The sequence below is a fragment of the Mus musculus genome, chromosome 6 (assembly GCF_000001635.26).
Source record: "Mus musculus strain C57BL/6J chromosome 6, GRCm38.p6 C57BL/6J".
Lineage (NCBI taxonomy): Eukaryota > Metazoa > Chordata > Mammalia > Rodentia > Muridae > Mus > Mus musculus.
The window spans coordinates 106,688,874-106,760,962 of NC_000072.6; the positions used below are offsets into that span (position 1 = coordinate 106,688,874).

The 72,089-nt window shown below is 40.2% G+C and overlaps 2 protein-coding genes across 11 annotated transcripts in view; one reads left to right on the plus strand and one right to left on the minus strand.

Moving 5' to 3' along the window:
* The window catches only part of Cntn4 (contactin 4), a 1,022,510-nt gene extending 1,011,242 nt beyond the window's left edge, over positions 1-11,268 (plus strand). For 5 of the 8 annotated variants that reach the window (XM_006506197.3, XM_006506196.3, XM_006506198.3 and 2 more), the window contains 2 exons: positions 5,396-5,564; positions 8,648-11,268. In XM_006506197.3, the coding sequence (XP_006506260.1) occupies positions 5,396-5,564; positions 8,648-8,748 (270 nt within the window). In that variant the 3' untranslated portion in view covers positions 8,749-11,268. The remainder of the gene's footprint in view (positions 1-5,395; positions 5,565-8,647) is intronic. The other 3 variants (NM_001364566.1, NM_001364565.1, NM_001109749.1) reach the window with 2 other exon arrangements.
* Positions 11,269-21,501: 10,233 nt separating this feature from the next.
* On the minus strand, positions 21,502-60,164 carry Il5ra (interleukin 5 receptor, alpha). 3 transcript variants are annotated; one of them, NM_008370.2, is made up of 13 exons: positions 59,974-60,164; positions 56,646-56,707; positions 56,200-56,236; positions 55,391-55,475; positions 53,779-53,924; positions 52,261-52,399; positions 49,487-49,640; positions 49,223-49,410; positions 46,832-46,977; positions 42,920-43,058; positions 27,824-27,917; positions 26,746-26,830; positions 21,502-23,592 (listed from the first exon to the last, which is right to left on the minus strand). In NM_008370.2, exons 4-13 carry the CDS (start codon positions 55,461-55,463, stop codon positions 23,509-23,511), a joined length of 1,248 nt encoding a protein of 415 aa, NP_032396.1. In that variant the 5' UTR covers positions 55,464-55,475; positions 56,200-56,236; positions 56,646-56,707; positions 59,974-60,164; the 3' UTR covers positions 21,502-23,508. The 3 variants fall into 3 exon arrangements, with proteins under 3 accessions (NP_032396.1, XP_030111054.1, XP_017176895.1); XM_030255194.1 differs by lacking the exons at positions 56,200-56,236; positions 56,646-56,707 and having other exon boundaries at positions 59,974-60,117; XM_017321406.1 differs by lacking the exons at positions 56,200-56,236; positions 56,646-56,707; positions 59,974-60,164 and adding an exon at positions 58,942-59,248.
* Between the last annotated feature and the right edge of the window lie 11,925 nt (positions 60,165-72,089).

A 72,089-nucleotide genomic window follows, 5' to 3' on the forward strand; every position in this document is an offset into this window, starting at 1 on the left:
CCTGTGATCCATCCAATAGCTGACTGTGAGCATCCACTTCTGTGTTTGCTAGGCCCCGGCATAGTCTCACAAGAGAAAGCTATACCAGGGTCCTTTCAGCAAAATCTTGCTAGTGTATGCAATGGTGTCAGCATTTGGAGGCTGATTATGGAATGGATCCCTGGATATGGCAGTCTCTAGATGGCCCATCCTTTTGTCTCAGCTCCAAACTTTGTCTCTGTAACTCCTTTTATGGGTGTTTTGTTCCCAATTCTAAGAAGGGGCAAAGTGTCCACACTTTGGTCTTCGTTCTTCTTGAGTTTCATGTGTTTCGCAAATTGTATCTTATATCTTGGATATTCTAAGTTTCTGGGCTAATATCCACTTATCAGTGACTACATATCATTTGAGTTCTTTTGTGATTGGGTTACCTCACTCAGGATGATGCCCTCCAAGTCCAACCATTTGCCTAGGAATTTCATAAATTCATTCCTTTTAATAGCTGAGTAGTACTCCATTGTGTAAATGTACCACATTTTTTGTATCCATTCCTCTGTTGAGGGGCATCTGGGTTCTTTCCAGCTTCTGGCTATTATAAATAAGGCTGCTATAAACATAGTGGCGCATGTGTCCTTCTTACCAGTTGGGACATCTTCTGGATATATGCCCAGGAGAGGTATTGCTGGATCCTCCGGTAGTACTATGTCCAATTTTCTGAGGATCCACCAGACTGATTTCCAGAGTGGTTGTACAAGCTTGCAATCCCACCAACAATGGAAGAGTGTTCCTCTTTCTCAACATCCTAACCAGCATCTGCTGTCACCTGAATTTTTGATCTTAGCCATTCTGACTGGTGTGAGATGGAATCTCAGGGTTGTTTTGATTGGCATTTCCCTGATGATTAAGAATGCTGAACATTTTTTCAGGTGCTTCTTAGCCATTTGGTATTCCTCAGGTGAGAATTCTTTGTTTAGCTCTGAGCCCCATTTTTTAATGGGGTTATTTGATTTTCTGGAGTCCACCTTCTTGAATTCTTTTTATATATTGGATATTAGTCCCCTATCTGATTTAGGATAGGTAAAGATCCTTTCCCAATCTGTTGGTGGCCTTTTTGTCTTATTGATGGTGTCTTTTACCTTACAGAAGCTTTGCAGTTTTATGAGGTCCCATTTGTATTTTCTCGATCTTACAGCACAAGCCATTGCTGTTCTATTCAGGAATTTTTCCCCTGTGCCCATATCTTTGAGGCTTTTCCCCACTTTCTCTTCTATAAGTTTCAGTGTCTCTGGTTTTATGTGTTTCTTAATTATCTCACCATCCTAATAACCCCTTAAAGAAGAAATTCCTAGAATCTACTGTGTCTATTAGACCTAACTTTGAAGACAAGGAGATGTGTTAAGATGATACCTCTAGAATTTCTAAGCCTGGGATCTGATCTGTATGGAATCTCTTTCTGCCCCTTGACCTCAGTTTACTTTGCCTGGCAATCAGCAGATAGACACAGTGAGTGAAAATAAAGCATTACAAGAAAAGGCCATGAAGGTAAAGAGACCATAGAGAGCCAAGGGGCACTTAGAAGAGGCATGTCCTTTATATAAAGGCCAGGGAAAGCCAATTCAGGGGTGACTTCTCAATTTGGCTTTAAATGAAAGAAGAAATGATACAGGAAGCTCTCTGGAAAAGTGTATAGGTAGAAGTCATGAAGCTCCCAAGGTGAATGCCAGTGTAACAGGATGTGAAATATTGGTGACTATAGCAAAGGACCTTGCGACTATCTGGAGAGGTGGGAGAGTTGGAGTAGGTGCATGGGAATTGGCTCCAATGAGAAGTATTCTCTGCTGTCTTTGTTTCTGTGAGTTACTATAAGAGAATAATTGAGGCTTGTTAATTTATGGCAACCAGAAGCATATTTCTGGAGGCTAGGTTTCCTAGCACAAAACTATTGGCTTACAAGGAGAGTCCTTTTGACCTGTTATCACAAAGCAGAAGGTGAGAGACTGAAACACCAAAAGAGGACAGGATTCCTATGACAGCACCAACCCCATGATGAGGGCAGAAGTCTCATAGCTCAGGCACATCTTAACTGGGTGTAATAACCTCTTAAGCATTCCACGGTTTTTTGTTTGCTTCCTTGTTTGGTTGGCTGGTTTGGGTTGGGTTGGTTTGGTTTGGTTTTGAGACAGGATCTAACTCTGTAGCCAGAACTGATCTAGAACTCACTATGGCCAGGCTCACCTCAAATACATAGTAAACCTTCTGCCTCAGCAGCCTGAATATGTAAGCATCTTAAGGTTTGTATAAGCTTTGAATGTATAAGGATTGCAAGCATAGGCCACCTTTTAAAATTAATATAGTAGCAATTAATATCACATGGATTTTACACCAGATGACTACCCAAACCATAGCAATCATGCTGGCAGTATCTTTTGACAATAACTATAACCCTCCATGCACAAATTTTATTTTATAAAGCTGGTATTAAAAAAAATTACACATTAAGGTGGTCAAACAAATAATACATGCAAGCCACATATGATCCCCAGGCTACTCATTCTCTGTGTTTATTTAGCTATTTTTTAATATTTCATTTACATGCACTTATGCCCACATGTATACAGCATGCATCTGCAGGTCACTTTCAGTCTTTAGTTCTCTACTTTTACAGAGTGGATCCTAGATATCTAATCAAAATCATCAGACTGGGTGACAGAATCCTTTACTACTGAGCCATCTGTTCTCCTACCGCCTACCCCCTTTTAAGATCCCTGTCTATTCCCCTTATTTTGCACATATGAAGATAGAAAACAGAGGGAAAGCACCTTGACCCAGAGGTGGTGACCAAGTTGATATAAATAATTCAGGCTCTGGAGTTAGATTTCTTAGGTTTAAACACTAGGTCAATCACTTACTTGTCATGGGACCACAGGCAATTTTCTACTCTCTCCAGACCTCAGGTTGCCATCTTTGAGGTCAAAATAATAACTAAATGTAGCTGGAAGTAGAAGTGTTCCAACACTGGAGAAGCAAAAGCTGTTAGTGTTTGCTGTTGTTGTTGAGTCCCAGGTATCCTCTCTTTGTCCCCGCCTGTTTTATATCAGGCATAAACATAACCTTCATGTCAATCAGCTGTACTGTGTTTAGTGTAAATAAAGCTTTTGTTGGCCTTATTCAGGTGACATGGCAGTCCCCATTGTCCCCATTATTACAAGACAGATAAGCAGTGTTGATGTAAAAAAAAAAAAAAAGAGTATTGAGTATTTTCTTGGAAATGTTTCTTTTGGATTTATACTTGAAACTGGTTGGATTCGCTGAGCTCTTGCAAGGACCAGAAGTAAATCAAAGAAGCAATTTATTCCTCTGAGCAAGATGTGACCTTGCATCCCATCAGCCAGCCCATTCTCCTGCAGGGCTGGGATGAGAAGCAGTGCCCCAGGATTTATTGGCACTTGATCATTAGCAAAGGGATGTTGAGCCTGGCACAGCTGATGCTTCAGCGTGTGTGTAGAAGGGGAGGGTTTGAGAATCTTTCCACCTTAAGGAAATTGTGTTTTCCACCCTGTATTGGAGGGCTGTAAATTAAGATGATAAAATGCCAGGGAACAAATGGGATCTAAACTATGTTAAGGAAATTTTATGAATTTCATTCATGTTTGTTTCTGTCTTGCAATAGAAGACTGACCATATATTTCTGACCTCTGTAGATCGGTATTTATAGGGGTCCTGTGCTTCTCAAACTGGGATATATGTTCCAGCAACATTGGTGTAGGGTGAAAACTTAGAAGAAAGGCAAAAGCTCAGGTCTCGGCCCTAACCTCTGACCTCAGCAATCAGCAACTCTGGAGGTGGGCTGAACGAATGACATTTTAAGTATCTTGCCTGGTGATTCTGGGGCAAGACTGACTTTGTAAACCTAATCTCATATTGACATTATATGAGTGAATATTTTTAAAATCAAAGTATAGTATACCCTGCACTTCCACATGGCAGTCAGGAGTGGAAGTCAAGTGGGATTTACCATCCCCTATCTACCCTCTTTCAGAGTGAGACCATGCTTTACTGTGGGGCTACCTTTAGCACTGTGGGAGGTTCTGCCATGAGTTTGGTCTCTGCTTACTAAACAGGTAGCTATGTGACATTCAAGCATATCTGCAGATAGTGATGAGTGACCCCCACCCTCTTAACTCTGCTAAGAAGTATAGGATAAGGGTACCAGTAAGTGTCCCATAACATCCAAAGCACCCAAGGCTGATAACCCCTAGTGTAATCATACATCCTTTATATTCCATGGGAAGATGAAGAAGGCAGGCTCATTTGATTTATGACTATAGACTTAGAAATCAACTTCTACTTCTCCATGATGACAGGTCCCTGGGCCTCAGTGTCCCCACCTGTAGAAAGGTGAAATAACACCTGCATTGTGGGATTGTGGTGACATTAATAAGCTACTATAAGAATCAGAAACTACAGAGTAGTTGTCCTCAAGGTTGTTGCTGGGCACACAATGGCAGGTGCATGTTTTTATTCCTTTGTATTTTGTTCCCTGTTTGGGTGAGGAACCATCAGAGCCCCAAGCCAGCGTGTTTTCAGAAAACCTAGGACGCTATGTCATCAGATATATTACAGTCCAAACTCAGCATCTAAGAGGCCCAGGAAGGAAAACAAAGGTGCACAAGTGGAACTTTTCAGAAGCACCACACTTCCAGATGGTCACTGACAGCCTCTTCTATGTGATCCTTAAAGGGAGTCCCAGTGGGAGGGATAGTGGAGAGCTCACTGCCCTTGCCATTCACAAAATGTCTGAATGTGCAGAAATGCCATCTTTCAAGAAATCTCTTGATAATAATGACCTGCTGGGTGTTTCTTGTTCTTGAAACCCCTGCTGTGTGTGTGCATCTTGCTCCATTTAAGTCTGCATAGATAAACTTTCTTAAGTCGTTCTTTGAACCCAGCCCTCACTGCATTCAGTCTGCAAAATTTTGAAAAGTGGGTGGGTTTGTCTCCATTTTACAATAGAGAGGACTGAAGTTAGAAGAGATGAAGTAATTGACCTAGGGTCACACAGAGCCAAGTCTATTCTGGTGCCAAGGCTCCTGGTGTGTCACTGACTCTACATTCTTAAAGAAATATTTAGTCTTCTATAATTCAATACAGGTTAACTTACCCATGTAAAAGAACAGTCACACCCGCTGCTCTCCTTTACCGTTTCAACTCTTCCTTCCAACTCTTCCCTCCACAACATGGTGGCAGAAGACTTGACCCTTGCCATAGACAAGCCTTTTCAGGCTGTCAGAGCACTTCCATCATTTTACATTTAACTTCCACACAGAGATCAAAAATGAAAAAGAAAAAAGAATATTCCAAGTCTTTGTGCATCGGTTAGAACAGCAGATGACACCCGCTCTTTCTGCATGGGCAGGTCTTGTACAGATGGAACAGGCAAAGCAGCACATCTGTCATTGAAACCAACAAGACATCAGTGGAGCTTTCATTACCTTTCGATGAAGATTACATCATAGAGATCAAGCCATTCAGTGATGGAGGAGATGGCAGCAGCAGTGAGCAAATCCGAATCCCAAAGATATCAAGTAAGAACATTTTTCAACTCATCCTTTCCCTTTTCCTATTATGTCAGTATCCCAGATGACCCAAGGCTTCAAAGAAATTGAGCCTGAGAAGAGTCATAATTAAGGTGAATGGCAGGAGCATCCTTTCTTACATAACTGATGTTTTCTGATTTCAAGAGACTTCATGAAAAAAAAAAAAAAACACCTCTTTGCCTAGTTTTGATGGATTTAGTCAGTGGCCAGCCAAAGTAGTAAATGAAGGCTGCCCCTCATAAGGCATGAAGCGCTGTTTCATATTGACCCATTTGACTGACAAGTACATAGTCCCCTAATTAATTACAGCCTTTATAGTTAATGAACAAAGTAGTTAGAAAGAATAGACAAAGAAGTTTGGGTGTTGTTATTGTTGTTGTTTAAGACAGGTCTCACTATGTAGCATAACTGGTCTGGAACTTGTGCATAGACCAGGCTGGCCTCGAACTCACAGAGATCCACTTGCCTCTGCCTCCCCAGTGCTAGCATGCTCTGGTCAAAAAGTTCTTAATAAGGCTGTGATGTTTTATCCCCAGCAAGCCAGTGTAATTCAGTCTTGAGTTGGAAACATTTGAAATTTAACATGCTATATTTTGATTGAGAATATGAAATCTACATGTAAAAACCATATGGCTCTATTTATAGTTAATTGTCTCCATTTTTGAATTTTGATAAATAGTATGTGAGTGTAGCTTTTGTGAGCAGATGCATTCTATTCTGTTTTTGAGTTTTATGTTTACAAATATCTCAACAGCATACAAATTTTGTTGTATGATTTTTTTATTTTAATAAAAATAAAATGTATCAAGTCAGAAAGAAGAATAATGATTGGCAGCAGCTGGGCAGTGGAGTGTGGCAGTTTAGTGACTATTTGTGTATTATTTGGCACGGTTTAGAAAGCATCTAGCGAGCAGAGCTGCTTACAAATCTTCTAAAAGTGCTTACTGCCTATGGATTACACTTTTTTTTGTCTTTGTTCTGCTTTGTTTTTGTCTTTTGTTTTTTATTTGAAAGTAGGGTCTTACAAAGTAGCCCTGGTTGACTCTGGGCTGCTGATGTTTTCCAGCTTGCAGAAATCTTTCTGCCTCTGCTTCCTAAGTGCCAGGATTAGAGTAACCATACCTCCTGAATTGTCTGGCTATAGAGTGTTTTACAATGATAATGAAGAGATTAGGTTGGCATCCAGGTTTCCACTAGGTATCTTGGTACATATTCTTCTGCCATTTGGATTTGAGGTCTGGATATTATAGGATCAGTGCTGGCTGGAATTATAAACTCTCAAGCTATCACTGGAAAGATAATATGTTAAATCATGGGTGATATATTCAACAGAGACCCCAATTTTAGAGCTGGAGTAAGCATCTGCTAGATGTCCATCATTTTATTTTTCAAAGGAGAAGGTTGTTTTGTCTTACAGATAGGAAATGGTAGCAAAGTAGCCATGGAGCAATTTTAATGGCTTCTGAGAGACTTTTCAGTTCAGAAGAGTAAAGAGGTCCCTGTTCATTTCACCTGTTCTCTGAATTGCCTATCATTTAGGAAGGATTCAATAAATGCTTGTCTGTGTTCCAGAATAGTACAGGGTTCAGTGGGAAACTGAGACCAAAGCTATGCCCCAGAGACAGAGTTCATACTTACATAAAAGCTAATATACATACATTATATACATATATAATTATATACATTTAAATCCAATATCCATATATACACCACACACACACACACACACACACACACACACACACACACATATATATATATATATATGCCTCTGAACTGTATTCTTTCTGTTTGTTTTGTTGTATATATATATATTGTTTTATATATATATATGAGGAGATCATCAAAAAAGAGCTCTGATTTCTGCTGAAAGGAAGCCTCACACAGTGAGTTTGGGAGTAAGGTCTAGCCCACAACACCATAAAATTGGGATTTATTTATCTCACTTTGCTTAAATCTTACTACAAACTTCTGATCATTGCAAAGATAGTTCTTTTTTCTCAATGATTCTTGGTCTCACTCATTACAAAACCATTTATAGTGGCCAGATAATGAAGATATGAGTGTTAGCAGAGCATAATGTATTCCCTCAAGGAATAGATCAGACAGCCTTAAAGAAACCAATAGCAATAATGGGAACGCTTTTATTAAGAAAAATGTACAAACTACATGAAGAAGTTTGTTTATAATGTGACTATTTTGTCTGAGCAAAAGAGATTTACTTGGACAAACATGGTTTTGATTTCTAATCCAGACATTCACTTATCTAGGCTATCTTAGACAAGTTAGTTACCTTTTGGGAGACTAGTCTCCTTATCTGATGGATGAAAGAGTGACATTATCTAGTTCACAGAGGGGGCTGTAAGAGCTGAGTGTCATATCATCTGTGCAGCACAGAAGTAGAACTGAAAGGGAGTATCAGTTTTCAAATCAACCTCTCTCAGGAATATTCCTAGTAATATTGAAGTATCTATTACACTGGATGTGGGTACCTTCAATTTATCAGAATCTACAGTCTACAGGATGATCCCTAACCTGCTTCCAGAGCACAGACAGGGTCATCATGGAACTGATGTTAATGAATCACTGACTGAATCATGTAGCTAGGCCTGGAAAGAAGCTCAGTCAGAAAAGCCCTTGCCTGGCAAGCTGAGGAACCCAAATATGGACCCTAGCTCAGGTTTAAAAAGTAAGCTAAGTAAAGCCACGCACCCTTATAGTCTTAGCACTGGAAAGGTAGAAACAGGAAGATCCCTTGATGAGTTCCAGGCCAGTAAGAGACCCAGCCTCGAGAAAGCAAGCTGGAAGGCATCCATCTAAGGAGCTGACAGTGTCCTCTCCTTTCCATATCCATGCCTATGTGTGTGCACACATACCTGAGCGCACACTCGTTTCTGCGCACACATACACACATAATAAAACCAAAATCGATAGCCAGATGATGGACAGACAGGATGAGGTCTGTTGTATTAGAACCCAGCCAGCTGTGCTGTTTTGGTAAGCCCTGTAGCATTGTATATCTTTGTATATAGGATGAGTCCCTGATGAACAAATTTGTTCTCTCTTTTCAGATTCCTATGCAAGAGGATCGGGGGCTTCTACCTCCAATGCGTGTACGCTGTCAGCCATCAGTACAATAATGATTTCTCTCACAGCCAGGTCTAGTTTATGACAAAAGTTATCTGAAGGACTTGCTATTTATAATATAAGCAACATTTAGCTAGTTGTTTTGAAGACACCCAGTACTAAGTAATATTGTTGTTCAAGTACATCTTATTACTGGAAAAAAATGTTTTTTGCTTCGTTAGGAATGGCATTATACAGTACTTCCTCAAAGCAAATCTAGCTTTGTCTGAAGTTTCTTTGGAAACTCTGCAATGCACTGAAGACATCTGTAATATGATGTTACCAAAGCAGTTTACATATGTCCTTATATGCATATTTTTTATTATATATTTAGTGTTTTATAGAATTTTTTAAAGTTAACATATAATATAGATATTGTTTTTTTCTTTCTTCCTCTGCTATAAAATGCTCTGGGCAACACAAACCACACAATTATGATTTGAGCCGATTTCCTTTAAGGGCAGAGTTTGAAACTCATCACAGCAAATGAATTACAAATGACTTGTACAGTTTTACAAGGATCCAGTGTCAAAACAGCTGGAGACTGGGTCTGTAACTCAAGGCTGCTGTATATAAATTATCCCTTGAATGGTTAATGCATTGAATCGAGTCCCCTTGACATATGTGATATGTTTTCCCACCCTGTTGTGAATTTTCTTGTTGAACACAATTTGAGATGGTTTCAGGAACTACACATCCCAAAAGCTAAACTTCCCAGCCCAAGAGGTACCTTGTGCAATTCTCCCATCCCTGAACTTAGCATCATCTGGTAAGACTTTATTTGAGCATCGTCTTTGTAGTAGCATTATCTTAGGCATTGAATTTGAAGTTACATATCCTGTAGTAACATAGATGAAAAGTTACTATAGTCAAACAAGTCTTTCATGGCATAAAAGGTAATTTTACTCTTTAGACATATCTGTTTTGAATGTAAATTTTTTAATAATTCTGTCAATGCATTTATAATTTCAAAATTTCTTATAGATAACATGTGTAACTGTAATGATAGAGCCCTTCTTTTGAATGACAATAACATATGTAATTTGAAATTTTTTTCCTATTTTAGCAAATAGCTGCTGCAAAGAATTTTACATATAACTCTATAACTATCCGTAGTACAGATGTATTGTATCTTGATGTCTCTCCCGTTTTGCAGTAGCTAGTCTGGTTGCTTTATAAGCTTTGCATTCTACATCTTAAAATGATACAATGAAAGATGGCAATATTGACAAACCTTATTCTTACGAAAAGAACTATTTATTACGATGGGGGATGTTTTGTAAGCTGACAAGGGTGGAACATAAAAGGCAATGAGATTTTCTATAAAGCGTTGCACATGAAAACACACAGTCACCTTTTTCTTCTTTCTTGGAGAGCTCACGATTGCCTGTAATTTGTCATTTTTGCTTACACATAACATAGCCTTTCAACTTGCTAATTATATTCATCCAATAAAGGCATCATTGATTCCATTTGTGTAAAAATTAGGATGGTAACAGGGAAAATATTGTCAGTATTTCAGCTGTGTTCCTTTCTTACTTTGATATGGCATACTTCTATGTTAAAATATGATTTAAAATCACATGCAAAAAAATCAACAAAGTAATAAAATGAATGAAAAAAACTGATACCCCAGGTAGTTCCCAACCCCAGTGTAAATGATATCTACCAGTGATCTAGCATATGTAATCTTTTTTAAAGGTATTGTTAATAAATATTCTGTCATTTGTAAAAATATCTGCCTTCTGGGAGCATTATTCTTTCCTGCTTGTCAGGGAAATTTTTAGCTTACCCTTGTGCTAGTTACAACTTGGGATCGTAGGGGGACAAAAAAGTCTCGAGCTCTGGCCCCAAAACTAGGTGACCCAATTCCAAATGTGACTTTGAAATTGACAACCCTGAAGACACCATTTCAAATCCCCTTTGGAAGCATAGAGGAGCAAACTCAAGTAACATATGTCTTGAAGCTGAGGCTAGAATTTTGTTTTTCTTGGCTAGCCAAGATTTTGTATATTTGATCTAAGTATACCTGTTGTTTTCCCTACCCATTGCCAAAATCATAAAATCTCTATAATCTTAAGCACGTAAGGCCCTTCTTAGTCTACAATCTCTTACTCCTATATACAGCCACACTGAGCCCTACTTGTTCCCTGAACACTGCTTGCTTTTGATCTCACCTCTGTGCCTTTCGGGACTCATGGCTGTTCCTTCTTGAAATGTTTTCCTCTCTCTCGCACCCAAATATCAATCATCCTAGGGTTCCACCAACACTCCAGCTCATCTATGAGGTCTTCCCATATGTGTGACCTTGTGATGTCCTCCCTCTGAATTTGCTGCAACCTTCCATTTAGTATTTCATAGGGTACTACTTTTGGAAATATCTTGTACTGTTATCTTGCATTTGAACCTAGCTCTTGTATTGTTCCTGACTTTTCTTTGAATGTATGCCTTGTCTTCCCAACTAGATTGTAAGCTCCTTGAGGGCAGGGATATTGGTCTTCTCTTCCATGTACTCTGCATAGTGCCTAGCACAGTGCCTTGCAATAAATATTCATTGATGAATTGATTGAAGGGGTCTTTGAAGTAGCATTTTGCATCAGTAGCCCGCCTGTGTGCTATATAGCAAACCAAGCAGGGTGGACTGTCTCACCATTTCCATGAGGCTCCAGTGGTTCCAATGGTTTTTACTGTTAGGTTTTGATGACCTTTTTCCACTTCTCAGCTTTATCATCCCGCAGTGATGCCCTAAGTTAGCTGACACCCACTGGACTGAAGAGTTTAGCAAGTGTCACATTGGCACCTTCACCAAACTTTGCTTGATTTGTTGGCCTCAGTGTTTTATTGTGGGTAGGGGCTTTTGTTTGCAAGCAACCAAAACAACTCCCCTAACTGGACCAAGCAGAATGGAACTAATTAGCATCTCCCAGGGTCACTACAGGAGCTCAAGAAATACCAAAGGTGCAAGCCTTGATGAATTTAAGAACTTGGATACTCTCAGGAGCACAGAAACCTTGCAGAGTCTTCTTGGTGTGTGGTTTGAAGGATAAACCAATTGTAGTTCTGGGTTTAATGTCTGCTCAATGTGAAAGCTCTTCGGGAAATGTCTGACCAATGTGGATCATAGAAGGTGACCATCCTGCTCACACCAAGCCTTCATTCACAGGGACACTATTAACAGCAGAATGATGTTTCTAGAGGTGAGAGAATAGATGTTGTTGGGAGGCTCTAAAAAATAGACTTTCTATGTATACCCAACTAAGGGAACGTCCCATGTACTAAGCCCTAGCCTATAATTAGGTGGGGTGTGCCACTCCTTGAGGGTATTCCCAAGGGAGGACCACTGAGAAAATTTGTTTTCTTTAACCTCTTCAAGTTCTCTTGGGTGTCACCCACGTGTGACTTTACTGTATAAAAGGATGCTCTATCCTGACAGGAAATTGGAACCCATCAAGGTAAGTACATTTTTACCGAGCTAACAAGCCTTCTGTATCCAGCAGCACCTTTCCATGTGGATGGCAGAGGAAGCAATAAACTTTGATTCTAAGGTAAACACTGAATTCTCCCAGTCAATAACATAGGAGTTGCCATGAGCATTTATCTCCAAACAGAATGATTGCAGCTCTTTAACATCTAGGAGACTATTAAAATCCTTGTTAAACTGTTTCAAATGCTTATCTACCAATATACTCAAGGAACGTTGCCTATATAAGCAGCCCATAATTACTAAATGTCATAGGTTTTATGTAATATCAACTAACAGGTTGTTTTTTATACTAGATTGTTACCCCTCCCCCTTCCATTCCTCATCAACCATCCAGACTTAATTGTATTTTCATGTTGTTAAAATTGTCTTTGGATTCTCACTGAAGATGTAGTCAACCACAGTGACTTGAAATGCAGGCTCTTAAAACTAAGTATTTCTAGTCAGATATATATATTACAATACATGAAATAATACAAATATTAATCCATTACAAAATGCCAGTCACTAGGGCCTTACAAAGGCATCCTAAGTGAAAGACTAATTATATGTGCTGTAGATTTTAATAATCTAGGGTACATTCTAGCAAATGCTACTTTTTTTTACTTAAGATAATCTATAGGATGTTCTAAATGCACATCTCTCCAAACATTAGGGATTATTGTTATAGATTAGCTACTGCATCTGTCCAGGAATGTAACAACTATAATATTTAATTATTTTACTACAATCAATAGAATATAAACTAACACTAAATAGCAATATTAATGTTTATCTAAAATAGGGAAGGCAGATGTTTCCTCATTCAGATGCCCAGTTTTCCACAAAATCACCTTCAGACCTATCCATTTTCTTCTAAGGCCCGTGATTAGTATCTTCCTGCCAGGCATCCCTCTGCAGCTGCTATTTAAATAACTTCATCTGTCAATAGAGGAGCATTATCTGTTGCTATTTCATGTGATTTCGAAGCCTTCTGCCAAAAGATGATCACTCTGTACAAGGCAGGCTTCCTGACAAGAGAGCAGACCCCTTTTGGCCCTTGTGCTCAATGGGCCATGCAGATTAAATGTCCGAATTCCACAACTCAAGTGTAAAAGTGCAACACTCAGCAGAGTGCACAGTTCAAGCAAAACTGGCCTCTGCTCTTTATCTTCACAGTTATGGCCAGATAGAGATCAACAGAGCTATAATAATACAGGTCAGGTCACACAGACAAAAGCCTTAAAAAAACACACATGATAGGTAGGAAAGTCTCGAAAGTATAAGGCTGATGTATTTAATATGGATATGATTAATCATGACATTGCCCGATCTCTGTCAGCTGGGTTTTCTCTATATACTCTTTCCAGTTGTTAGGAATAGCACAGCTTGTATGTGAATAAAAACATGTCCTAGGATTTTAGTGAAAATGTTGCATGGTATTTAATCTTTTGTTGTTGTTGCTTTGTCTTTGTTGTTGTTTCTGAAGCAAGCCTTGGCTGTCCTGGTACTCAGTATGCAGAGCAGGTTGGATTTAAAATCACAGGTAGCCTCTGAGCGCTCTGCCTCCTGAGTGCTGGGATTAAAGGCGTGTGCCAGCACACCCAGTTGATACTTAATTTCTATGTTTGTCAAAATCTTCATGCTAAGAAGAAAGAGGTACGCGTTTTGACCATTTTCATTAATGAAATGGAGAAAAATAGGACAGAGACCATTAGAAAGCCTGGGCTGCCTCCTTAGATTTGGGTACAAAACACCCATGGAAGGAGTTACAGAGACAAAGTTTGGAGCTGAGATGAAAGGATGGACCATGTAGAGACTGCCTTATCCAGGGATCCACCCCATAATCAGCATCCAAACGCTGACACCATTGCATACACTAGCAAGATTTTATTGAAAGGACCCAGATGTAGCTGTCTCTTGTGAGACTATGCCGGGGCCTAGCAAACACAGAAGTGGATGCTCACAGTCAGCTAATGGATGGATCACAGGGCTCCCAATGGAGGAGCTAGAGAAAGTAGCCAAGGAGCTAAAGGGATATGCAACCCTATAGGTGGAACAACATTATGAACTAACCAGTACCCCGGAGCTCTTGACTCTAGCTGCATATGCATCAAAAGATGGCCTAGTCGGCCATCACTGGAAAGAGAGGCCCATTGGACTTGCAAACTTTATATGCCCCAGTACAGGGGAACGCCAGGGCCAAAAAGGGGGAGTGGGTGGGCAGGGGAGTGGGGGTGGGTGGGTACGGGGGACTTTTGGTATAGCATTGGAAATGTAAATGAGCTAAATACCTAATAAAAAATGGAAAGAAAAAAAAAAAAAAAAAAGAAAGCCTGGGCTGCACCTGAACTCTTGATTCAGTACACAGAAATCCCTCAAGCTTGCTTGGTGTAACTGTGACTAAAACACCTGCAAATAAAATTTAAACAGAGGAATTATTTATTTTGGCTGATCATGGAGGCAGAAACATGTGATAGAGGCTGCCTGCCTCATTGTGGACAGGAACAAAGGAAAGGAGAACCCACCTACCAGATAGAACCTTTAAAGTCATGCCCCCAGTGACCAGCTCCCTTCAACTAGACCTAACATCCTAAATTTACCACCTTGAGAAATGGTGTCACAAGTTAGGGGCAAGCATTCAACATATGAGCCACACTGGGTAACACTTCATAGAAAATAACATACCATTTTAGGACTTTACTATGAGAGACAACAGGCTAAGCCAGACTCTAGAAGCCTAAGTTCAGCTAGAAGACAATGCAGGTAAGGCACTGAGTCAGCAAGAGGGAGAAACTGAGTCAAGAGGAAAGGATATGTGAGGTGCGGATGTGGGGTGAATTGTTAAGGACAAGGCCATGAACGGAACACTGCTATTCAAAGAAGCAGGAGATGAGAATGTCCATGAAGGGGACCAGGTTTTAGTCAGCAAAAAACAGTTAACTATTCTCTGGGCACGAATGCAATAATGTGGGTGCAGAAGGAATATTGGTGGGAAAGCCAAGGTACCTGGAACAGTATGTTGTAACAATAGGGAGGTATATAGTGCTAATAAAATCCAGCCATGCTTATGGGATATAATAGTCTCACTGGAAATCAACCTGGTGATTTGGTTACTACTTACAATTTCTTTTTGTTTTGTTTTTTTTTAACGTGAGGTTTAGAAGTTCAGAGATATACCAGGTCACAGAGGTGAGCTGTGGCCAGGATCTCAGATGTTTCTGGCGTAATTCTGGGGCCCTTTCCTAATGCTAGATTTTATGCTATTATATAGGAGAAAGATACCCAAACATCTGATAGACAGATAGGAGACAGATAGATGATAGACAGACATGCAGGCAAATGAAATATTAGGTACTAATAACAAAATGGAAAGTAGTGAATACATGAAAAATAGATTAGGTAGATGATAGATAGATGATACATACATACATACATACATACATACATACATACATACATAAAGTGTCTAAACAGCACCAGTAATTTAAGGTGGCAAATAGTGGGCCTTCAAGGTGTTTTGTGTTAGTGTTGAAATTGACCAGGGCTGTGATGAGCTCCCAAATACAATTCCTGCAGAGAGACCCCCGTGGTTTCCTCTAGTGCTTTCCTTACTCCAGAGAGGTCTAACAGGGCAGCTTCTCTTTCTTGTACTGCAAATGGTTTTTCACTTGCATTTGAATCAACAGTCCTTCCCCCCTTAAGCCATCATAGCAGTATGGCCAGTTCAGGGTACTAGGTAAAATACAAGAGGCTGGGTCAAACTTGGATCTTGGAGAAAACAAGTGAGTATTTTCTTTTTAAGCATAAGTATGCTACATGCAATATTGGTTTGAAATATAAATTTGATTGATCCTTCTCTGTATGTGCCAAATCTTGCAGGGAAAGAAATGCAATGGCTTCCATGAAGTCATTAATTTTGAGTTCAAACTTCCAGGGGCTTGTCAATGTCTAAAATTGATGGCTCTGGGCCGGAAGCATGAGGTTTGCTAATTGGAACACTGTTTCATTGGCTAATACCTCTTTTTATTAGGTGGTACATGATTGCTTGCTTGCATGCATGCATGCATGTGAGTGCCCTGCATCATGAGAGCCAGAGTTGGTGGATAATAAGGTTTCTCTTACAGTTGCCCCTGAAAAAATATTAAAATAAAAGGGTATTTCCAAAGCAAAAGTTAAGTGGCAAGGCAATAACAAGAAAGTGGAGAAAAATTCCAGAAATATTTTAAAGAGTTATATAAAATGATCTTCTTACCAAGAATGGAAGCCATACAACAAGTTAGAAAAAAAAGATTTATTAATCTTTAGGACAAAGTATCTAACAACAAATGACTATCAGTTTTATTGGTTACATTTTATTATTGAGTGATCAATAGGTAAAAGCTGGGTGTTGTGCTGAGGAAATGGAGATAAAAGGACTGAGACATTTCTCCTTATAATTTATTGGAGAAGACCAAAACATGCATGTATTTGAAATATGGCATTAAAATGTGCACAGACTAAAAATAGGAACAAAAGTCCCACACCTGTGTTTTCATGCAAAACCAATTAGTAACAAGGTTAAGTTCAGTGGAGTAATCATGTTTCTCACCAACACAGCTCAAAAGAAAATGTTTTTATTGGATTAAACATTTACTCAAAGTGTTTTTTTTCCAAATAACTCGAAAGGAACATGACCCTTCAAGTAACATATTTGGGGTATTAAGTAACATATTTGGGGTATTAAGTTCCTTACAAGTAAAATATTGAGCCACCTGTGAAAGCTAGGCTGTTGGCCCACTCTCTGTAAGTAAATATGAGGTCACAGCCACTCCTACATGGACTTCCTGTTATGTCAGAGACACGAAGCTGCAACACAGACTATAGAGTCCTCAATAGGAACATTTACAAGTCAACTGCCTTTAAACTGTACCACTACATTATTGTTTCCTCCCTCCTCCATCTCGTCCTCTTCTTCCTCCTTCTCCCTGGTTTATGTATTGTTGCATTTTTATCATCTGCTAGGGACCAATCTTTGCTTTCAATTTGAATAAAAAAAATGAAATTAATAACACACTTTCTGGTGGAAAATAAAAGCACATTAAATTTTCAACTTAACACACCTGTGCTACTGTCTTGGTCAGGGTTTCTATGCCTGTATAAAACATCATGACCAAGAAGCAAGTTGGGGAGGAAAGGGTTTATTCAACTTACACTTCCATGTTGCTGTTCATCACCAAAGGAAGTCAGGGCTGGAACTAAGCAAGTCAGGAAGCAAGAGCTGATGCAGAGGCCATGGAGGGATGTTGCTTAAATCCCCTGGCTTGCTCTCTTGTAGAATCCAAGGATACCAGCCCAGGGATGGCACCACCCACAATGGGCCCTCCCACCTTGATCACTAATTGAGAAAATACCTTACAGCTGAATCTCATGGAGGCATTTCCTCATGAAGCTCCTTTCTCTGTGATAACTCCAGCTTGTGTCAAGTTGACACACAAATCAGCCAGTACAGCTACAGCTACAGCTACAGCTACTTTGTGTTCCTGATTTATATATATATATATATATATAAAATCAAATGGCTCGCAAAGCTGGGGGAAGTGCTCAGTGCACAGACACTTCTCTGAGTGCTACAGTGTGGGTATTCTGCATACATATGCATGTGCAGTGGTGCTAGCAGCTGGTTGTCTACATCAAATGAGTGATTTCAACTGCGAATTCTTATTACCCTATTTGATGGTTCTTTCATTTCTGGTATAATCACACAGCTTTTAATATGTGATTCTGGATTAGAGTTCTAAATATCTGTTGGATGCTTCCATTTCTTCTATCTTGCTCAGCTCAGCCAGCACTCAGTTCCTACTAAGGGCCTATGTAAATAAAGGCACATCAGGAACCTTTCTTGACCTCAGAGTACTTACAAAGTAAATAAGAAACAAATAGTTGGTTGGTGAAGCATTACGCAGAAGGCATCTGACAAACATACAGGGGCACATCCATCAAGTGGGAAATTGAAGGGAGACTTAGATGTGTCGAGAGCTAAATCTTAGAAGATGCGGGGAGGACAGGATTGTAAAAATAATCAGAAGGCTTTTTCATTGGAGAAAATGTAAGCAGTCATAGGGAAAGAAGAAGAATAGAGGTTGGATTTTGTGCAGTTTTGCTGGAGCACTACAGAGAAACTAGATAACAATGGACTTCTTGATCCGATGAGCTTTGATTTAGGGAAGTACTCTTTTATGGTTTTGGACAGAATACAGAAAATACACCTTTAAGATAGAGAAAATCCTGGAGGTTAGAAATTTAGTTCAGAGGCTCTTACCAATGCTCAGTGTGGGATGATTAAGACAGAAGAGGGAAATGTCTACTTGGGAAAACTTTTCCTCTCTTGATTAGGAAGACTTAGATAAATCCTTTATGTTAAAAGGTTTCCATCTTGAACCACATTTACATTCACATCTACTCCCTCACAATGCTGAAGAAAGTAGAAATTGTCATTTAACTCAATACAAATTCTAAAAGAAAGCCTTGAGAAAAGTTTGTATCCTGGAACTTGATGCGTGGGACTTGAAAGCAGGAGCAGCTCCATAGCTTTTGCCACCCGAATCCTGAGGATGACACTCGGTCCTGTTCCAACCAGGCTCATCACCTTTCCCCAGCCATCAAAAGTTGTTTACAGTTCTCAGTTCTCACCAGCAGTCTACTGCATCTTTAACAGATTAGCACCTACAGTTTATGAACTTCGCCAACAGATGGCCCTGACACATACAAGTCTCACCTCCAAAACGTTTGGATTTTTAATCAGGATGTTCTTTGCCCAAGTGGCTTCTTCCTCAGCCAGCATAAATAGCTCTAGGCCTGAGGTATTTCAATGAAGCTCAGGTGTTTTGGCTGTTGCAGACATAAGCTTCATCCCCTCCATCTGCCAGTCTCCTCAAACTCCCTTTATATCAATGCCAAGTACCAAGGAAAGGGGTTGGAATAAACTCTTCTTGTAAAGAATATCTTAAAGAACCACTGTTTGTCCACATGCTATGGCTGTGAAGGCTCTAGGAGGAAGGTGGATCCCTGTCCTATTCCAGTGAGAATCAGTACTGCGACCTCAGCTTCTCTCACCCACAAGGTGTCTCCCAGGTACTTTCAATTACATTCCTATTAGACACTGTCTTTCTTCCTGTGCCATTGCCTTGATAATCCCTGCTGAATACAGTTGAATTTTAACTATTTGCAAAGCGATATGCCTGGGCTAAGAGAACTTTAGCTGGTTCACTAACCATTTATAATTTTAAAATGTTATGCGTATGAGTGTTTTGCAATGAATGTCTGTGTGCCACTTCCATGCTAGTGCCCCACTGAAGCCATAAGAGTGTAGGTTCAGTGAGAGATACTGTCTCAAAAATTTGGATTTTTGATTTCTTAAACACACACACAAATATAAGGTTTTTTTTTTTTTTTTAATCCCAGGTGTGGGGTACATGGGACTTCAGCAGATGACTATGATTTGCCTTGCTCTCTGGTTGGAGGTTGGGGGTCGGGGGAGGAAACAGGATTTGCCAACTGCAGATAGTTTCTGCAATTGTGTGACATTTTGGAATTTTGAGGACTTGAGGGTATATAAATGCTAGGGCCTTGAGGGTGGGTGGGTGGGTGGGTGGTGGTGGTGGTTATGATTATTATTGGTGGTGGTAGTGGGCTGTTGGTCACAGTTTGTTAAGTAGTCATGCACAAAGAAGAAACACCAACAAGAAGAAATTAGATATCCTGACAGTGAGGATCAAACTTACATCATGGAACTCAGTGACCCTACTCAGCAGGAAGTAGTCTAAGGATAACATTGCCCCCTTTTTTACCCCTGATTTTACTAAGGGATCTGTTTCCTTTCTATCCTTTCTTCCTTTTATCTAGTGTTAGAGGATTGAACAGGTAGAAGAAAGGGGATGGAGAAGGGTAAAAGAAAGAAGAACCCACAATGTAGCAAATGCCAGCTAAATAAGAGTGCATCAGATCCCCTGGGACCTGAGTTATAGATGGTTGTGAGCTACCATCCAAGTGGCTAGAAATCAAGCCCATATCCTCTAGAATAACAATCAGTGCTCTTAGCCTCTGGATCATCTCTCCGGTCCTAAAACCATATGTAATTCTTAAAGGTTATGTACTGTTCTAGACCCTGCAAATAAAAAGATACATTTCATATGCATAGTGCTAGTGTTCCTAGGGCATATTGTCAAGCAGAGAAGCAAATAAACTGTTGGGTACATTTTGAAATCTTCATAGAAGAGATAATGTTGGATATGGATTCCCAAAGAATGATTGTCCTAACCCAAGAATCAGGAAGAATAAGTCCACATGTTGACATGGCCACAGGAACTATTTGTATTGCTTTTTATACATGTACCTTGATTAGATAATAGCACCAGCCAGGGATGTGGTCAGGAGGTCTGTGACATCTAGAGGAATGCCTGCTTCTAGGTCTAGGGAGGCATCTCTCAAGAGAGACCTATACACATAAAACTAACAACTGGCCTTGTATGAGGGCAGCTTCCCTGCTTCTGCTTCTAATCCAGCCTCCAAGTCCAAAGTAGAGGTAGGTTTCCAAAATGGTGTTTCTATGCTTTCTTTGCAAGACAAGAGACAGAGAATTCTTGGGGTTGGTCATTTCCGTCTTTTATTAGTCAGCTTTCAAGTTGTGATGTTCCTAATAATTTATCAAAGTGTGGTATACAGACCCACAGCCTTACTTTCAAATTGCTGATCTTGAAAATTCTTGACTCCACCCGAGACCTGCTCAATCAGACCAGTGTCCATTATAAAGAGTCTTTAGTACCATTTTGATAGATTCTTGGTAAGTTAGTTGATCAAATAAACTCTTTGCCTCTTATAGCCACACTTCCATGAGCCTCAACTTCCTGGACTGACCCCTAAAGTCAACTTCAACTTTCATGTGATAATCTCCTCTGTGTTACTGAGCTCCTCTGAGTCTTATTACTGTACCCTTTCCTAGCAATTGACCTTTCTTTTCCACATTTACTGTATCATTAATGGGGGTAGGCAGTAATGTGTATGCCAGTGACACAGTACAGACTTGTAAAGAGCAGAGAGACAGTACAGAGAATCTGGTATGGTGATCTGACCCTTTAGAAAAGATCTAATATTAGCAGTTGTCCATGACTGCTGTACCTTTCATTCTGAGCACAGAATGGTGGATGGTTCTATGTTAATGCATAAGAGCCATGCAAGGGATGTTTTGTACTCCATGTGCACTTCACCCAGATTATGAAACCTGACTAAACCATCTCTATAAAGTACATAAAAAGTAAGTTATGTTGTGGATTTTGAGTACCTTTTCTTTTTTTTAAGGCATTTTTTATTAGATATTTTCTTCATTTACATTTCTGAGGGTTGCTGGGTAGTTCATATTGTTGTTCCTGCTATAGGGTTGCAGACCCTTTTAGCTCCTTGGGTACTTTCTCTGGCTCCTTCATTAGGGGCCCTGTGTTTCATCCAATAGATGACTGTGAGCATCTGCTTCTGTATTTGCCAGGCACACAATTTGCAAAACACATGAAACTCAAGAAGAAGGAAGACCAAAGTGTGGATACTTCACTGCTTCTTAGAATGGGGAACAAAATACTCATGGAAGGAGTTACAGAGACAAATTTCAGAGCTGTGATGGAAGGAAAGACCATCCAGAGACTGCCCCACCCAGGGATCCATCCCATATACAACCACCAAACCCAGACACTATTGCATATACTAGCAAGATTTGGCTGACAGGACCCCGACATAGCTCTCTCTCTTGTGAGTACCATTTCTTCTTTCATTGTCTTTAGCTCTTCAGGACTATGTAAAATAACCACCACTAGGTCCCTCTATCACTACTTATTCCTCTTCCCAACACATAAGTGTGTTTGCTTCTATGTTCAGCCCATCAAAAAGACCTATAGATACAGCTTCATTAATGAAGATATTTAGAGAATACATTTTTATACAATTGTAATATGTATAGGAAACCCTAATTTAAGAGATTAGAATTGACTAAGCATGAGTTGACCAACAGGTTGCCATGAAGGCTCTTTCATCAAACATCTCTTTGGGAAGTACATTCTAGATCCAGCAATCACCTCCAAAGCAGAATTATTTTCAATGTCTTTCTCAGGTCATTTCCAGAGTACCTAGAAGCCTTGAAGAATTTAATCCTTGAACAAGCTTCTGTCTTCTCTCTCAATAGGGAATGGTGTCTTTGTGTTGTGTGTGTACATGTGTATGCATATTTAGGGCAGAAGTCAGTATCAGAGGATCTGCCTAGTCACTCTCCACCTTAAATTTTTAAGACCATTTCTCTCAGTGAACCTAGAGAAAACATAATTGGCTAAACTGGTTGAACTACAATTCCCATGGATCCTCTTGTCTTTATCTCCCAACTCTGGGGTTATAGGAATGTGCTTCTTGCACTGTTTTGTTGTTGCTGCTGCTGTTGTTGTTGTTGTTTCTTGATGCTGGTTGATCAATCTCAGGCCCTCATGCTTCTTCGTCATCTGAACCATCTTTTTCACCCCAGGCACGGTGACTTAAACTTACTTTGGCTTAGACATTTCCTTGAACAGGCCTATGGAACACAGGGACATGTGGGACATAGTCTTTGTTTTTGCCTCAATGTTACCTTATGCTTTAAGACACAGGCACAGTTCTAGAAAGAAAACTATTCTAGAACTCAAAGGGGAAAAGCACCATGAAATTGTGTCTCCCACTTGCTTCAGGAAAGACAGTCTTGAATTTGGGTTCACTCTCAATGAGTTCTATCCTTTCCTCCTGTCACTGTAGCTGAGTGCTACCACTGGCAACTTAACCCAAAGTAAACATGTGTGACATTAGCTTAAAAAAACTGTCTCCTGTGCAAAAAGTTCAAGGTAAGTCAAGCAACTTTCAAAGACACACTGGTATAACATGGTACTCTGGGTAGGAAACCAAAGGCCCATGCTCTGGGTGAGTCTGGTGCTATGCTGTGAGCAAGGAGGTTTGAGTGAGGCATGCACACTTTATGAAATGGGACATTGGTGACTCATGTCTGGATGGGTTGGTGACTTGCATTCAAACTGAGTGTTCATTTTTGTTTGTTTGTTTGTTTGTTTTTTCGAGACAGGGTTTCTCTGTGTAGCTCTGGCTGTCCTGGAACTCACTTTATAGACCAAGCTGGCCTCGAACTCAGAAATCCTCCCATCTGTGCATCCCAGGTGCTGGTATTAAAGGCGAGCTCCACCACCGCCTGGCTCTGAGTGTTCATTTGAAATACCTCCTTGCCAAGAAATAGCAGTCCTTGCTCTTATCACGGAGTCCTGTATGAGTTCATTTCAGAATGGCAAAATGCCATCAAAACGTGGAATTTCCCATGACTTCAAATCCAACCTCTTCCACACAATGTACAACTTCAATTTTGGTTTCATTCGAAGGTTTCTGCAAAACAAAGCAACTTCCTTACAGGTCTTTTAGGGAACATTTCATCTTTGATTTCTTTTTTTCTTTCTTTTCTTTTCTTTTTTTCTTTTTTTTTCTTTTGTTTTTTTCACAGTTGGTTTGAAGTAACTTTTAAAGAACAGTAGTCTGTTTAGAAACTAGGAAAAGTCAAGTGGGAAGAAGAAACTGTAGCTATAAACTTATCTCCTAAATATACCCTATTCCATTTTCTCAGCCTTTCTTGAAGCATAAAGCTTTCTTTTACAATTGTGATGAAGTAACAGGGACACACAGATTTATTTTTATAAAATGTATTATTATTGTTGTTGAGGGTCTTCTGCCATTGAGATATATTGCCCTAGCCCTTGCATAGGTATGTAGATTTTTTTCTTTATATCATCATGTACTCATCCAGCACATTTTCAACACCCATTCCAATCCAAAAAAAGGGAATAATTGGAAAATATTGGAAATAATCTGAAAAACCCAGCATAAATAGTTCTGAATCACATATACTTTATATTATATAGTGGGAATAATGTGGGGGAAGAAATCTCTCTGGTTACCATTGCAAAAAGTCAACTAGAAACTCATCTCTAAGAAATCTAAAAATTCAGAGTAAGATCTTAAAAAAATGTTAACTTTCTATTGACTATTGTAAAATAATTTCTGTGCTGGAGTCTGAAAAAACAAAACCTTGCTTAGCAACAGCTCCAGCATTGCCATTGCCTTCTGTGATCTGTGATTTTTGAGCGTTCCTACCAAGTATGGAGGTGTAAGTTTCAGTAAGCCCCTAAACCCACTGCTTTGCATCTTTGGCTTCAGACAAGTGTTCTTGTTATTATTCCTCAGACTAGGCAGTGTAATAGCCACCCCCGCAGCATTTTGCATTGGGCTTATTTGAAGTAATTTTAAGAGGATTTACAGTGTGGGGTGGATTGTGTAGATTCTAAGCAAATGCTGGCGGCACCATTTTATATCAGGAATTTGAGTGTCACAGCCTTTGATATCTGCAAGCAGTTTTGAACTACATTCTTACCCTCATCAAATAAGGATCAGCTCTCAAAATGGAGAGCTTCATTTTCCACTAGTGAGGTACTTCCCAGTGGTCATGGTGCCAGTGGCAGGAATGGACCTTCTTTTCTTGGATCAGAGTTCCCAGGAATGGAATGCAATGGATGGCTGTTACCTTTGAGTGGAGAGGCTGGAACACAACATGGCTGCATGTAATCCAGCTATGGTCAGCTCTTTACTTGTTCACTCTATCTTAGGTTGAAATTTTAGACATAATACTGGTAACACTTTTTTTTTTCAGTCCCTAATAATCTGTTCATATTTCCCACTTGCCTCTCCCTTTGCTACAATCTTTCATATAAAATTCTGCAATGGGTTCACAGAGTAAGTTACCCTGAGAAGCCAGGCAATGTTGATATTAATCCTATGCATATACTGAAACCAACTAGTCTACTCCACGCCATTATGCTAAACACACGACTTGATTTTAATTATCAACAATCCAGAAGCCCAGAAAGTAAGCTCTTAAACCAGTTTCCTTCACCAGTTGCAGCATATTAACCTAACCTTTCTAGGCTTTATAGGGAAATGAGGTATCAGCCTTCAAATGTCCCATTAAGAGAACAGGACAAATGGTGGAAGTGTCACTTTGATTCCAGTCTGCTTTCCTCTGGCACAACAAAGAGAAAGGAACAGTCACACTTAAATGAACAAAGGTAGATCTACACATGGCTTGCTCCTTTCCAAAGAACCATATGTGAGCCAGTGTGGGTGGTCTGTTCCCTCAGTGAAGAGTACCAGGATCAAACACAGGGCACCATGACAGCCAGCATCAATTCCTTACTTCAGTAGCTTAGTAACCTACTGTCTATAAGTTATTCCAAATTGAAATTACCAAGGACTCTAAAGAATCCTTGAGATTTGCTGAAAGTAACCATTTTGGTGACTTTTTCATCAACTTCTGTATTCCTCTATAACTAGCCATGAGATTCTTCATCCACAATGGTTGAAGAAACATCTAAGTCTATTAGAAAAGTTCCTGGATCTAAATCAGAAGTTAGTAAATGAAGCCCAATCTGGCTTGTTATCTTATTTTGTGAATAAAGTTTTATAACACAGCCATGTTTATTCATTAGTACATTTGCCATAGACACACTATAACAAACAATTCTACTTTAAATGTTTATGTCTTTATCTGAAGAGGTTGCTGTCTTTGATCAGTAGCCAATCTACTGAAAGATAAGGTCAACAGAGTGCAATATAACAGAAATACACAGAAAAGCTTGAAATGTTGCTGACAGGAACTACAGAAGACCTCAATATATGAGCATGCTGGCAATAGGATTAGAATGTTGCTCCCTCCACCCCAATTAACCACAAAAGTTCAGATTTACCAGAGATTTCCAGTGCCCTGCCTTTAAACCCAGAATTCAAGAGGCAGTCAAGTGGATCTGCTTGTTTAAGGTCAGTTTGGTCTTCATAGCAAGTCCTAGAAGGGTCAGAGCTACATAGTGATATCTTCTCTTAAAAGAAAAAAAAATCCTGCTGCCTATATTCTTCCCTTTCCCTCTCACCACTCTTTTCTGCCTTCTAGAAAACTGATAGGTAGGCTCTAAAATGTATAATAATTCAAAAGATTTAACGAAAATGTCTTAGGGAGGATCACTTTTAGACCTCTGCCTACATAATGTCAATTTTACAAAGCTACAGTAATCCTGACAACATTGTTTCGTCAGGTTCTCATCTGTGCCTCTTATGTACAGAAAAGGAACAGGAAAAATTCCTGTTCTTAGAGTAATTAACAGAGATCATTTAAAAGATGGTGTATATGAAATGGAAATTCAGGTTTAAATGGCAAGAGCCATTATTATTGAATAATACTTTCCCAAAATGTAGATGTAGAGACAAAATATCTATAGCTAATTTTGCACACAAGTATACATACACACATGTACACATATGCACATGCACATACACATGCATGTGAAACAGAGACATACATACAAATACACATACATACATACATACATACAGGTATTAACTGGCACATGTATACATAGACATACAGAGGAATCTTGATAACCTGATACTCATCCCTGGGTACTTAGGATGTCACCTCTTTGTATTTTTTAGTATTACCTCATATTCAGTAACCACAGGGAGATCTTTGATGTTACTCTTTGGGGCCGGAACCGGTGGAAACAACCTGGTCCATAGATGACACCTGACAATAGGGAAGGAACTGGATGAGTATAAACAATCCACTTGCCCAAATTTCTACTCAAACATTGAGTAAATTAGTTTCATGTGTAGCTGTGTTATAAATTTAGATTGTCCATTGGCTAAGATTTCTAAACATCTTCACCATTGAAGACCTTGGGTTGCAGCCAGGCTGGGATGTGGCTTCTGAGATCTCCAAGGAAGAGGAAGGCAGAACCGATTCACGTTGGCACGCATTGGCAAACCTGACGTGTAAAGCTGGTCAGCAGCATCTTTCTCTTGGCTACTCAGTCACTGCTCAGTCTAGTTTTTCTCCTTTAGTTGTGATGATTTCACCATTCCCTCTTTTCTTTCCCTTTCCTTTGAACTGCTGCCTGTCACCCACACTCAGCATCTAAGAATAACTTGGTAAGGGGTAATGCCATTTACTATGGCAGTTACAGCCTAAGTTCTTAGGATAAAGCAGAACTTTGCCTTAGTGATAGATGAAAAGGGAGGGGTGGATGTGGGGGAGATCAGATGTAGCCATTTGCAGGCTGTAAGATAAGATGTGAGATCTATGAAGCCTTTGGAGAATTTGCATTTGACCTAAGGATAGTCACCTCTCTGGACCGGGAACTTGAAAGCCAAGGCAGAGGTCAGCCTCTGACCACAGAGGCCCATATGGGAAGGCAGTGTAGTGATTGAAAACTTGGTTTAACTGCTGCCTTTTTATAGGAGATGTCAAAACACAAAGAAGTGTGGAAAAGGGAGCCATGAAGGAAAAGAACACAGTGGCCAAAACCTCTATAGAAATTTAAATAGCAGATTTGAGGAGTGTGAGGTGGCTGGGGACTGTGCTGTGTCTTGTGTAGCTGCTGTGTGTCATGTTTTATTTTTGGCTCCTCTCTTCCTTGCCAGTAAAGGCATCCTAAAACACCATGATGTTAATCTCACCTGATAACCAGGAGCCTTACACAGGAAGGAAATGCAGCCCTGGAATGGTAATAATACCTACACTCTGCAGATGAGTGAGAAGATTAACAAGACGAAGCAGGCGGCTGTTGGGAGCACAATGAGATGCCATTCTACCAAGGACTTCCTTTCCTTTCCTGGTTCAAAGGTGAGGAAAGAGAAAGCAAAGTCAAAGTCAGGGAGGATAAATAAAATTAGAAGGATGGGGCTTCAGAGGGCTTGGGTTTGAATTGAAGGTGCTGGGAGATGCTGGTCAAGGGTGAGCAGCTAGTAGAGAACGGAGCCTCAGACATCTCCTCTGCCAAAGGAGCTAACACTCATCTCACAATATTGTTCTAGAGGAAAGGACACTAAGGGCTTTTCAATTATTACTAATTTAAGCCTGATTAATTCAGTCAATCAGCCAGTGTTTTGGAGCCCACCCGTACCCCATGCCACCTGGGTGCTGGTGCTTAGAGCTTCAGATGCCTAGTAGGGTGTTAGGTGGAAAAGCTACAAAAGCACAGGACAATTCAGAAACCTCATTAGAGTAGAATGAAATCTATTTCCATAGTGGCATCTACCTACTTGGAAATGAAACTTAGGAAGTATGTGAAAATATTCATAGTGGTGCAAGTATTAGAATCTACAGTACACACTGTATGGCTGTAATTATCCTCAAAGCCCCTATTCCCCTCATTTCCCATTTCATAGAACAGGAAGTAAAAAACTGTCATTTGTCAGCACAGGAAGTGTTTTGCATACCATCCTATTCTCTAATGGGCTCCTATTCTCTATACTGGAGACACTTCTATGACCTTTAAAGACTACATCAGACTGTGAAAAGCAAGGTGGGGTGGGAGGGTAAGGGAGGTACTTGTTAGTCTATTTAATTTCAGGAACGCAGACCTGAAAAATCAAAGGTTTCCGATTAAATGGCGCTAGTGGAAGTAGTTTTCTTTTGTATTATCTGCTGGACTCACTTTCAGAGATCAAAAGCAAATCCTGAGTTACAGTTAGTTCTCTTTCCCAGGGAGAGAGCTGATTCATGCATTCATTCATCCATCCATCCATCTTTCCATCCACCCACCCATCCATCTACCCATCTGTCCATTTAGTAAGTATCTCTTAGACTCTTGTCAGGTACACAAGTTACAGTGACTCAGTGATTAAGAGAATGCATTTGACACCTCCAATCCTTCAGCTTGAAGTCCATCAGAGGAGATCTGCAGAAAGCAAATAATGACTCAGGCCATGATTTGAGGATAGTTGTACTAAGAAAGCACTGTGGCAAGGTTCAAACCATGTTTCTCCAGGATAAAAAGCAAGAAAAAGACAAACCTTAAGTTTGCTATGATTTCTTCTATACAACAAGAAATGCATGTAAATGGGGATTTTTGAGCATTTCTGAATATCCTAGGGCTTTAAAAAAAAAACCCTTCAAGTCATTCAAAGCCCTACAAACTGTCCAATTATCACAGGAGAGAAATATCTGGATTTAATGCTGGCAGTTCTTGCCTCTCCTCATCTCTTCCCTGTCCTTGGTCAGGTTTCTTCTCCACTTTCCCAAAGCTTTAATCTCCTCCTTAATCTCCTCATTTCTGCCTTCAAATATTCATAGAATCCTTTATCTTGACTAAGCTATGACCCTGTTCTACCATCTTCCCTAGCTATCATCAAATACTGTCTTCTCTCACTGCCCAGACTGGATTCTTGAATAAAGATTCAGGCTTCTGTGTCCCCAAACTGGGCTGCCTTGTCTGGCTGCAGTGGAAGAGGATCCACCTAACCCTGCAGAGACTTGATGTGCCATGGTGGGGGGATAGCCAGGGGAGCCCCCACCCTCTCAGAGGAGAAGGAAAATGGGGAACAGGGGCATTATGTGAGGGGCAGCAATCAGGATATAAAAAGAATTAATAAATCATGGAAAAAATGATTCAGACTTCTGTATTTTCATACCTCAGGAACTCCTTTTATAGTCACTGGAAATGTCTTTCTTTAAAAAAACCCAAAAGATCCCTAATTTCTGTCCTAACTTTGTCTTCTGTTCTCTCCCCTAAATTTCTTCTTTTCTTTTAATGTAAGTTTTGAGGCAAGGTCTCATGTACTCCTAGACTGGCCTCAAACTCAGCATGTTATGGAGGATGAACTTGAGTTTTTGATCTTCCTGCCTCTACTTCCTAAGTGTCCTACTGCATCTCCTTTATGTACTTCTGGAGATTAAATCCGTTGCTTTGTGTATCCTAAACAAGCATTCCACCAAATGTGCCACCTCTCCAGCCTATCTTTTTTAAAATGTTATTAGTTGGGGCTGGAGAGTTGGCTCAATGGTTAAGAGCACTGACTGCTCTTCCAGAGATCTTGAGTTCAATTCCCAGCAACCACATGGTGGCTCACAACCATCTGTAATGGGATCTGGTGTCCTCTTTTGGTGTGTCTGAAGAGAGTGACAATGTACTCATATAAATACAATAAATGAATCCTTCAAAAATGTTATTAGTATATGTTAATTACTCAAAAAATCACAGGACTCATTATGACATCTTCATATAGGTATATAATATACTCCTATCATATCATTGCCTTCTCTATTTTGAATTCAAACTGTCCACAGCTGAGTTCAGGGAAGCCATGGCTCTTTGCTGAAGGGATCCCATTCTTCAATGGCACTTCCCTCTTTTAAAATTCCAGCAGGTTCCCTTTCAGTGCACTCTTCGGCCATTTCTTATCACAGTCTGTTCTTTGAGCATTGACAAGTTTGTTTTTAGACATACAGATTTTTCATTCCATGAAATCCCAAAGTCTTTCCTTTTCCTGACACTGCCCTGACATGTAGCTCTAGGTTTAGACTATAAAATCCCCAAAGCCCACACTCACTTGTGTATTTTGCCAACCTGAGAAAACACAAACAAATTTGTGTTCTATGTTTCATCAAACCCACTGTTACCCAGGCATGAGGCTGCACAGCTGTAATCTCAGAATCTGAATAGCCAAGGTAGAAGGAGGGTGAGTTAGAGATGCCCCTTCCCCAGGGCTATAACAAGGGAGAGGCTGTCTCAAAACAACAAAAGAAACGAAAACAGTCAGTAATTACTTCTTTCACCAGCTTCTTCATTTCACTCTCTGTCTTTTCAATACGCAAACAGAATCCTTGGAGACACATAGATATTTCCATAGATATTTTATAGCTCCTGTTCCTTCCTCACACCCTCAGCATACCTGATTCCTATGCACAGTCATAAATGTAAGGCTTTATGCTTCTGACACCTGCATCTGTCCTTGCTTAGCCTAGAGACCTCGGTTCCAGACCCTGCACAGTGAAGCTGGACATTTTGGTCACCTCACCTCACACCAAGTTATAACACCAGAGCCTGCAAATCCACCACACTCCTGATTTTTTTTTCTGGTAATATTTATTCTATCCAGGCCACCACCACTTCTGTACAAACTCTTTACACAAGACTAATTTTACAAAAGTGGTATATTTTTACCTGTAGTAGTTTGGAAGTTATACAGTACAAAAATATAAAAGTCATCACTCTCAAGGATTAACTGAAAACTTCTTCTCTGCACATATTTTTATATGTACATTTTTGAGTGGCCAGACACAGTGTACACTGTTAATTTACTCCCAGGGCTCCCTGTGCAGATATAAAAAAAACTAAAACAGAGAAAGGGAGTGAAGTCCACCGAGGACACACAACTGTCATTCAGGACAACAAGAAACAAAGCTAATGACTGCCTCCCTCAATCTAAGGCAGGGTTCCCAGCCTATTCCTCTCCCTCTGTAACACTGAGGGTGTGCTGCGTGTGCTGGCTTCGTATATGCTGCCATTTCTTTATGGAGTTCAGGCGTTCTTCACTCATCCTATTCTACGTGTTTAATTATTTAGCGTACTCTGGGTGTTGCTTTGTTATCAAGAACCACGCCCTGAGCATCATCACCTTTGCGGCTGGGTCTACTTTTACTGTGGGGAAAGCTTGCTTTGTGTCAGATGTGTGTTTCTGAAGCCTCCTCTTTACTCAACAGTATTTGAACGTGATTTCTTGCGTTGAATTTACCTGACAAGTTATGTTTTCTCTGAGGTGAAGCTCACAACGCTTGTGTTCTTGAGCATAAGTTCTTCTCTTCTCGTGGTCGTATGGGGAGGGAGCCTGGAGAGGCTAGGCTCTGGAAGTAATTAAAGGTGTACCCTGTATCTGGCCACTCAAAACAAAAAACAAAAAACAAACAAACAAAAACAAAAAACAAAAATCTCCTTCCAAACACTGGCCATGACTATGTGAGGTTGGCTGCTCTACAAATGTCCAGTGTCCTTGACATTCTCAAGCTATAGGTGGCACTGAGGCACTTTGGTAAAATCCTGAGCTAGAGCTAGAGAGATTGTTCAGCAATTAAATGCTTATATTGTTCTAGCAGAGGTCTGGAGTTTGTTTCCCAGCACCCATTTGAGATGGCATAGATCATCTTAAGGCCCTGACTTCAAGCAATCTGAGCCATCTGGCCTCTGAAGGCATCACACGCATGAACACAAACACACACTCAGACACACCCACATACTTAGAAAAAAATCTTTTAAAAATGTTTATGTGTGTTATAAGCAGGCATTTGCACACACTGGAATAGTGAGATGTGCCTATCACCCCAGCTTTTGAGAGACAGAGACAGGAGGATAAAAGCAAGTCAGAGACCAGACTGATCAACATAGCAAGTTACAGGCTAGTCAGGACTGCATAGTATATTATTATTATTTATTGTTGCTGTTGTTTTCTTCTCCTAAAAAAAGGCATTGAAAATCATTAACCATGTCATCTATTTGTTCAGAACTCTTTTAAAAAGACACACAGCAAAACTTTGAGTCACAGGACAAAACTTTGTCCTGTGAGAAGAACAAAAAGTGGTGTAACTATTATCATGGTCACACACAGTCATTTGTGGCTCAAATTGTACAATATCCACTAGCCTGATATGCCAAGTCCTGATAACAGTACCGTTATCCTCGGACCATGATTACAAAAAAATCTTTTCAACTGGCTTAGCCACCTTACCTCTTATGTAGATAAGTGAAGATTCTCAGTAAAGAAGCAAATATCATGGAGGGCAAGGCAACTGATTATAGGTCCTCCAACTAATAAACTCCTCATGATGTGGAAATTACTGCATCAGAAGTGTATTTAAGGCAAGCGTTAGGAAGGAGTTAGCCAGCCTCTCCAGGCTCCCCTCCCATATGACCACAGGAAGAGCAGAACTCGTGCTCAAGAACATAAGCATTGTGAGCCTCGCCTCAAAGGAAATATACATTGACAGGCAAAAATTCAGTGCGAGAAATCACATTCACATACTGTCGACTAAAAATGACTTGTAAATTTTTATCGGTTCAGTTATTAAAATTTTATCTCTACCTTTTTTTCAACATTTATTTCTTTTATGATAGAAGATTGTAGGCATCAAGGTACATGTATGTAGATCAAAAGACAGTACACGGTACATGTGTGCGCATCAAGGGACAGCACAAGGTACACGTGTGCACATCAAGGGACAACATGTCAGATTGGATTCTCTCCTTTCGCCATGTGGGTCTCAGAGATTGAATGAGATGATCATGATCATGCTAGGCAGCAAGAACATTTACCTGCTGAGCTATCTCACTAGTTCTTTTATGAATGGGGAGGAAGAGAGAGAGAGAGAGAGAGAGAGAGAGAGAGAGAGAGAGAGAGAGAGAGAGAGCTAGCAAAATTATTAAGCGTTTCAGTACACTAAAAGTTGAGCAATGTTTTCAGACGTCCTAGGACACATGACCTCCTCTGATCTGGGATGCATGAACTCAGAGATTTCCTCTCTAATCTCCTGGGCAAAGCTCTAAGTTCAATCCTGAGGCTGGAGTTGGGATGTAGGAATAGAAAGAAGAAAGAAAAAAAGGAAAAATTCTAGGTAACTGGAATCATTTGTTTTAAAGGGCATATATTTTTTCTTACATGCTATTAATCATGAAGCCACAGATGTTTCTTACAAAATGGTTGGGTACTCTCAGTTGATGATACAGATGAGTTTTTGAGAGGGGAAGTGTCATAGTCTACCTATGGAAAAGCCCTCAGCTCCTCCACTTCATTTCTGGGTGTTCTGCAGACCTTACTAACTCAGTGTATTCAGAGGCCTCAGTCATATGGTTCTGTAGACTTTGGTTTCCATTTCTGACATCTCAGCTAGTTAACCGTAAAACAAAGAACATCATGGAAATTCTGTGGGAAGTGTGCACTGGATGGGGCGTGATGGTGACAACAGAGGTCAGGAAATCTCTAGGTGATGATACGCTAGCATTGCTCTGGCTGCCTTTGCCTGCCCTGAAGCTCCATCAAATGACTCATACTTTGGTATTGAAGTCTCTCTGGCTCTAGAATCCTGCCATCTATTAGTTGGGAATGACAGATCTAAGGAGGTGGATTTGATTCCGAGGCCAAAGTAGCCTTAATCCATGCAAGTTTGTACTTTCACTGCTTCAGTATTGATTTTGAATCTGACTCCAATTCAACAATAGGTTTCAAGCAAAAGGACCAATTAGCAAATTGATGGAGCCCCTCAAATAAAGCAGCCCTGCTGTGTTTTTAAACCAGCAGGTGATGGAAGAAGTTTAAGTGGCATCAATGGGGCTGAGTAATTAAGATGGTATCAATACAGGGTTTAACTAGCTTCCTATGGCTTTCCATTGGTCGGAGGGTGAAGCTGTGGTATCACACACAAAAGGTTCCCAATTTAAGCAAAAGTCAAAAGTCACCTTCTGGGATTGAGCTTTCTGTGGCGGCTTTTAGGTAGACTCTGAGAGATCTCCAGGTTTAAGAAGGCAAGGGGGGCAGAGAGTAAAAGGCAAAGGCATAAAATCCACAACCCACTGAAAAATGCACAAAGCTGTGGTATCCTGGTGAAACTGGGCTCCGGTGAAGGACAGTGTGGCAAAGCCTTGGAGACTGCTCTGTGTACGTGAATGGCCTGGCAAGCTCTGGACTGAGTGGATGCTGGTGGTTTTCATAACCCCCATCAGGCTCAGACTGGATAGATCAGAATAGGGAAAGTACAGTTTTCATCTCCTCTGCAGACTTCTCAGAAAGAACCAGTGCCTTTCAGAACTCCTGCAAACCCAGAATCCTTCTCTGTGAGCCACTGTGGAGCCATTTTTCTGTGGACCTGCGGAAATAACTACAGGCTGGCAGGTTGTACTGCTGGCTACTGGTATCCAGTAGACACAGAAGGGAGAGGTTTAAGCCTAGTTCTGTCTCTTGGTGCTGAGGTGGCCTTCCTTGAGCAGTGTATTTGTTTCATTTTGTGTATTGCTTTGAAGCTGGGGTAGGAGTGAATGAGTTAAGACAAAGTGCTTAGCGTCTGTGCAAGTCCACAGAAGCCAATCAGTCCATGTTCGGGGTAATTATGATGGAGATGAATACATTGTGTCAGAGCAAAGGCATCCAGTTAATTTCCCCAGATCCTCAAGGGAAAAACCACAGTTGTAGTGCTGCCTGAATACTTAGGTTAGGAGACATAAATGCCAGGTATTCTGGGTATAAAGGAAGAAGAGGATCAGAAGTCATAGTTAATCCCGTACCTCAATGATATGAGTTGAGATAAACATTGCATTGCGATGTCAAGATGGCTTATTCCTACAAGCCTGAAAACCTGAGTTCAGAGCCCACATAAAAGTCTGGTGCAGACGTGCAGGCATTTTTAATCCTAGCAAAATCCTGCAGGAATATGGGCAGATGAGATAGGAGAATCTGTAGAAGTCTGAGGGTGAGCTAGCCTGATTTGTACAACTGCGCAAAGACAAATGGGAGAACCAAGATCCGAGGACTGTCCTGTGACTTCCACAGTGGACTGAGGCACATGCACGTGCATAGCCATACACTTATGAATCATGGGTTTCAAACCCTGGACAGATGGCTAAGGTGCCTATTCTACATATCAAGCGAAATTGATCTCCAGGTTCTCAGTCCACACTAGTTACAAGGTATGACTGGCACACACCACCCTCTATTGTGAACTTTCCACCTATGGACTGGGCTTCCCCGCCCCCAGAGGCTCTTCTCTATATAATCCAGACATGTTACAACTCCCTTCTCTCTCCCTCTTTCTCCCTGTCTCTGCATTTCTTTCTCTCTGCATGCATGTGCTCTCTCTTTCTCTACTTAACTCCCCTGTCTCCCTGTCTGCATCTCCATTTCCCTAGGCTCCTCCTGTGAGCTAAGTGAATCTTCCTTCCCAGATCTGCCTCCAATAAACCTGCCTCCATATTCTCAATTAAGCTTGAATTGGCTTGTTTCGACGGCAGAAAAAAAAATATTGATGAAAAGGCGCACACACACATGCACTGGCGTATCACACACGGAGAGACACAAAATGAGTGTCATGCACAGCATGAAACATTTAGACAAAAACTGCCTGCAGAGGTCAATGTAAACATCTCCAGTGCTTGGCCTACATGGAGCCTGAGCAGGCCAAGAACTAGTAAAATGAAACCTCTCTGCAGCAGTCTACAGCGCAAGCAAGGTCTGCCCTCTTGTCTCAGTTTCTCTGACTGGAGCACAATAATTGGGATGAGAACATCAGTCAGCATTCACAGGTATAAAGGTAGTCTTGCTGCTGAATCCTAGGCCATTACCAGGTTTGAGCATCTCCCTCTCCCTCTCTTCCCTTTCCCTCCCCCCTCCCCCTCCCTCTCCCCCTCTCCCTCCTCCCTTCCTCTCCCTCTGCTCCCTCTCCCTCTGCTCCCTCTCCCTCTCCCTCTCCCTCTCTCTTTATCCCTCTCCCTCTCTCTTTATCCCTCTCCCTCTCTCTTTAGCCCTCTCTCTCTTCCTATCTTTCTATTAACAAATGATATTTGGGGAGATATCCTAAATACTGTGAATAAACTTATCTTGCACAGAGCCAGGGATAGAGTCCTTCCTTGGCCTAAGTATTAAGCATGGAAGATTGATTGATATGGCCACCAAGAGAAGTAGCTATACCTGAAATTTAAAAATGAAATAAAATAAAAATCCTTGGTAGTATGGAACAGAGCCTAAAAGCTTAATGCAACCTTACCTTCAAGATGGTAGACCAGTCCCACAGAGCCAAGGTGGTCTGGCCTGAGGCTTATCAGGCAAGATCCAGCCAACCTTGAAACCACAGAAGCCTGAGTCAAAGAAGCAGTTTGACTCAACTGCTATGTCTGCCCAGCTGAAATCCCCCACTTGTAAAGAAAATTCCAAAGTGGCAGCTGTGACAGTAGACGAAGCGGGGTTTCCCTTGCTGCTGATGGCTCACCTATTTTTCTTTCCAAGCATTTCCCCTCTGTCTTGACCCGGAGCTTTCCTTCTCTTACCTTGTAAAACTCTAAAGGGACAGACTTCTTTTGAAAGCGCAGAGAAAGTGAAACTGACCCTTTCCTCGTACCTGTTTCCCTTTCTTCTTCCCTATTCTGCTTTGTATCTTGTCTCACAACAGTTTGGAAATTTAAGAAGAAAGGATGAGAACAGACGAGAAAGACAGAGAAGGGCAAACAGACAGACGATGAAGGGAGCTGCTCGAAATCTACAGGCACAGAGGAAAGAAGGGGCCACAGCTGGAGCTTGAGTTCCTTTGATAGACTGTGGACCATGAAGGAAGTACATTCAGTGATCTTCAAGATAACACCATCTCCTCCCCGCCCTTGAGTCTATAAGCTTCAGGGAGAGGGAAATTGCTTTGCACTTCTGTCATGAACACCAAGTCAAAGAATAAAAGTCCTCCTTCCATCCTGCACGCATGCCTGTGTGTCGCAGCTGTTGTAGTAATTATTTAATCTCAGTTGGGATATTTCTACCCTGCCTTTGATCATTCAGTTCCCAGATAAAAGATGCAAAACTTTTATATTTATAATAATCCTTTAAATAGCACTAGAGCTGGACAGATATCTACCCTCGAAGCTATTAGTATCTACTTCCCAATCAATAATTCCATGATAAGACTTGCTATGTTTTTGCTTGGCTGCTTTTATTCCGACTGGCCAGCCCTCATGGTGAGCTTTCAGAATCCCTTAGCCCATGGCATCTTCTCATCTTTCCCTTGTTCTGCCCTCCTCTCTACCATTTCAGGTTCTCTGTAACCATATATCTAAAAACTTGCCTATTTCTAATCTCTCCAGTATTTGGCTGTAGCCATTTTTATTTAACTGATAGTTTTAAATTAAGAAACAATGTTTGCACAACAAACGCTGGTAAACATGAGATTTCACTCGTAGGCACAGAGCTTCAGGTACAGTATTTAGCGATTTTAGCATTACAATGCATAACAACAGATCACAACTAAACATGCCACATTGGTTTTTGCTTAGCTCTGATACCCACCCCAGGACACATATTACCCTGCACACTCACACACACACACACACACACACACACACACACACACACATATATACACACCCTGGCTCACACCATAGCAGGAAAGTGAAGGCCAGAATCAAGTGAAGGCTATGAGCAGCATGTCTTTGTTGCTGAAGGATTTGTTCCAGTAGATAGCAGCAGTCACCCTGAAAATGGTGTCCACACTGCTGACTGAGCCATGTGAAAACTGGGGTGACTGAGTCTTGTTCTGCTCCCAGGTTAAGTGCCACTCATCTTAAGCCTAAACAAAGCCTTTTAGAAGAACACATTTTCACTCACTTCTAATAATACCAGGTCCTGAGTGGCAGATACAGCCTTCACTGAGAGTGGAGAAAGCTCGTTGTTCACATGAAGCAATGGTTCTCCACCTTTATAATGCTATGACACTTTAATACAGTTCTTCATATTGTGGGTAACCTTCAACCATAAAATCTTTTCACTGCATCTCATAACTGTAGTTTTACTACTGCTATGAATTGTAATGTAAGTATCTGATATGCAAAATAGCTGATTTGTGACCTGGGAGGGAGTCATGGCCCACAGGTTAAGAACCACTGTTGAGTCCAGTGATTTTCAGTCTAATCTCTTACCAAAAAACAGGTCCGATCCTAGCCAGGGTCAAAGCTACAAATAAATGCAGCCAACATTCTCATTTCCAGGGGTCAGGATGCATAGGAACATTTATTTCTAAAATTATTTTATGCTTAGTACCTGAATAGTGTCAAAGAATAGAGGAGAAAAGAAAGCATGAAAAAGAAAATAGTTTCAGTGCCAGGGCCCAGATCAGGAAACAGGAGATGGCAGAGATAACAACAGAACAGAAGCTGGACCTTCAAGACTGAGGAGAGAGACTTTTGAAATTGGGAAGTTCAGCTCTTAAAGGAGAAGCTAGCTGATGGAGGGCAGTTGATAACGAGTACTGATAAAACAAAACTGCCACTATAGAAGAAGAAGAGGAAGAAGAAGAAGAAGAAGAAGAAGAAGAAGAAGAAGAAGAAGAAGAAGAAGAAGAAGAAGAAGAAGAAGAAGAAGAAGAAGAAGAAGAAGAAGAAAGAAGGTCCATGCTCTGAAAATCTCAGAGCAAGATAGTAGATTCAAGGAAAATCTCTAGCAGATAGAGCAAGCTTCTTTGCTGGCTGTACTGTTCACTTCCATCTACACTCCCGGTGCCTATTGGACTGACCTTACCAACTAGAGCAGAAGCCACCTGCCTACCCCAGTCCCCTACACCATCAATCCAACTTCCTCTGTGTCTCATTCTTTATGAAACAACCTCGGGTTATAATGGGTTAATTAGCTAATTTAAACTATTCTAATTTGCTAATTGGTTCATATGTCACATATTTGGGGAAATGACACATTAATAGCTACTTCTTGGCTATTTGACAATGACTAAGTCACTTAATACTGCCAGGCTTCTATTTCCCTATCTTAATTAAAATAATAGGGGTGAATTTTATATCAAAGGCATGGGTGATATTTCAGTTGAGGCCAATAGTGAAAATCCAGGAGGGCTCCCAGGGGCCACTTGTAAGGCAATGTAGGAGAGAAGGGAGTCTGAAGGAAATGAACTTAGCAGCAAAATTGCGGGATAGACTGCAAGCTGAGCACAATTATGGTATTCTTCAGGGGTAAGGAAGAGCCATGTGAAATATCCCTGAGGGGCTTGGACTTCCTATTATGTTTATTAATCATCTTGATGAAAATGGAGAGTCTGCATTGATTAAATTCACTAATGATCCCAAACTGAGCAGGGGAGTAAATTCCAAAAAGGATGGATTTATAAGGTAAGCACTAATATTAATCAGATCATCTGCATGAACTGGGTGGCAATGAATGAAATAGAATTTGCAGTAGTAAATAGCAGTGAGGCACACCTAGGACGGGAGCAGATGGAAGCAGCCAGATCCAAGCCAGGAAGCTGTTATTTAGGAAATGGTAAGAGAGCAGGAGAGTGGAAAGTGTATGATAGACTCTCGATAGGGTTCACAGTCTTACCCACAATCCTTTGGTGGTGAATGTTGGGGAGTGGCAGTCATAGAAGCAATTAGGGAACAGTCACCTTTACAGATAAGGAAACTGATGCCCAGAAAGGTTAGCTGTTAGGTCCTAGAATCAGAGTAGTAGAACCCAGACTGGCATGGTACTTCACTTAGTCTCAGACATGTGGCAAAGACTATCATCCCCTCTTAAAACCTGAGTTTATTCTCAGAATTCTTCTCCAAATTATACTGTGTTTTCTAACTTGGTTTATTGAACCACAATCAGCAGAGTCATGGCTAAAATCCAGACCTCCTGATTTTGTCTACTGCTGCTTCCTCATCCCAAAGTTTCAATAGTCAACACTGTCTAAGAACTTCAAAACTCAAGCACTCAAAAAGCACCATTAACTCTTAGCCATGACCCTGATCTTGATCTCTACCATATTTATCTGAAGTCTTTTGGTCTGTATTAATATTTGTCTAAATTTGTTTATGTGGCAAAGTTGGGACAACAACGATAAACATCAGTAGTTTCAGGTTTGTGTGCTTGATAAAAGCATAAACCATTTTGTAAATGGAATCCACGGGCTACAAATAAACAAAGCTCACGGCACACCTCAGAACAACAGTAATTATCTGGTTAAAAATTCCTGAGACTGATGAGTCTTGTCACAATCTTGCAGCATGGAGTGAGTATTACTTGTGCAAATGAAGCATTTTTTAAGAGAGTTCCTATCTGTATCGGGTCAGGTTCATTTAGTTGGGTGTCAACCTGGGGGAAAAGGGAGGGAGAGGAAGACTCACCTCAGCAAAATTATGAAGTAGGTGAGTCCATTCAAATTTCAGTTCCCTTCATCTTCCTTTCAGTTCCTCTCCCCAGGAAACGCATGGTGCTGCTCTGAGCCCAAGTGCCCATCCCCAGATGTTGTCATGGCTGTGGCACAGCACAAGGCTGTTTGGGTTGGGTATTGAACAACTGTTCAACTGGGACAACGTTCTCCTGTAGGAGGTCAGGGCAGCACGACCAGACCTAGCTCTGTGCTCCACCTCTTGATTCTTCCACTACTCTTGTCTCCTTGTCAATGTACTTGGTAAACATCAGCTGTGACTCAGACCACACAGGGCACAGGTCAGTGCCCAAGAATTTCCCATGGACTCACACCCTGTAGCCCAAGTAAATGAATTGCTACTTTAGTAGATAATTTTAGCATGTGCCTGAAAGAAATTTCTCCTTAAGTATGCTGTCAAAATTGCCCTGGAATATCCCATAGGTTTTCAGAGATGTAACCAGCCTTAACCACAAAATCCTCTATGCCAATCTAATTTGCTAAGTACTTTTCAACATGTAGGGTCTTACCGCACCATGGCAGAGTGCTAAGAGACTGGGTCCTAGAATAAGTTAATCTAGGGTTCAACCCATCCCTGATGCTTGCAGATGTAAGCAAATGACCTATGCTTTCCAAATCCATCCAGATAAGAATGAGTTCTTGATAAACTTAGCTAAGGGAATACATGAAAAATCATCTAGGATGCTGTTCTGAAAATGTCTACTTGTACCAGTAACTTTCTTTATCCAAGAAATACACCCCTTCATCCATAGTTGCTACCCATTCCCTGTTATTTGTCATGAATGGCACGCAGTTAATTTGATCATAAATAACAGTAGGTGTAAAACCAACACAGATGTCCAAGAGATGCCTAAATTAGTAGACCTATATACTATCTGTTAGGCTAAAGGTTCAGGGATAGTTCCAAGTTTCATGAACCCTAATATTATTCAATTTTAAAATCCTTTAAAAGGGAAACAAATATATAAATTCACACCCGAGTATGGCAAAATTACAATGATGGGGACTAGAGTAGTTCTTCCCAAGGGCTACAGATGAGGAGCAAAAGAGGATGGGTGTGTTTTAAAAGGCCAAAAGGAAGAATTGTGTGATGGACTGCTTGGCATCTTGACTGAGCTGTGACATAAGTGTTAAGCATGCATAAAACCCAAGAAACAGAAATAACGACACATTAAATCTGTATGCTCCAAGAAGTATGAAGGAGTGATCAGTGCCAATTTTGTAGTTTTAAAACTATGCTGAAGATTTTGCAAGATGTTGCCATTGGGAGACACTAGGTTAAAAGAGGACCGGATGTCCATTTCTTAACACAGCTTATGAATCTGCAATTCTCTGAAAATAAAATACCTACTCTAAATAAATAGAGTTTGGGAAGATGCCTCAGCAGGTAAGAGTGCTGTATAAGCATAGGGGACGGAGTTCAAATTCCTCACACCCATGGGAAAACCTGGGTGTGGCTGCCTGAGGACCTCTAAACACAACGCTGTTGTGGGCAGAGGCTGGAGGACTTCTGGGGTTTACTAGATACCAGCCTAGCTCAAGGTTCAACAAGAGACCATGTTTCCAAGGGAACAAAGCAGAGAATGATAGAACAGAATACACTGTCTTTGGCCTCTGTGAGCACAGAGTACTCATGCCTGTACAAACGTACAAACTTCACTCATGCATGCACTTAGAGACACACAATGTGGTTGGGAGCACAACCAGAAAAATCTAAATAAAAACAAGAATTGGACAAAATAAAATAAGCCTGGCAAGTGCTAGGGAGAAAGCAGGACAACTAGGTTTCTAGGACATCCATGTCTAGTTGCAGACACAGTAGATGGTTGGAAGATTAGACAGTCAGTCAAGATGAGACCACTTCAAGACCTGAGTGAACATGTACACTTTCCGGGATTTTCCACTGCCACTGCTTTTAAATACACAACAGGGACTCACCCACATAAATAGGTTGACTCCACTCGCCCCACCTTCCTGGCATTCTGCAAGGTGAGCTCACAGCTGCTCTCACTTGAATGGAATATGTAGAAACATCATCAATTTTTGAGATGAACTTATTGGCGATCAGTTTTTCCTTCTAAATGGGAAAAAATAACATTATAATAATGCCTAGACATGTAATTTATGTAAAATACCAGCTTGAGAGGTCAAATGTGGGTAATGTGGCTCATTATTTAACAAGTAATCTAAAATCAATAGAGCATAGTTATGAGTTTATTCTACAGAGTTCCAGTGTGATTTCTTGGCAGTTACCCCGAGGGAAAAAGTGATCTTGTAACTGAAATAAATAAAATGGTCAGTTGAAGGGCTAGGTGATGCTGTGTGGACAAATTAATGTTTCAAGTGGAAAAGTTGGAGTCAGTTCCAACAGCACACATAATCTCTGTTACTTTGCCCTTCCACATTGGTAATGTCACAGTTCTAAAAAGCACATAGTTTGTATCTATCTAGCCTTACCCAATGGCCACAGCCTGCATGGGCTTTCCTGGTCTATTGCTTGGATTGTCCTACTAGCTCAAAACCCTTCGTATGCATGGTCCCACCCCCACACCCAGCCCCACCCCCACACATCCAACTTGCACACTGCTGCCAAAATTACCCTTCTATCCTGCAAACGCTACACTTCTCTATCAGGAAAAATCCATGGGTGCTGCTCATTGCCCATGACTAGGGTGTTACTATAGATGCTGTTTGGCTTTTAATAAAAAGTTCACAGAGCCACTCTGAAGTCCCTATGTAAGGTTCAGGGTTACATGTCTAGTGTTCACCTGGTGTTCAGGCCCGCTCAGTCACTCCCACTTGGCTAAAGGAAACATGCCTCCCTGGCACACCTCGGGGTTATTCCTTTCCTCACACCCCTACCAAGCACAGTGTGGTTGTGGTACATGTCAGGAAGTGCTGATTACCAGTCTCTGATAAGATCAATGCTGAGAGTGAGAGCACAGTTTAGAAACTGGGGGAGCCGTTGGACATTGCTGTGACATCCAAGCACGTGAATTGTGCTTGCACACATATTGGTTTGTACATTCCTATCTTTGGCTGTGTGTGTGTGTGCATATGTATGTGTGTATATATATATATAATATTTATGTATATAACATTTAATATATAGTTGAAATACATATATATATAATATATTTTAGTTGATCCTTTTTAACTTATTTTATGAAAGTGCTAACCTATGGTAGATTAGAAGTTTACAAAAGAAAGCCAGTCCTTCACAAAGACTATTTCTGATCTCCCCCAGGTTGCATTCAGCTCTAGACTACAAGGTTGCTTTGTCTCCTCTCTCCTCTGCATTTTGTTGATCTTTCCTATGACAGGGAGGCCCTGACCTTATTTGCCAGAGTAGGACTTATCTTATATATTGATTTACTTTTATGTGAACCACCAGCCTGGCAGGACACAGGACAGTAATATGTCCCATGATTTGGCACATAATTTAAAATTAATAGGGCATAGGATTTGGCTTATTCCAGACTACAAAACAAAACAAACAAACAAACAAACAAACAAACACAAAAACAAGGCCTTATCTCTCTTTATGTGCTAACCCCTAGAAGTCAATTTGTAGATATTGGTTTAACTGTGTTTAGTTTGTCTTTTCTTGGGTGTTCTATGTTTCTGGGCTAATTTCCACTTATCAGTGAGTGCATATCTAATGACTTCTTTTGTGATTGGGTTACCTCACACAGGATGATATCCTCCAGATACATCCATTTGTCCAAGAATCTCATAAATCCATTGTTTTTAATAGCTGTGTAGTACTCCATTGTGTAAATATACCACATTTTCTGTATCCATTCCTCTGTTGAGGGACATATGGCTTCTTTCCAGCTTCTGGCTATTATAAATAAGGCTGCTATGAACATAGTGGAGCATGTGTTCTTATTACCAGTTGGAACTTCTTCTAGTTATATGCCCAGGAGAGGTATTGCTGCATCTTCCAGTACTATTATGTCCAATTTTCTGAGGAACCTCCAGACTGACTTCCAGAGTGGTTGTACAAGCTTGCAATCCCACCAACAATGGAGGAGTGTTCCTCTTTCTCCACGTTCTTGCCAGCATCTGCTGTCACCTGAATTTTTGATCTTAGCCATTCTGACTGGTGTGAGGTGGAATCTCAAGATTGTTTTGATGGCATTTCCCTGATGATTAAGGATGTTGGACATTTTTTCAGGTGCTTCTCAGCCATTTGGTATTCCTCAGTTGAGAATTCTTTATTTAGCTCTGTACCCCATTTTTAATGGGATTATTTGAATTTCTGGAATCCAGCTTCTTGAGCTCTTTGTATATATTGGATATTAGTTTGTCTCTTTAATCATTTTTAGATGCATCTATTTATGTATGTGCATGTATGCCACAGCACACGTGTGGAGGTGAGAGGATAACTTGAGACAGTCTATTCTCTCCTTCCACCTTGGAGGCTCCAGGAAGCGAACTCCTGGAAGCATTCTGAACAGCGAGTGCCTTTATCTGCTGAGCCATCTCACAGGCTCTTAATTTCTTCTATTGTAAGGCATGAGGTGAAATCCTGACTTCTCAGATTTGTGACTGTATTCAAGTGGGTAGGGCAGAAATGGAAAAGAGCCATGCTGCTGTGCAAGCGACTACATCATGCTTTTCTTCTTGCATGACTGAGAGCTTCCTGGCTGGGGGTATGTGTCATGCTCTGCATGCACGAGACCCTCTGTTCAGTTCACTTCACCCAGTGATTAAAGCCTCACATTGGTCCCTCATTTTCCATTCCCCACTTCCTGGCAGCCGTGATACTACGTTCTGTTTATATGTGTTTTTACGACCCTTGGCATCTCACTAAAGGCAGAATCATATCCTAGTCATATACTATTTGTCCATTGTCATGTGTTTATTTCACCTTGCTTGCTGTCCTTAGGTTTATTCATAACATGTATCAGAATTTCCTTTCAAAGACTGAATAATGTCTCTTTGTTCATGCATGCGTGCGTGTGTGTGTGTGTGTGTGTGTGTGTGTGTGTGTGGTGTGTGTGTGTGTATGTGTGTGTGTGTGTGTGCCATTTTGTCTTTGTACTCCTATTCCCTGGTTTGGGGTTCAGATTGTTTGTTTTCAGGTAAGAATCTTGCTATTCAGTCTAGACTAGCCTCGAATTTATAACATTTCTCCTATCTCAGCCTTTGTCTTGGGTGCTGGAATCATAGGTGTGTGCCACCAAGTCTGACTCTATTCATCTGTTAGTGGATATCAGGGCTGTTTTAGCTCTTGGCTATAGTGAGTAATGCTGTTGTAATCATGGGGTTCCAAGTACTCTTTTGAGACCCTGTTTCTAAGTATTTTGTATGTATACCTAGAAGTAGAATTACAGGCTCCTAGGGTATTTGTAACCTTTGGAAAACTTGCTTTCCTACATTGCCCAATAGTTGTATCATTTGTATTTTTGCAAAGCTCTTACAAACGAGTTTCATTTTATTTTTTGTATTATTTTTGAACCCAAAGTATGTTCTTTCAATATAAAAGTCCTGTAAGATTTGATTTATTTCTGTAATACCTCGGGCAGATGTAAGTTATCATTGACTTTCCTAGTACGTAAAAACACCCAGGGCAGTCAATACTGAAACTTTTAAATCAACAGTTCCCAACCTGTGAGTTGTGATCCCTTTGGCAAACCTCTATGCTCAAAAATATTTACATTACAGTTCATAACAGTAGCAATACTACAGTTATGGAAATAACAGCAAAAATAAGTTGAAGATACCACAACACGAAGAACTATACTAAAGATCACAGCATTAGGAAGGTTGAGAACCACCGTTTAAATGTTTCACAAATACTGAATGCCTATCATGGAATACTGGAACCATATGAAGAATTACCTGAATGTGACCATTTTTTGTGTTGTAAATTTTCAGCTCATAGTTAAAGCAATGATCTGGAAAGGCAGAAAGTGGTTTCTCCCACTGTATATAGAGAGAATTGCTTTCAATTTCCACTGTGACATTCCTTGGAGGATTCACTTGGTCTAGGTAAGACGGAGAGAGGTCAGTGGCAGGTCTGTACAATCAGTGATCAGGGCTGCTAGCTCCAACCCACCCTTCCTAAGATATGTTCTTCTCAAGGTTTACCATCAGGTCTAAATCAACCAGTGTCAAAGCCACAGGAAGCAAGTAGCTTCATATGAGGTTCTTGGTTTGGCTGTACCAAATAGACTTACACATATAGAGAACAGAAATCACTACAATGAAAGTGATTGATTGATTCTTTTTCCCTCTCAGCTCACTCACTGTATTGTGCACTCAGCATCTCTTAAGCTTTCCAAGATAGACTATGCTGATGGAGAGACCGTAGACAATGTGTCCCACCGCCATTTCCCAGCAGGGGGACAACTCTGAGTAAATCACTTCTCCTTTCTGGCTTTAGTGTTTATTTTTTGTTATTGGTAGATTGTTTTCTTTGGATTGTTTGGTCAGATAGAACAAGAAGCTTCTGAGTTAAAAGAACATTGAGCTAATTATGTCTGTACAGGAGTGAAGCACTTCCACACTAGCACCAGGACCTGAGTTTAGCTTCCCAGCACCCAGGTGAAAAGAGCTGTAACCCCAGAGCTGGTGGCGGTGGTGGTAGTTGGGTATTTCAGGATATTTGATTGTGAACTCTGTGAACCTCAAGACTGTGTTATTTACTGAAAACAAAACAAAACTGTTTCTAGTTGTGGCATGAGTCAGTCCTTAGCACATACCTTTAATCCCTCTGGCTGGAATACAGACATGTCTTTAGTACACATCTTTAATTCCAAACAATAATGGTAAAGTTAATTTGTAGAAGGAAGAACCCATGTTTGAAAGTGGTGCCTAACTGACAAATCAGAGAAAGATGTTACAGAATAACATATGCCATGCCGGGCTCTCACAAGAGGAGAGAGGAAAGGGGAGTGCCTTAAGAGAGCAGTGCAGAGAGAGGGGGGAGAGCAGGAGAGGCGGCTTTACTGGGAAAGTTGTACAGAGATAGGCTGTAGACAGAGAACAAGCTACACACGGGTGATGACAGAATGTGCCAGAGAATGAGGAGGAGCCAGAAAATAAGAATGAATTCTTAGCTAGAGTTAGTTTGAGGCAAAGCAGAGAAGTTCAGGAGAGGCTAAAAAATGAAGCCAGATTGAAGTTATAGAAAGGAGTTTGGGCCAAAACAGCTGAACTGGCCAGCCAGCTCAGAAAAAAACTCACAGGTGGAAGCGTGAGCTTATTCAGTAGTAAGTCTCAGAGGGCGAAAATAGTCTAGGCCTAGATTAGGTTGTGCAGAGGATAGAAGTTTCTAGGACTAGGACTAGGTTAGTAGACTGAAGCAGTAAACCTCAGATACAATGATTACTTTAGGAGAATAAAAGTTACTTTAACAGTAGGGTAATATGGATAGGTGGATCCTAGGACCTTGCTACCTTAGCAAACCAGTCTAGCCAAAATGACAAGTTCCAGATCCATTGAAAATTCCTTCTCCCCACAAAATAAAGTGGAAAAGCAATCTAAGAAGATATCTTGATGTTATTCATAGGCTTCTAAATGGATAAGCACACCTGTACCAGTATCCATTACATATACATGTATGAGAAAGGAAGAAAAGGGTGGGGAAGGAAAGAGGAAGATAGAGGAGAGGAGGGGAGGGGAGGGGAGGGGAGGGGAGAGATCTGTGGACATATTGTTTAAATGTCTAGAGATAAGTCCAAACCACTGTGAAGGATCAGTGATGATCGGAGAGGGTTAGCTTTGAAAGAAGAGCTAGATGATGGAAAACCTGGATACCTTTGGAGTGCTGAGGGACAATGCTGTGGGGGAAAGGCTCAGAATAATTCTGGGTACAAGCTATTACAATATTCGTGGACAGATATTTCATGAGAGCAGTCAGAACAGATGAGCACTACTATGACTTCTCTTAGGGAGTGAGTTTGCTTTTCCTAGAGCAGCCATTTTCTACCAGGGAGAACTCTACCTTCAATGGGATGTGTTTGAGTTGGGATTTGGTCACAACTCAGGGTAGCAGAACCAGTAGAACATACAAGTTGGACTGATAGATAGGGGCCAAGAATGTCTCTAAACATCTTACTATATGCAGGACAGTCTCCTACATTATTTATGTAGCCTTAAAGTTGGGAACTCTGCCTCAGTAGTTTTCCTATGTTAGCTAGATGGCTGTTTAACATTTGAAAGGTAGCAAAACCCTTTCCTGTGCCAAGTTTGTGCTATTTCATTCACCTTGGGATAAGTCTTTCTTACCAATGGCAAGTGGACTGAACAGCTGATCAAAGGGCTTGATTGCAGCACGCTTGCTTGAGCCATTAATGTGCACAGCAAGCTGCTCAAACCCTTTGCTGTTGATAAATGTCCTGGGAAACCAGCATGCAGTATTTCTGTTCAGTGCATCTCTGCTGTATTCTTGGCATTTTTCAGTCAAAACACCAAACCTAAATTGAAATACCTATGAGTTTTTATAAGGGAAGAGGAAATAGATAATTTGCATAAGTAAAAATAGACACTGACCTGTAGTATAGGAAATACTGTGTGTCCTCAGGGGCATCCTTCCCAACAAGCCAGGTGCAACGAAGGGACACTTGGTATGGCCTTAAGTGGGTGTGGCTACTTACAACAGTGTGTGTGGTACAAGTTAAATTCGTAACCGAGGTTCCAGGAGATCCTAGGGGACCATAAATACAAAGGACAAAACATTGCCTTGATGGCTTCTGAATTTTATGCTTTTGCTTGAAATACTATTGATTGTGAGTGACCACAAGCATCCATTTATAGAAACTCATTTGCAAAGGGCAAATTTCCTGAAGAAATGAAACTGGAGTTATAAAGCCTTGACATGAAAACCTTCTGAGCTACTTTAGATGTAGATATGGATATATGTCTGTGAGATGGATGTTTGAAAGTTCAAGTCTAGTGTCATGTGTCCAGCAACTTCAGCATTCTTGTGCTCTATTTATCAATACCAGACTATCAGGCACTGCCCCACATGATGTATGGATTCCAGTTTTTCTGGCTGTAAATGAGAGGTTTTATTGAGGAAGCTCTCTTGATTCTCTTTCCTTTCTCAGTTATATGAGCCATTCCTTAATATCCATGTCCCATGAATTACATGGATTACCACTCAGGGGATGCGTTTTGGCAATACCCCAAGATCTTATCCTTACATTATAGAGTCAGTGTCCAACAGCTTACAAAAGTCCCCTTAACATGCCATGACTTAAAACCTGCGATTTCAAATGTTTTTTTTGTACCAGATTTCCCAAAATTATGTTTGTGATACCCAGAGCACTCTGTCAAAACAGACTTGTTCTTGTTCCTTAAAGAATCAAAAGAAATATTTTGTGGACTACAGTTAGGGAGAACCTCTCTAAAGAGGAAATCTTAAGTGAGGAAAGAGTTTTTATTTTTTCTTAAAACAGTTATAGGTTGATTTTTTTATCACTGTCATAGAGTATCTTTCAATGGAAAGAGGAGGCAAGAGGAGAGATCCTCCCATTGATATATAGAAGTTGGAGACAAGAAACTGACTGGCTAGTTTCCCTTGTAACACACATATGCATATTATATATGACATATATACATATGTCTATACAATCATACCTCTGTATCTATAATATGGATTCCAGAACTTTTCCTCATGCTAAAAACTTAAGATGCTCAGGTCTCTAATATGATGTCATCTTGCATATAACTTATACAGTATTTGGTCTAATATAAATACTTTCTATATAACTTAGAATATTGAACATAAGTACTCTGGAAATAGTTTAGACTGTTATTTAGATGGTAGTGGCATAAAAGAATCTGTTCACTAGCAGTATGTACTTTAATGCTTTTGTATTAGAATGCTTTTGATTGTTGAATCCATGAATATGGAGCCCATGAATGCAAGCCTTCTCCCTTCCCCCTGTGTGTGCATGTATGTATGTACACATATATGCATCTGTCTACATACTAAGCATCCACACAGACTATGTCATGTCAAAGCAGTTTTCTGGTTCCAAGCCATGAATATTCAGTGTGACTTTTCACTTGGTTGGGTTTTTTTGGGGGGGAGGAAGAGGGGTGTTGAGACAGGGTTTCTCTGTATAGCCCTGGGTATCCTGGAACTCACGTTGTAGACCAGGCTGGCCTCGAACTCAGAAATTCGCCTGCCTCTACCTCCCGAGTGCTGGGATTAAAGGTGTGCACCACCACGCCTGGCTGACTTTTCACTTGGTTAATGGCATAAATTATACATACTTGGTATTAACATGTGTTGGAGGTATGCAGGAAATAATTAAAACTATAGAAACTTAACACTGAAAGAAATATCATATAATTGAAGTTCTTAGTTGGTCCTGAGAGATAGAATAATGGCTTTAAGATATGGCACAAAATTACTCATATTTATATTCCTCTGTATTCATTGAAGCACCCTCCTTACTTAGAGTTAAGCCTGTTGGGAACTCTTTGAAGAATTATGAGTTAATGCAAGCATCTATGTTGCCACTAACACAGTCTCAGTCTAGCAGTTTTGGCTAAGTGAGCCCCCAGGGTTTGTTTGTTTTTTTTTTTTTTTTTTTTTTTTTAAGACTTTGTTCTGTAGCTCTTGGTGTTATTGAGAAGTGGAGAACCCTTGCTGAATTGGGTCTTCTGGGAGGTGTTTGGGGATACATCTTTAAAGATAATTAGACCCTTGTCTTTTTTGTGCTTCCTGTTTGCTTCCTGGCTTTAGACATCTACCACCTGCTTCTGACATAATGCACTGTGTTACCACATGGCCTAAACATGATGGGCTGCCAGGTCAGGGGTGGAAACCCCCACAGAAACCATAAACCAAAATGGGTGTATTATCTTACATATTTGTTATAGTCAAAAGAAAGCTGACTAATATTATAGGCATGATCTTCTTCTCCGATGAAGTGGATAGGAGAAAGACTTGAAAAACAGTAATAAATGTGAGGCTAAGACATATATGATTTAGAAAAATGACATATCCTAGGGTCTGATAGCCTGCCTATTTCTTTTTTCCAATCTTGTGTTTGTATTTGTCTGTGTTAAAATGTTTGATCAAAGCTACCTCTGCTTATAATTACAAGAAGCCCCAGCTTCCACTAGAGTCCAGTATAAATTTAGGGGTGACTTACAGGAGTGTGCAGAGGAAAGCCTATGACAGGCATGGTTGGAATGTGGATGTTGTGGAATGGTATTGCAAGGCACAGCGCTGGTTAATGAAAGGTGGCTTTTCTTTCCTGATTTGAGGGGTGTCAGATACAAAAACTCAGATGCCCCATGTCCTTTACCTGGTGGAGCTTTGAGTTCAGCAGAAACCCAACTGCTGGCCAGAGTTGTATGGCTGCTCTTCAGAATGGTCCTCACGCTAGCTGCAAAGCCTTCATGAAGGGGGGTCACACATTTGCTTTCAGTCTTTCTGGTATCATACTAAAATAAAACCCACCAATCATGACATGTAAGAGAAAAACAACATTAATCAAATAGGCCCTTGACTCCACGATGAAAATGATGCATAAGTAAAATGGAGTGAAATAATCTAAGAAAATCATTGTAAAATTAACACAGTTTCTCAGTAACACATGAATATATTCCTCTTCTTTCTTTTTCTTGTTTTTTTTTTTTTTTTTTTTGAGACAGAGTTTTTTTTCTGGGTAGTCCTGGCTCTCCTTGAACATACTCTGTAGTTCGGGCTAGCTTTGAACTCACAGACCCACCTGTCTCTGCCTCCCAAGTTGTCTTTTATTCTCATCTTTGATGCCAGTCTCCTCTCCAGGAGCAACTTCTTGACATGAAATCCTTTAAAATTTCATATTTACTGCAAAATGGTTAATACAAATTGCACCTCCCTTTCTTTCACCTTACTACAAATGCAATACGTGGCAGTCATGTTACTACATCCCTACCATAAATCAGAGACTCTAAGAAGTCAACTTAAGACCCATAACATAGTACATGAACTTTACCTTAACCTTGGCTTTGCGGAGCCTTGTACCATTTTGCTCACAATTTCCTTCTGGTTTGATTGACAGTTTTGGAGGTATGTAAACAGTACTATCACATACATTACACTTCAAAAGTTGGTAAACAAGCTGTGGAGGTGGCTCAGTCAATAAATTTTACAATAAATGTAGAATTCTAGTCGTATGGCAGGATGCACCTGTAACCTCAGCACTGAGGATAAGGCAGAGACAGGTGGATCCCCAAATGTCATTGGCTCATCAATCTAGCAAAAATGACGGACCTAGCAACTCAGTGAGAGCCTTCTCTCAAAAAATAAAATGTCTTGGAGAGTGGTTAAGGAAAGTGTCAACCTGTGGGCTTCACACACCTGCATGCACACTGGCCTGTATATGTGCACAAACCCACACTAACAAGTACAGAACAAACACATGCTCTCTCTCTCTCTCTCTCTCTCTCTCTCTCTCTCTCTCTCTCTCTCTCACACACACACACACACACACACACACACACACACACACACACACACACATACACACACACACACACGGGGGGTGTAGAGGGAGAGAGGGAGGAAGAGGGATGAAAAGAGGAGGGAGAAAGAGAGGGGCAGTAAGGAGTATTCTTTCTTGAAGGAGAGAATTTTCCTTGAGATAAAACCTATGTTACTGTTTCATCTTGAATAATAGCATTGGTCTAATTCACTTTATAGATCCTACTGCTAACACAACAAGATGGTCTTTAGTAATTGGTTATTTTTTATCAAGACTTTCACTTCATGAGGAAAACTGCAGTTTAGAAGGGAATATTCCCTCTCAGTAGTGATTGTCATCAGACCAGACACTTACTTCGTCTTCTTGTGGGGCATTTATTTTCACGTGATACTCTAGATCAACATGCCTTTGCTCTTGGTCAGGATTTGGGTCCCAGTGTAAAAGAACTTGAGCTAATCCAGTGGCTTTAATGGTAAAATTGACAGGTGGTAGAAGTAAAACTATTGATTAAAAACAAAAAGAAAACCAATGATACAATGCACAGTTGTCCATAAAGAGCACTTTTGTGTGTGTGTACTATATGCTGGGGATGAAACTCAGGTAGATTACCACTGAGCAATATTCCTGGTCTTGAATATATTTTAATTACTTTATTAAATAACATACTGGTTTGTTGTAGTTTGTTAGAATATATAATTCCGAAATAATTTGGCAAAGTTTCTTTAAAATTATTGCTAGTTCATTGTTCAGGTGTTATTTGTAACTTTTGCATGTTTTACTTGAATATGAATAGCCTACTACATTGTTATTGAAGCTGTAGTTTAAAAATAAGCATCATTGAAAAGGTTTTGATAACTTCGGAAGTTCTAATCCCCCCCCCCCCCGCCGCCTTTACAGTAGTATAGAAGATAAGTAGAAAACACTAGGAATGGCGGTTATATCAAGCATGACAACAGTTGTCTCATAGGCATCTGGTTTCCATTGCATAAAAGTACCTACTTAAGAATCAGTAATTCACAATGTAAAATGCATGTATTTCTCATTATGAGCCATAGTCAAAACTATTTGAGTAGGAAAGAGGATTTGTTTTCAAAATAAAATATATCACTTAATTAAAGAATCAGTACCCACTGATTGTAGAGCATCAATGTAGAGATGAAGTAAAACATAATGAGCAAAGAGGAGAGAGTAAAAAGGTCAGAACACATCTCATCTTGGTTATATTTTTCTGGGCATATTAAACAACTTCTTAAAATTTCTCACCCAAATTAGGGTAACACCATACATTGTGATCCACGTACTACAGTCTTTAATTTATTCATTAACTACATTGTCCGTGCTTTTCCATTGACCTTTAAAGGCCCTTCATGACTCTGCACCTGCATTTGACACGCAAGGGTTTCCAGGGCTATCTATGTAGTTCACCTTTATTCCAGCAGCCACTGGCTACTGTGGCTTCTCACATCCAAATTAGCTAGCTAAACCCCACAGTTCATTGCTCTGGATGTACTGTGTATATTTTAACTGCTTCGTGAAATGTGGTTTTAATAGAAAGTTCTATACAGAGCTGGTCTGATGCCATCAGACAAGTTTCCTCTATTAACCTCTGTTATCATACTAAACCCTTAGATCAACAGGTTTTGGGGGGAGGGAGAGAAAAGAGAAATGGTAGAGCTTGTTCTTACTTCCTCTGAAGCCTTTTGTAAAGTTGCCAGGGGAGCTGCAAGTCCTAAATGTGGCCTCCAGAGGCTGCTTTCTTCCACGATGCCCGTTTGTACTCTTAGAATCGAATTTCCCATTGAAGCATAGAATTTACATTTTTGCCCACATGGCCTTCTTAAATCTCAAGAGTTTATACTGTTTTATCAAACTTTCCCAGTAGAATGCTTATTCAGGAGAAAACCCTATTACCTATTTTATAATGTACTTTAACAAAACCAAACATTATTGAGTAGAAGATGCTTACACTTTTTGTGATTAAGTAAGTCAGCTTGCAGTGTTGCCAAAGCTCCCACAAGAATTAGTAACACAGGCACCATGGTAGCCGAATGCTGTTGGAAACATGGAAAACAAAAATCCAAATCACTGTGTTGTCATTTGTAAGGAAGGCTGGCGGCTACTTTCCAACATAAAATAGAGCATTGGTCATTTGTCAAAAGCTTGTCATCTCTCTTGCATGCTGGGAACGCAAACATATGGAACTTTGCTCTTGGGCTGAAGATTCATAGTCTTTGGGAACATTTGACATGTAAATTAATAATTAATTGAGAACATGCTCCCAGTTTGTGCTTGGGGGTGAAACAGGTACAAACAGACTTCTTATTTGACTCACAAAGAATGAACTAAAGTTTATAATATACACAAAGAGAGATGGATCTTCCTGCTAGAATCCAGTGAGCAAATATGTAGAGCTAGAAGAAAAGGAAGAAGGGATCAGTATCCAGGACACTAGAGCAGTCTTCGGGATGGGAAAAGTTCTAAGCAATTAATAACAAACATAAACCCTACCACTTACATCCATGTGCTTTTCAATTAGGGGCTTGGTGACAGAGTGTTATCTAGGAAGTCCTAGGTTCTATCTCCACTACTCTTCTTCCCAAAGTCAATGTGACAAGAAACTTACATTGATAACAATTTATAATGTGAGAAACATATAGTGCCTTTAAAATTTCAGGATCAATTTGTGGTGCTTTGAGTTTGGGAGAGCATGATTTACTGTCTGAAGCACCCAGATGAGAACAGGCCAGGAGAAGACAAAGAAACATAGCCAAATACCTGGAAAAGTGTAAGTATTTCTTCTTGGAATAAACAGCTTGACAACCCAACAAAAGGGAAATAGATTGTTAGATTCAGTAAATGAGAAAAAGCAAACAGTCTCAGCCCTGAAGTCCAACAGGGGCACGTAACAGTTCCTGTTGGGACCTGCGGATCAGAGACCTGGAGTTTCCCCCACAAACTTTCTCAAGCTTAACTAAGGAAGAGCAGTGTGTATTGCTTCCACCTGTGTGTCTCCTCAGTTTAAAAACAAAACAAAACAAAACAAAACAAAACATTATATCTTGTGTGCCAGGGCCAAGAAGCGGGAGTGGGTGGGTAGGGGAGCAGGGCCGGGGGAGGGTATAGGGAACTTTCGGGATAGCATTTTAAATTTGAAATGTATATAAAGAATATATCTAATAATAATAATAATAATAAGCAATTTTTTAAAAAAGATGACTTACGGGGCTGTGATGTAGCTCAGTGGGAGAAGCTTGCTCAGACTCTGGAAGACCCTGGTTAGATCCTTAACAGTTCCACAATAAATAACTTTTTAAATTAATCAATAAGATGAAGCTTTTCTTTATACAATTACTTAAGTGGCCAGGAATTTTCAAAGTCTTACTCCAGTACAGCCAAGGGAAAGACCTTCATTAAATGGATAATTTTTCAAAATTAATACCAGATACGCTTGCTTCATTATTTTGTCTTATCTTACAAAGTCTTACTTAACATGCTGCCCAAGTTAGAGGAATAACACAGCAGCTGTAAATGGACAGCATATAGAAGGCATTCGACTCTTCCTTCTTCCTTTGTTATTTTCAAATAAACTTACTTCCCAGACTTGTGCCAGTTTCCATGAAAGCAGACACTGCATTCGTTTTCTAAATTTTCGACAAGTCGGACATTTCCTGCTAAAGAAGCATTTCTAACGCAATGAGCCTGAGAGGCTCAGCTAACATATCCTTAGTAACAACAAAGATAACTGCTGCTTCAAATTATGAAAGCTACATCTTTAGATGTCAGCATTTCCTGACACAATGTTCTATATGTCCTACCTTAGTGGTTTTCATTAACAATTCTGGGTCAGGAAAAAAAAAAACCCTCAAATTAATACCCTGTAGTGACTTTTACTGACTGGTAAAACAGGAAGTGTCTTAACACAGTGCTTGTAAAAATAACAAACATCTGTTTATCCTTCGCAATTAAATTGTTGAAGTAAATAATGACTCTGCTGAATATCTCAGTGGGGAGGTAATTGAATATTTTATATTAGTAAGCACTCTCCCCTAGAATTTACCTTGTATTCTGATTTTATAGTGCCTGAAAATAGAATTCTCTTTCAAGTTTGATTACTCAAACATTTTTTAAAACGAAGTTTTGGCCATTAATGGCAGCATGATTTTTCGTATCTCCTGATTTTTTTATGTCATAGGCAATACCTTTGAGATATTGGACAGCTCAAGGTGCTCAAATAGGCCACAAATATCTCAAAACTGAACAGATAAATTTCAGCAAAGGCTGGATATTATTGGAGCTTCCGTATCTGACTCTGCTTCCTGTGATTAACTGACTCTGTTTTCCCAAAATACTCCTTGTGGCTGCTTAAAGCACATGACCTTTTTGCAGGAGACATCACCTTTAGTTAGGGGGAAAAATATTCAAGCTTTTTGGTTCATACATTCAAAAATTTCCACTACTATCAAATAAACTGTAAGATACCATATTAAAATATAGTTAATCCAGTAGCTTTATTTATTTGTACAATCTCAAGATGACAACATAATTAAGTCGCTTTTCTCTTGGCTACCAATTAAAATAAAATTCAAACCCATTGCATTATTAAACTGAGGTGTAAATTAAGAAGAATATAGTAAATAAAGATTGCCTACCTACCGCCAGGTATACATGCTCTACCTTTGATGGTGATTAAAAGAAACTTGTTCACGTAACATTTCTGTGAGTGATCTTAAATTTCTTGAGAGCCCTCCTTGAAATTTAGAAGAGCAAAGGAGCGTGATCTCTTTCATGGCAGATGTTTCTAGAAATTAACTTGAGTCAGGCTCTGGCCATTAATGATGGACTTCCCCAGTGTTCCTGAGAATTGGTCAAATTCTGCCGAAGTTCAGAAATATAATTTTCCCTTCCAAATTCATTTTTTTTTTGGCCTGGAGTATTCATTTTACAACCAAAATTAAATTGACAGTCCCATTTTTAGAGACTTTGTTTGAGACTTTGTAGTGACATCTAATTCCAAGCACTACCTTAATGGCAGAAATTAAAAAGCCACTAGGAGAATCCATGCTCTTTTAGAGTGTTGCAAGTAAAGAATTCGCTTCCCCGTTTTAACCCTGTACAGCGTAGTCAGCCATAAAACACAATTTTTTAGTGAGGGTGATGGAGACATGAAGCACAGGATGTGTTTAGCTAGATACACCACGTAACCTCCGCAGTGAAAACTGGACATACTCACAAAAATATAAATGACCAATGGGATGACCCTCACAACACTTTATTTTTCCCACCACTGGACTTCCAAATGATTTTCTAAAATATTCTAAAATACCACCACTATGTTCAAGATGTGGCCACAAACACAAAAAACTATAAAACTCCGTAAAACCAGACCTGAATAGCTGCCACCCTCAGTATTCTGCATAGACAGAGTGTTTGCTACAAGTATCTCAATACTTAACTATATCTCACCAATCCCATTTGGCACTAAGATCCACATAGATGCTTCCTCGTTGGTGGACATACCTGACTATGGATGATCCCTTCAGTTCCACAGGTTCTCAACGTTAGAAGTCGAGAACCACCACTGCCTGTTGTATCTAGCTTTCCATCATAGCCCCAGCACGTATCACCCTGTCAGGTCCAGGGCACATGCCTATCAGTCTTGGTCCAGAGAAGAATAGGGACAAGTCATTACTCAGCCCTTGTGAGGCAAGGCAAGTCTGTTCAACATCAACAAAGGGATGGCTTAGATCAGCTGTGAGGCTGTGTGGGCAATGCCTGGCAAGACTGGCTTCTTGCATGCATTACTTAAAAATTTCCCCACATTGCATGTTAAGTACTGTTAAACAAATGAGACAGTTTGATTTCCAAATCTTGATTATATTTCAAAATATAAATGTTTAATAATCAACTACATATATTTATCACCAGCCAACTATTGAAGAGACCATATGAACATACAGAAATAATAGGTAATGAAGTGTTCAAAATTATAATCCACTGAATTATCGTTTTTTCTGGCCTTCCTCTCTTTCTTTCTTCCTTCTTTCCTTTCTCTCTCTCTCTCTCTCTCTCTCTCTCTCTCTCTCTCTCCCTCTCTCTCTCTCTCTCTCTTTCTTCTTTCTCTCGATTCCTTTCCATCCATGCTTTTTGTGTATCTGGAATATATATCTTCCTGGTTTTAGGTACCTAACTAGTGAGCATAAAGCCAAGTGAGACATCTCATAAGCTTTTTGTACATTTTAGATAAAATAAAAATCACAGATACCAAAGATATTTCAGCAGAAAGCAGAAAAAAATAACTTCAGTTTATGACATCACTACCTTATTGTTGTTTGTCTCTAAATTTGTAACTCTTGAAATTAACTCTGAAACTTATTCTGACTATATCTAACTAGATCTATAGCCTATTTTCTAAACTCGTATATTTTTTTAAGAAGTCTTGTCATTAGATATATACTTCTTTTAATAAACTGTCAACAGCAGGAGGAAACAAATGTCTTCTATTTCCAGGGGTTTTGGCAAAACACAAGACATTACTTTAACAGGACTCACCTTGGTACAAATGAACACATTAGATACAGAGCCATCAACAAAAATAGAACTGCATACCGGGACCTGTCCAGTGAGCTTCTTCTAGTTTGGTATCCCCAGCGTTAGCTCTGTCTCTGCTGATAACAGGGCTACACAGTGTTCTGTTTCCTCTTTTTTCTATTGAAACATTTTCTGTGTTTACCAATTATTTCTCTTTTCCTGTCCCTCCTTTTGGTGAGGGTCCTGGGCGTGTCTCCAGCCTAGTCATAGAAAAAGGTATTTATCTGCCCTACCAACCCTACAGTGAGTCAAACGTTTGATTCCTGGTTACTAAGAAGTACAGTGGCTGCCGAGCTCTGAGCCTGCAGCTGTGCATCTACTCTCTGGGTGCACTGGTGTTTGACTTTAAGGCGGGTTCTTTACTCTTTCATCATCAGAACTGTCATGGTTAAGAAGACACCTGCAGTTTCTCTTACAATGGAAAGACCACACAACTGCTCTTTGGAAGAAGATTCCCAAGAGAGCAACCCATTAGAGAGGGCCCACACTAGAGTCTTAGTGATCATACTGTTCACTGACAAAGGCTTGCCTCCTTCATATACCACAATCTGAGAACTCTGCGAGCTTTAGCCTGGTGTGTGTGTGTGTGTGTATGTGTGTGTGTGTGTGTGTGTGTGTGTGTGTGTGTGTGTGTGTGTGTTGCACGCAAGTGTGTGCTTGCATATAAGCAAAGATACTGTGTCTGGTCAATATCCCAACAGGAGGCTTGTGAGTTGATAGGTCACAGGGCCTGACACATGGGCAGGTTCCTCCACCCTGATTTTGAAGTGCATTTCTGAGACTCCTGACTTCTGCTTTGTTATGAAGCTCTGAACCCTTAAGTGAACATGTAGAGAGAGAATTGCCTAGGAGTCTAGCTCTAATAAATTGCTAGGGTCTATCTAGCCTGACCCAGCTCATCCGTCATCAGCCCTGACAGTGACAGTCTCCAAGGCACACTCCACATACTACTCCCGTGTCATCTTCCAGTGCCCAGTGTGGCAACCTAGCCTTATTGTTGTTCTTCAGTTGATACAGATGCTCTTGGAGTCTCCTGCCCTTTGCTTTTCTCTGGGTGTTTTAGTCTGAGGATTTTCATGCTGAGTGACTAGCAGAGCAGGTATTTTCCCCCCTTTAATTATGGCTTAGAGCAATGGTTCTAACCCCAACCATAAAATTATTCCCTTGTTACTTCATAACTGTAATGTTGCTACTGTTCCAAATCATAATACAGATATCTGATATGCAAGATATCTGATATGTGACCCCTGTTGTGGGAGTCATGTCCCACAGGTGTACAAAGCACTGGCTTAGGGTGAGAGTACATGAGAACTGTGTTCAGTGCTTTCTTATTTGAGCCAGATAGTAGTAACTACCTCTCAAAGACCTGGTGCAGGACTCCTAGTCCCCAGAGAAGCCAGCAGAGAAGTCTTTCAGAGAAGAGGGGGCAGACATAGAGAAGCCATTGTGGAGGCTAAATCAGTGTTTCTGTTTGTGAGATGATAAATGATGAGTCCCCTGAAAAAAGTTGCTGCGGGGCTCAGTGTCCGCTCGCACGGTGTAAGTACAGTGCTGTGTCTGTGCCCGGGGTTCCCAAGGTAACCGTTTGAAAGAGAAGCCAAAATGAAACCAGATCAATCGTTGTTTGATGACCCAAACAATGTGATCTTCCTTGGGGAAAGAAGAAGTGAAACAAGAAGCAGAAAAAACTCCTGCTCTTTGCTGAGAGCTGTCCAGGAAAGGTTAGACAGAGTTTCAGCCATCTGGCCTACCTACTCTTCAGAGTACTATGTGTCTTAGTTTAGATGCATTACTAAAGAACACTGAAAATACTACTCATCATAAGCACGGAACGCTGTGTCCTGAAAGGCTACTTTTAACATTTGTTGTATTTCTTACACATGGTTATACAAAATGTATTTACAGATTTCAGATATGCACAATGCCAGACACTCTGAAGATTTTCAGAAAATTATTCCGGCTATGTCTCTGAATGTCATTGTTCCCCAAGTGTGCGGTTTGATATTTTAACTTACTCTACCAATAAAAAATAAACAATACGCTTCCCATTCTCCCATGTTTTCCTGTGAACTCAAAGGACATAAACAAAGGCAGGAATTTACATAGGTTATATTTTATGGCATCTATTTCATTCTTTAAGATAAAATATAAGTGTTCAAAGACATAGTGGAACATTCAAAAAGAATTCACAAAATTGGTTTGGTTTTGTTTTTTAAATTTCCCTCTTTCCTTCAGAAAGAAAATAGTGAGGATCCAGCCAAATGGTGTAGTTGAAATCTGAATTGTAATTACATAGGAAGCAAAATTCACTGGATTCTCCTTAAACTCTGGCTAGATGAGTTTATTAAAGTGTGATCTGTAGAGCAACGTTTATATGGAAGAGACTGAAACTCATTGCAGGTTTCTCTGCAATGGGAAAAGAAATATAGGGATGGGTAAAAGACAGCTTCTCAACATTGACTATGTGGACAATAAAACGGGTGATTGTGATTGATTGTGATTGTGATTGTGATTGTGGTAAGCATCTTTATGTTCCTCCCACCCCACCAGGGTCTTATGTAACCTGGACTGGCCTTAGACTATCTGTGTATCCAGGGATTGGCTTGAACTTGTGATTCTCTTGCCTCTTCCTTCTGTGTGCTGGGATTACAAGTATGTACCACTCTTTCCATTATTATCAAGGACTTTTGATAAGTAGCTATTATAGGAAAAACAATGAACACACACACACAAATAAGCACACTTTTTAAATGTCATTTAGTCAGATGAAGAATGAGAGGTTATGTCTAAGTTGTAGGTTATGTATGTCTAAGTTAGGCGGTTATAACTAAATTGTAGGTGTCTTAGCTATTTATACAGAACAGACATGAGAGCTTAGCAATGTTCATCACTGAAAGGCATCTGCTTCTCACCTGCATGTCTGATTTGTCACTGGAGTCTGGTTTATTTTACATTGGGTTCTAGATCACATAATGGGTTCAGGTTTGGTTCAGGCATCTGCAGGACGTTTGTAAATAGGACTTCCCAGGGCATATTGTTTTTACAATGAAAGCAGCAGGGCCTGAGGGCAAAACCACCCATTTAAGCTCATGGTGATTATCTGCTCAATTCTAAGGCTTAGAGCATACAGCAGGATGAAAACCAGAATTAAAAGCCGCATCCCTAAAGTATACTCTGTCAGCCACACCTGTAAGGCCAAGGTAAAAAAGCATGGATGTACACATCAGTGCAGAACCAGGAGTAAAGTAATTCCTTCTAATACAGCAATATTACTATTTCTTTTACTTTATTCATGTGTTTCTCATCTAATACATGTAATACAAATACATGAACAAACTTACTTAAAATATTAGAGACACAATGATCTACTTAAATTATTGAAAACATACTGATCACAAAGATAAAACTAACAGTTCAGAAGTAAACTCTTAGACATATGATCAATTAATATTTTTGCATATGATGTGCATGGTTATGTATTGAAATTATCCTAGGCATCCTATCAGATCACCATGGACTAAGGCTAATCTTCAATAACAGCATAAATAATAGAAAGCCAACATTCATGTGGAAACGGAACAACACTCTACTCAATGATACCTTGGTCAAGGAAGAAATAAAGAAAGAAATTAAAAACTTTTTAGAGTTTAATGAAAATGAAGCCACAACATACCCAAACTTATGGGACACAATGAAAGCAGTCCTAAGAGGAAAACTCATAGCCCTGAGTGTCTCCAAAAAGAAACTAGAGAAAGCATACACTAGCTGTCTGACAGCACACCTAGAAAGTCTAAAAGGAAAGGAAGCAAATTCATCCAAGATGAGTAGACAGCAGAAAAATAATCAAACTTAGGGCTGAAAACAACCAAGTGGAAACAAAAAGAACTATTCAAAGAATCAACTAAACCAGGAGCTGGTTCTTTGAGAAAATCAACAAGATAGATAAACCCTTAGCTAGACTAACTAGAGGGCACAGGGACAGTATCCTAATTAACAAAATCAGAAATTAAAAAGGAGACATAATAACAGATCCTGAGGAAATCCAAAACATCATCAGATCCTACTACAAAAGACAATACTCAACAAAACTGGAAAACCTGGATGAAACGGACAACTTCCTAGACAGATATCAGGTATCAAAGTTAAATCAGAATCAGATTAACGATCTTAACAGTCCCATCTCCTCTAAAGAAATAGAAGCAGTCATTAATAGTCTCCCAACCAAAAAAAAAAAAAGCCCAGGATCAGATGGGTTTAGTGTAGAGTCCTATCAGACCTTCAAAGAAGACCTAGTTCCAACTCTTCTCAAACTATTCCACAAAATAGAGAGAGAAGGTACTCTATCCAATTCATTCTATGAAGCCACAATTACTCTGATCTCTAAACCACACAAAGATCCAACAAAGAAAGAAAACGTCAGACCAATTTCCCTTATGAATATTGATGCAAAAAATACTCAATAAAATCCCCACAAACCGAATCCAAGAACACATCAAAATGATCATCCATCATGACCAAGGAGGCTTCATCCCAGGGATGCAAGGATGGTTTAATATTCGAAAATCCATCAATGTAATCCACTATATAAACAAATTCAAAGACAAAAATCACATGATCATCTCGTTAGATGCTGAGAAAGCATTTGACAAAATCCAACACCCGTTTATGATAAAAGTCATGGAAAGATCAGGAATTCAAGATCCATACCTAAACATAATAAAAGCAATATACAGCAAACCAGTAGCCAATATCAAAGTAAGTGGAGAGAAGCTAGACACAATCCCACTAAAATCAGGGACTAGACAAGGCTGCCCACTTTCTCCCTACCTATTCAATATAGTACTTGAAGTCCTAGCCAGAGCAATTTGAGAACAAAAGGAGATCAAGGGGATACAAATTGGAAAGGAAGAAGTCAAATATCACTGTTTGCAGATGATATGATAATATATATAAGTGACCCTAAAAATTTCACCAGAGAACTCCTAAACCTGATAAACAGCTTCATCACAGTAGCTGGATATAAAATTAAACAAATCAGTGGCCTTTCTCTACACAAAGGATAAACAGGATGAGAAAGAAATTAGGAAAACAACACCCTTCACAATAGTCACAAATAATATAAAATACCTTGGTGTGACTCTAACTAAGGAAGTGAAAGATCTGTATGACAAGAACTTCAAGTCTCTGAAGAAAGAAATTGAAGACGATCTCAGAAGATGGAAAGATCTCCCATGCTCATCGATTGGCAGGATTAATATAATAAAAATGGCTATCCTGCCGAAAGCAATCTAGAGATTCAATGCAATCCCCATCAAGATTCCAACTCAATTCTTCACTGAGTTAGAAAGGGCAATTTGCAAATTCATCTGGAATAACAAAAAACCTAGGATAGCAAAAACTATTCTCAACAATAAAAGAACCTCTGGGGGAATCACTATGCCTGACCTCAAGCTGTACTACAGAGCAATTGTGATGCAAAACTGCATGGTACTGGTACAGTGGCAGGGAGGTGGATCAATGGAATAGAATTGAAGACCCAGAAATGAACCCACACACCTATGGTCACTCGATCTTTGACAAGGGAGCTAAAACCATCCAGTGGAAAAAAGACAGCATTTTCAACAAATGGTGCTGGCACAACTGGCACTTATCATGTAGAAGAATGTGAATTGATCTATTCTTATCTCCTTGCACAAAGCTCAAGTCTAAATGGATCAAAGAACTCCACATAAAACCAGAGACACTGAAATTTATAGAGGAGAAAGTGGGGAAAACCCTCGAAGATATGGGCACAGGGGAAAATTTCCTAAACAGAACAGCAATGGCCTGTTCTGTAAGATCAAGAATAGACAAATGGAACCTCATAAAATTGCAAAGCTTCTGTAGGGCAAAAGATATTGTCAATAAGACAAAAAGGTCACCAACAGATTGGAAAAGAATTTTTACCAATCCTAAATCTGATAGGGGACTAATATCCAATATATACAAAGAGCTCAAGAAGCTGAACTCCAGAAATTTAAATTACCCCATTTTTTAAAATGGGGTACAGAGCTAAACAAAGAATTCTCAACTGAGGAATACCAAAGGGCTGAGAAGCACTTGAAAAAAATGTTCAACATCCTTAATCATCAGGGAAATGCAAATCAAAACAACCCTGAGATTCTACCTCACACCAACCAGAATGGCTAGGATCAAAAATTCAGGTGACAGCAGATGCTGGTGTGGATGTGGAGAAAGAGAAACAGTCCTCCATTGCTGGTGGGATTAAAAGCTGGTACAACCACTCTGGAAATCAATCTGGTGGTTCCTCAAAAAACTGGACATAGTACTACTGGAGGATCCAGCAATACCTCTCCTGGCATATAACCAGAAGATGTTCCAACTGGAAAGAAGGACACATGTTCCACTATGTTCATATCAGCCCTATTTATAATAGCCAGAAGCTGGAAAGAACCCAGATGTCCCCCAACAGAAGAATGGATACAGAAAATGTGGTACATTTACACAATGGAGTAGTACTCAGCTATTAAATCAATGAATTTATGAAATTCTTAGGCAAATCAATGTATCTGGAGGATATCATCCTGAGTGAGGTAACCCAATCACCAAAGAAGTCATTAGATATGCACTCACTGATAAGTGGATATTAGCTCAGAAACCTAGAATACCCAAGATACAACTTCCAAAACACAAGAAAATCAAGAAGGAAGTCCAATGCGTGGATACTTCATTCCTCCCTAGAATACGGAATAAAATATCCATGGAAAGAGTTGCAGAGACAAAGTTTAGAGCTAAGATGAAAGGATGGACCATCCAGAGACTGCCCCAATTGGGGGTCTATCCCATAATCAGCCACCAAACTCAGACACAATTGCATATGCCAGCAAGATTTTGCTGAAGGGACCCTGATATAGCTGTCTCCTGTGAGTCTTTGCCAGTGCTTCGCAAATACAGAAGTGGATGCTCACAGTCATCTATAGGATGGAACACAGGGCCCCCAATATAGGAGTTAAAGAAAGTACCCAAGAGCTGAAGGGGTCTGCAACCCTATAGGTGGAGCAACAATATGAACTAATCAGTACCCCCAGAGCTCGTGTCTCTAGCTGCATATGTAGCAGAAGATGGCCTAGTCAGCTATCACTGGGAAGAGAGGCCCCTTGGTCTTGCAAACTTTATATGCGCCAGTACAGGGGAATGCCAGGGCCAAGAAGTGGGAGTGAGTGGGTAGGGGAGCAGGGCGGGGGGAGTGTATGGGGGACTTTTGGGATAGCATTTGAAATGTAAATGAAGAAAATATCTAATAAAAAAGAAAGAAAAATCATCTAAGTGTGAACTTAATAAAGAATATGAACATATATATAATATGTGTGTATATACACACACATATATTTGTGTGAGAGACAGAGAAAGTGTACCAATAGTCAATGTGCATATGAAAAAACCCTCTCAGATCATTAGCTATGAGGAATACTCAAATCACACCACAGTGACACAACCGTCTTACACCCACTATGACGGCTAAGATAAAGATAGTGACAAGTATGGATGAAAACTTCCAATATCTTTCCTGAGATTGAAAATAGTGCCACCTACTCCTTTGGAAGATAGCCTAACAGATCTTCACAAAGAAAATATCAGCTGCCATTTATCTAATGTTCCCAGGCAGATACCTACCCAACCTACCCAGAGAATGGAAGTGTACATTCAAAGATTTATATGTTGTACAGCAGCGAAGCTCTCAGACTTCATTAGAAAACTTTAGAACTTTTCTTTCCCTCTTTCTTCCTTCCTTCCTTCCTTCCTTCCTTCCTTCCTTCCTTCCTTCCTTCCTTCCTTCCTTCCTTCCTTTCTTTCTTTCTTTCTTTCTTTCTTTCTTTCTTTCTTTCTTTCTTTCTTTCTTTCTTCCTCTCTTTCTGTCTGTCTGTCTGTCTGTCTGTCTGTCTGTCTGTCTTTTCTTCCTTCCCACATTCCCCTCTTCTGTCTCTCTGTCTCTATCTCTGTCTGTCTATCTGTCTCTCTTTTGTAAATAGTGGCTAATGCTGAAACTCACAACTAGTCAAAGTGCATGGAAGGTATCCATGGAGTGCGCTGTCATAAATGGTCTATCTGTATCAAACCCTTTATCCCCAAGGCTCAGGGACCATCATGGAAGAGTAGTGTGAAAAGATTTTAAACACCATATGTTGGGGAAGACTAGGTCAAAGGAGTATCTTCTGGACAGGAACAGACCCTCCACTGATGAACTCACAGCAACTGTGATCTTGCATAAGACCTGCAAGATCAGGCCAGGCAACAGTTCAGTATAGACTGAGGGATAGCTCACGAATCCCAGCCCATAACTGAGGAGCTAGTGACTCTTAGTGGGAGCTTTCGGAGGGAGACTCCAGTACTTAAAGATGTAGACTCTTGTACATCAGCTGTGTTCCAGAAGATGACCATATACCCCTGAGTGTATGTACAGCTGCACAAACTGGTCTCAGTGGTTACCAAAAATAAGGAGATGTGAGGTTGTGTGGGGTCATGTGAGTGAATCTTGGAGGAGTTAAAAGGAGACAGGGAATGAATATGATAAAAATGCTCTGTCTTCATGCATGAAATTCTCAAAGAACTATCACAAACATATAAATGTTTGTGTGAATATGCACAGCATTACCTGTAATAGCCAAGAAACGGGAACAACCCAAGCATCCATCAACTGATGAATAGATAAAGTATATGTGCTACAGAGCTTACATGATTCAGTAGGCAAAAATGCTGACCACACAAACACGGGGACCTGAATTCAAAGCTACAGACCCCTCTTAAATAAACTGAATGCATGGTGAGTGTCTATAATCCCAGCACTAATGGAGCAAGATGCAAGGCAGAGGCTGGAGAGTACCTGCAACCTGCCATCCTGGAATAAATTTCAGAAAAACAATGAAAAAAGTGACTGATTGGAACAAGGTAGAAAGTAAGGACTGCTACCTGAGATTGCCCTCTGCCTTAAATAGGCTTACAGTGGTGTATGTATCTCACTTTGCAACCTGTACTGGCTAGTTTTGTGTCAACCTGAAACAGCTGGAGTTATCACAGATAAAGGAGCTTCAGTTGAGGAAATGCCTCCATGAGATCCAACTGTAAGGCATTTTCCCAATTAGTGATCAAGGGGGAAAGGACCCTTGTGGGTGGGACCATCTCTGGGCTGGTAATCTTGGTTCTATAAGAGAGCAGGCTGAGCAAGCCAGGGGAAGCAAGCCAGTAAAGAACATCCCTCCATGGCCTCTGCATCAGCTCCTGCTTCCTGACCTGTTTGAGTTCCAGTCCTGACTTCCTTGGTGATGAACAGCAGTATGGAAGTGTAAGCTGAATAAACCCTTTCCTTCCCAACTTGCTTCTTGGTCATGTTGTTTGTGCAGGAATAGAAACCCTGACTAAGACACTCCCCCTGCACCTGCTCCCTGCAATACACACGCACACACACACACACACACACACACACACACACACACACACACACACACAGAGAGAGAGAGGAAGAATATATAGTATGGGCATCAATGGCATACTGATAAATAACAAAAAGGAAGTACTAATCCATGCTATAGAATAGATGAATCTTAAAAACAGGAAGCTAGGTCAGGCTAGTCAGAGAGAACCAATGCATGAGTCCATTCTTAATGTGCAGTGTTCAGACCAAGATAATCTATAGAGAAAGAAAATCAGCTAATGATGGAGAGTTCAGCTGTAGAGGGGACACAACGGGGAAGTCTGGAGAACATGAGCAGTTGAGCAGTAACTGCTACCGAGTGTTTCTTGGGGTAATGAAAACATTTTATGCTGTGTGTAGTGATAGCAACTCAACCAATTTTCAAAACTCATTGAGTTATATACTTTCCATGAATTTTATGACATTAATTATATGCCAGTACAGCTGTCATAGAAATATAAGAAAGATCTTCCTAACACAGTTTTATCAAAATCCCAGGCAGTTATTGGGAAATCTGTATAGTGTAAGCTTAGTGTAGTCTCACTGTGTTTCACTGAAAGTCAAAGCTCTTCTCCTTTCTGCAGAGACTCCCAAAACCTAAACCTTTCCTAGTTCTTTCTCCAGCAGCTAGGGCTTTGCAAGTCAGACAGGAAATCAGCTAAATTGCTTTAAATCCAACAAAAGGGTAGGAGAGATAACTCACAAGTTAAGAGCATTTATATTCCCCATGTGTAACTGTGGTGGCTCGAGCTCAGACACCTGTACCTACCTCAAAGGCTTAGTGAGGTCTTCCATGTACCTGAAAGCCCCAGTGTTTGCAGAAGTTAGAGACAGGAGAGTTGCTGAGGCTTGCTGCCTGCCAGCCTAGCTGAAAAAAAAATGTGAGTCTTAGGGAAAGATGTTGAGGATAGAGGAGGATTCTTAACATGCTCCTCTGGCCTACCCAACACATATGTATATATAACATACACACTGCACAATCATACACGGTAAGGAAAAAGGTAACAAAAGCTATACAGTTAAATACTCTACTAACAAAAACATAACATTTTGTTTCAGGGAAGAGGTTCTTGTTTATCTGAAGTTGTCCACTGCCACATATGTATCACTATAGCCCCATAAACCTGTTTTACAGGTGAGTAAACTGAGGCTTAGAGAATTTACACTCCACAGCTTCTTTGTGATGTCTCCCAAATTCACATTGCCTGGAGTGGCAGAATTGTTCATTCTACAAATTTTGGGGTTATTCCAGAAGATGATAAATGTTTGACTTGGAAGGAATATTTAGTTAGTAATGACTGGCAATGAGTAAGTCTTCCTGAGAACCCTCTAACTAATTCATAATTTAATCTGAATGTTCTCTGGTCCATGAAGGACCTGTCTTGCTTCCCTCTCCTCACTGACCTACTACTTGTACATATTTTATTTTGTGCTGTTACTGAACTTAGAGTGATGTTTGTACTTCTGTCTCCACTGCAGTGATGGCTGCCCGTGCATCCTGTCTCAAATCTAAAACCCTGGGTAGATCAAAGAAACATGTTTGGTTTACTCCAGCTTCCGTGTTTCAGAATCTTTGCTAGAAGCTGGCACACAAAGCAGGTTTGGGAGCAAGGAGGGAAGTGATTTCTGCTTTGGCAGTAGACTGTTTCATGTGAACCCACACTTATAGCTAAACAATGCAGTAAAGAACAGCGCTATAGAAACTCACTTTAGAGTCTTCCTTACTCTGATCTGAGGCTGCCTAAACTCGGAATTTTGAAGGTGATTATTTTCAGTCTTTACCCTTGGGCCTCTGTTCTCTTAACTGTTATTGAAGTCCCATCTTTTAAAATTAATGACCCGGTATGAAATTTCAGAGCAGCTAAAATTGATTCGTCTATTTACTTACCTCTTTTAAATGTAAAATAAAATTGCATTTGTGTGTAAAATCCCCTAGCACCAATGGAAACTGCGATTCTACATTTGCTGAGAAATATCTTTATTTGTCCTCTGGGAGATCTTAAACTTTAGTTGGCTTCTATTAAACTTTTATGAGAACAAAACTAGAGAATGACTTTTTCTTCAAGCAGGTACATTTTGTTGTTCCACAGAAGAGCACACATGCCTGAAACAGAGCTTTTTTTTTTTTCCCAACAAATTGGGTGTGCCAAGGTTGGAAGGGATAGGAGAGAAGACTAGTAGAACTCCTGAACTGCAGATGTCACATCAGGTCACAATCTTTTTTTTCATGACTTATCAAATATTGCCTAAAATGTGTTCCTCAACTGGATGCCAATGTTATTATCTCCCCACACAGTGAGAAGAGTCCTTCTGCCTTCTCTGTAGTGTATGAAGATATGGATGCTTCTAGCAAGGAGAGCAAAGTGAGGGGGTGGGAACACAAGGGGCATGTCCCTGTGTGAACAGTCAGTAGAGAGTTCTGCTTATAGTTGTTTTTGTTTTATTGTGTGTGTACATATGTCTTTATGTAAGGGTAATTTGTGTGTGTGTGTGTGTGTGTGTGTGTGTGTGTGTGTGTGTGTGTGTGTGTGTGTGTGTATTCAGGAACCCGGTCCTCTAATCTGGGGGGATAGCGTCTCTCACTAGCCTGGCACCTGTCAGTTCAAGC

Coding starts and splice junctions, on each gene's coding strand:
- Il5ra (NM_008370.2), bottom strand. CDS start 55,463: ATGGTGCCTGTGTTACTAATTCTTGTGGGAGCTTTGGCAACACTGCAA. Junction 52,400..53,778: donor ATGCCCCACAAGAAGACGAA/GTAAGTGTCTGG, acceptor GTTTTATTTTAG/TATGATACCAGAAAGACTGA. Junction 27,918..42,919: donor GAGTCAACCTATTTATGTGG/GTGAGTCCCTGT, acceptor CCTTTGAACCAG/GAAAGGAAAGGAAGTCCTTG.